General features: G+C 41.8%; 1 gene segment (V, D, J or C); it reads left to right on the plus strand.

Moving 5' to 3' along the window:
• Nucleotides 1-1,576: 1,576 nt before the first annotated feature.
• LOC138828668 (T-cell receptor alpha chain constant-like) lies at nucleotides 1,577-60,712 on the plus strand. The segment is given in 5 exon segments: nucleotides 1,577-1,628; nucleotides 55,559-55,825; nucleotides 57,934-57,978; nucleotides 58,786-58,893; nucleotides 60,196-60,712. Coding segments are annotated over 4 exon segments (432 nt in total).
• The last annotated feature ends 8,379 nt before the right edge of the window (nucleotides 60,713-69,091 follow it).

A 69,091-nucleotide genomic window follows, 5' to 3' on the forward strand; every position in this document is an offset into this window, starting at 1 on the left:
TTCACTTCCTGGTCTCTCAGTGCAGCATACTTGTCAGCCAAGTCAACTTCATAGGGATAGTTGAGAAATTATGTACTCTTTCTAAAACTTAGAGGCCTGCAAAGGAGGTCCAGTGTCACAGACCGGGTTCTGTCGGGACAACGGATACCTAGGGGAGGAACCTGGAATAGGATGGGGAGATGGCAAACAGACAACTCACACACATTAGGAATGGATGCTGAGTGCTGAGTGCTGAGTGCGATTTAATGCAGAGGATAACAAACTTTTATAGCAAAAATCTCCATAAGAAAGGGCAAAAGGTTACATAATCTTGCTGCAGGGCTTCATTCTTGGGCGGTCACCAGCTGGTCGCCTGAAAGGGCAAAAGGTCAGCATCCACTCCTAATGTGTGTGAGTTGTCTGTTTGCCATCTCCCCATCCTAGTCCAGGTTCCTCCCCTAGGTATCCTCCGTCGTCCCGACAGAACCCGGTCCGCGGCAGTCCAGCAGCCAAAGAACAAAATATAGAGGGAGGGAAGGGAGGAGATAGTCTCTGTAATGAGTGCAATGAGGAGGGATCCATCTATGGAAAGAGATACACCCTGAAGGAGAAACAACACTGACTAAATACAAGTGGCAACTTCATGGGCTGCCATATTTCCTGTGTGTCTTGTTTTCCCCCCTAATTACCAGTTGTTAAGCCTCCAATTCTCAATGTAGCTGTGGTGAGGAAGGGCAGAGTATATGCTAACACTTACTGGATGTTTTAGACTCAGATTTGCCTTCAGGTTATGTCAAAGTTGAAAAGGGCAACAGAAAAAAAAAATCATGTGTGAAGAATGGGGAAGGCTATGTTCTTAGTCACTAGGGAGTGATCTCAGTTTGGTCCTTAAGTTGTGCTACTTTCTGGGAAAGGGTCAATGAGACTGGAGAAGCCTCTCCCAGGACAAGCATAGGAAGTGGTCTTATTCCTGGTAACTACCTAAACAGGGAATGAAAAGACCTATCGAGCTGGAATCAATGGGATATTACCTGTGTCTGTCACTAGTTCTGGGAAACTAAAAAAATTGGACATCTTCTTAGATATCCAGGAGCTGGACCTTGTTCTGAAGTGTCTGGCTTCAGCACTGGAAAAGTATGGGTCAGTACCCTGAACCTCTTATCAAATGGGCAGCCCTAGCTTCCTTCAGTCCTTCCCTCTGTGGTCACAGCCTCCATGATTGCTTTCCCTCTGTACTGTGGACATAAATTGTTTCTATCTTATCCAAATGAGGTAGATGATTTTCAGGACTCTGGGGAATTATTATTGTAAACACTAAAGGATGTGCAAGGATATTTTTGGCTGTCAGTATTCTGGGCCTGTACAAGAAAATTCCTTCTTTAGAATATTTACAAAGAATAGCCTTCATTTATCCAATGTGGAAACAGGTCCTGAAATCTAAGCTGGTGCTAGGACTCAGTGCCAGCTTATTACTATGACAATTACTTAATATTCTCTGTGCTCGTGGTATCGCTCCTTCCAGAAGATCTTTAGGGAAAACTTCGTTCAGTTTCTAGGAGGTTTTTGCTGAGCTGAAGATCACTGTGTGAATAATAATGCAGGCAACGTACTCACATTTGCTGGGGGAACAAGGTTAATGGTCAAACCCTGTAAGTATCTCTGCTGAATCCATAATGAATACTCTCCTAGCAAAAGGAAGCCACAGAATGAAGCTCAGTTTTCTGTTTTTACCTACTCCGTTTTATTTTTCAGATTAATTTGAGTAATTATTTGGTATATATACATGAAAAAAATGGGTATATCTGACACAGGAACAAATTCACTGGAGAAAATAAGTTCCGGGGCCTTTTTTAACCATTTGGAGCAGCATGTCTGATGCTGTTCAACCCAGTGATGGGTGAGCACTGGAATTAGAGAGCCCTCCATCAGCTTTCTCAATACTGGACCTTGCCTTACTGGTCTAGCCGGAAGAAGACTTGGGTAGAGGAGGAGGGTTGACATTTAATCTCTGGCAAGCCTTCCCACTCCCAATATAGCATGAATTAACCACAATAATACAGTCTTCCCCATTGCCTCTTTGGCCAGAGTTGCTGCTGGGGGAGCACGAAAGCGGGATTTGGGGATTGAAAGGGATTTCCTGGTACATATTGGCTGCTCTGTTTCTGTAAAGCTTCCTACAACTGTGTAATGTTGGCAACAATGGCAAAGTGACTTGGGGACTAGGAACAAGCCTGGCAGTAAATCCAAGTAAGTCTTCCTGTTAACTCTTTCAAACTTGTCTGTTAAGTTTGAAACATCTCAAAAACCACCTCCTTTTATTTTTGACTTCCTTTCTTTCTCCATGATCTTTTACCCTAATGTTTGAAATGTCCAATTATAGTGTTTTTGTTCTGTCCACTAAAGCCAAATTCATATCTACTCCTCAATTAAAATAAATAGAAGTATCCAGAAGAGCATTAGAGATATTTGGAAAATTAGACTATTTTCTTTCTTTTCTTTTCTTTTTTTCTTGTGTTAGTCCTGGGGCTTGAACTCAGGGCCTGGGCACTGTCCCTGAGCTTCTTTTTCTCAAAGCTAGCACTCTACCACTTGAGCCACAGCACCACTTCTGGCTTTTTCTGTGTAAGTGGTACTGAGGAATCAAACCCAGGACTTCATGCGCTTCTACCACTTAGCCACATTCCCAGCATTAGACTACTTTCTTAGAGAGCAACTAGGTTGGTCCATCCTCAAAAAGGCCGTCAGAGAGCACTGGAAGTTGGAGAAAGCAAGAATATTCATCATGGTCAGGTGCTGACCTGACCATGGGTCATTGGTAAATACTGTTTCTCCCAACCAAAGACAAGTCAAATGCTCTAGGACATCTCAGGATTTAGAGTCATCTCACAGCCTTAGAAACATCTCCCCACTGTGGAGTAACCAGAATGACTCACAGTGGCCATATAGCCACTCCTGCTTCTCTCTATTTGTTTTGGCTTACAGCCTATTGCAACTGGCTGGAAAAACAGGAAAGTGGATGATTTGATCTTAATTTTGCCTCTCTTGAGAAGTTATTCTCTCCAGGAATCCTCAGGAGTCCCTTAGAGATTGCTTAACCTGCTAAAATTGTGCTTCCCATAATTAAATTGTGTTTGCAGAGGTGTTTGCTATAGCTTTGGCTGGGGCTAGGTCCTGGATCAGTTCTAGGGCTCCAAGCTTGGCAAAGGCAGGGATGGAGGAAGACTGAAAAGAGGAGCCAAGGGGCTTCACAAAAATCATCTTTGATATAGACATTAGTAGATATCTAAGTGAGATTTTAAATAGTTTCCCATGTGCTAACCTGATAACATTCTCTAGGGAGGTCACCCTTGCATTTGTAGCTCTGAATGTAAGATGTGGAATAAAAAGGGGTAAGAGTCAAACATAGTACCAAATAGAGAGAGCAGAGATAAATATTGTTAATGTTTAGTTTATAAAATGTCATTCCAAAGCCAGACACCAGTGGCTCACGTCTGTAGTCCTAGCTACTCAGGGGGCTGAGATCTGAGGATCACTGTTCAAAGCCAGCCCGAGGAAGGAAAGTCCATGAGACTCTTTTTTTTTTTTTTGGGGGGGGGTCCAATCGTGGAGCCTGAACTCTGGGCCTGGGTGCTGTCCCTCAGCTCTTCAGCTCAAGGCTAACATTCTACCACTTGAGCCACAGTGCCACTTCTGGCTTTTTTCTTTATGTGGTGCTGAGGAATCAAACCCAGGGCCTCAGACATGTAAGGCAAGCACTCTGCCACTGAGCCACCTTCCCAGCCCCATCCATGAGACTCTTATCTTCAATAAACCACTAGAAAACTGGAAGTGGTGCTGTGGCTCAAGCAGTAGAGTGTTTGCCTTGAGCTGAAGAGCTCAGGGACAGCGCCCAAGCCCAGAGTTCAAGCCCCACGACTGACAAAAAAATAATAAAAAAATAAAATGTCTTTCCAATGTATCTCAAGGTATATTTATCAGAGTTGATGAGCTATTTTGTCTGTAATACTGGTATACATTTTTCAAAGGAAAACCCAACATAGCAAAGACTAGTTAAGAATTTGGATGCAAACTGCTTGGAGAAATCCTATCATTTGCCAGATGTGTGACCTTGAACAGGTTATCCAATCTCTTTATGTTTCATTTCCCTCATCTGTAAATTGAGGCTAATCCTAGTACTTGGATTATTGGGATGTTCTCACATTTAAATAGTTAATACTTATAAAGAGCTTTAAAGGCCAGGGACAGTGGTACAAACCTGTGATCCCCACACTCAAGAGTCAGAAGCAGGAAGAGTAAAATTTCAATGCTACATGCTATGTAGAAAGGCTCTATCTAAAAAAAATTTTTTTAATTTAAAAAAAGGCCTCATGGGGTTGGAAACGTAGCTCATTGGTAGAGTGCTTGCCTCGCATGTGTGAGGCCCTGGGTTCGATTCCTCAGCATCACATAAACAGAGAAAGCTGGAAGTGGCGTTGTGGCTCAGTGATAGAGTGCTAGCCTTGAACTGAAGAGCTGAGGTACAGGCCCAGGCCCAGAGTTCAGGCCCCACGACCTCATATAGTGGCAGGCACATAGTAAGTCTTCAGTTATTATGTTTTCTTGTTACTAGATCAGGTTCTTAGAAGGAAGAAAAAGAAATAATTTCTAGTGAAAGTTTTTGTAAAATGTAGCATTAGTGTGACTGGCAAACAGGAATGCTCACCTTTGGTCAAGGGACAACTGTATACATAGAGCCAGGTAGGTCTAAATGTCCACAGATAAGTCTCATCTCTGGGCCTTTTTTTTTTTTTTTTTTTTTTTTTTGTCAGTTGTGTGGCTTGAACTCTGGGCCTGGGCACTGTCCTTCAGCTCTTCAGCTCAAGGAGAGGGCCCTACAGTTTGAGGCACATCGCCACTTGCGGTGTTCTGGTAGTTAATTGGAGATGAGTTTCATGGATGTTCCTGCCCGGGCTGGCTTTGAACCTCGATCCTCAGATCTCAGCCTCTTAAGTAACTAGTATTACAGGCATGAACCACTGTCGCCTGGCTTCTCTGGGCCTTTTTAACACGTAACCAAAGACTCTTACTCTTAGGCTTGTTTTCCTTTTAGAAATGCAAATAGAAGGTATATGAAGTAGTTAATATAGTCTTTTCTAGACTACTTGGTTTCAGCTAGTGGCAACAGGGAGAGAGGACTTGAAATTAATTTGGTCAAATTTCTAGACTATGGCTGAGAGAAGATAAGCTTGGCTGACTTGAGAGAAATAAAAACATGGAAAGTAGATGATCTACCAAGAATGAAAGGTGATTTTAAATAATAGTATTGTAAAGTAAAAGCCAGAATTCTTCAAGGAGAAAAATAAATGGCTTGAGAACAATAAGGTTTTGTTTAAGGGATAAAGAAGAAAGAGGAGGAGGAGGAAGAGGAGGAGAAGAGGGAGAGAAATGGAACTATTGGTTATTTGGCATTTTTTTTAAAAAAACTGATTTTTATAGGATGCATTTTAAAGGTAGAGGTCAAAATGTGGATAGCATAGTCTTGATGAGTTTTATAGAGAAAGAAATTTTAGTAGAGTTCGAAAGTGTTTTTGTGCTAAACAGAAACTGTACCAATTTCTGGGACAAACAACCTCATCTTTGGGACTGGAACAAGACTCACCATTGTTCCCAGCAAGTACTTAAGAAAAAGCCTTTAATCTCTAATGACCAGTTCCCACATTTCAGACACCTAATGAATTTCTAAATGAACTTCCATGTGCTAACCTGATAAGACTCTCCAGGGAGAAGGTCACTCTTACCTTTGTGGCTCTAAATGTAAGACATGTATTGTTAGAAAAATTGGGAAATGTCAACTGCAGAACCAAAATTAAACGAGTGGGCATAAATATGTGACTCATTTTCCTGTGAAGTTTGTAAAATGTAAGCTTTTCCTAAGAACTAACTCAGGGTACATTTATTGGTTTGGGTCTATACAACACAAGTGTCCAGTTAATTTGATTAATGTCAGGAGCTGATCTAGATATTTAGGTACTTCCTTGAGTCAATTTCTTTGGCTCAAAATTGCTTGAATTGACTGTCACATTACCTAAATAATTGCCAGATCTGTTTTACTTTGTGCTGTGTAGAGACTCCTCCTAATAAAAACAAATGCTGTTGTATTCTTTCCCCAGTCTGTCTCTCTCTCCACGTCAAGTTTTCCTTCTACTAAAGAGCATCTCTCCACACAAAGAAAAGAGACCCAGCAAGCCATTTGACTTACTGCCTCTGCTATTTTGCATTTATATGACTCCTTTCCATGGAAGCGATTAAGACACTTTATACGACTTATTAGCTAAACAGATTGACAGCCTAATTAGGAAGAAAGAAACAGATTCTGAGTGTCTTTTTGTGATTGCAGTTCCTACTCTCTGGGGTAGAACACTTGGTCAGATGGCTCTGTGACACAGGAGCAAGAGCCAAACAGGGAAGTGGCCTCCACTGGTGGTGTGGGACTTTGCAGCATGTGACAGCTTGTCACAGGAGGAAGAATGATTCTAAATAGGTCAGGCCAACTGACAGCCAGAGGAATGGCTTGCCCTCCAAAACTCATGTGTACATACACAAACAGGGCAAAGCAAACTTTAACATGAGCTGATAATTTGCGTCTACTCTTCTACTTTGATTTCCAGATCCTCCCACTCCAAGTCCTATTCCTTCCATCTCTAAGTCTTCTATCAATGTCCTTTCTCTCTCCTTTGAATCCCTGGCTGACATTCCCACTCCAGAACCAGCTCTCCCTCCACACACAGATTCCCATCTCTTTGGTGAGTTGATTATATTCCTGTGGAGCCTTAAGTGGTTCGGGGACCTGGGAAATCTTGCCTGGGACCTGACAGACCTCAGCAGAGCCCCTGCAAACGTGAAGGCAGCACCTCGGGCTACTGGATGCCTATCAGATGACTAGAGCTGAGCCCCAGGTGAGGAAGAGCTTTGGGAAGAAATAAGGAATATCACCTCTTTTGTGATACTTATGTCTGAATCTTCTTTCATGCCTAAGAAACTTGCACTTCCTACTTGGTTTCCAAGATGTATGGCTATAAAGACATGGCAGGGTTTCTGTGGCAGTCATTGTGGATGGCTTTGGGGAGGGTCCTGCATTTTGCATCTAACACTCAAGTACTTACTCAAGACCACATAATCCTAGTTTCCTCATTTTTATGGATTAGTATGATTGTAAGTCAGACAGAGGTGTGTTTGTTTGTTTGTTTCCTATCCCCTCCACATTTCCCAGCTAGTCTCTGATCAGATATACTTTCTACCAGTCTGAACATGAAGATTGTTCAAATAACATGGGCTGATTCCTTTTAATTCTATCAACAGCAAAGAGAATTTGCATGTCGAGGGCTCCCATCTTTGCTCGGTCACTGCTGTAGAACAGGTGTGTGTCCCCTCCCTTTGTGAGATTTCAGGATTCTGCTGACCTTTTCCATGCCTGTCTCTTCTGGCAGATGAGGTGATTGTGTGTACCAGCTTTCTTGTGAGGGTAGGGGAATGGGCATACAAGACAGTTATATTCTTCATTAGTTTTAACCAAGAAAGTTTCTGTGTTCGTAATTTTGACCCTAACTTTCAGCTAATGTATTCCCTGTATTGAGGCAAATAATACCATGACTTGAACAATCATTCAAAATGCATTTCAATTCTGTAACCCACCAAATGCCAACAGCAGTCATTCTTATCTTCACAACGTTCCCTAATGAGGTAACAGAATCACACACCATCAAACATACTTTATAGGCAAAAAATAAAAAAAGGTGAAACGCAGACAAGTTAAATATTTTAAGTCAAATCAAAGGGAGGGAAAAAATCAGAAATAATAGTAGAGCTTGAGATTCCCTATTTTCATATAAAGAATTATTTTGAGCCACTATTTTGTGAATTGGAAACATAATGAGCCTAAAGCCATAGGTATTTTCAAGGAGATGAAACTTAACAAAAACATAAGCTGACTTTGATTGCATTGGAGTTTTAAGTATATTCCCATTCTCCTTTGCAATTGGTAGTTATTTGCCATGATAACTGGGGAAAAGCAGAGGGAGTCAGGAGGTTTTTGTAGACCTTCGTATCATTGTGTCTGTCCTCTGATACCAACAAGTTTGTCTTTGGTGTAGGGACCAAATTACAAGTCTTGCCAAGTAAGTATTAAGAATCAGGGAGGAGGTTGTTTAGTTATTTTGTTTTGCTCATGGGTTTTGTTTCTTTGTTTTTATTGTTATTGTTGTTGGTGTGTGTGTGTGTGTGTGTGTGTGTGTGTGTGTGTGTGTGTGTGTGTGTGTGTGTGTGTGTGTGTGTGTGTGTGTGTGTGTGTGTGTGTGTGAACTCAGGGCCTGGGCACTGTCTCCTAGCTTTTCCACCAAAGGCTAGTGTCCTACCACTTCAGCCACAGCTCCACTTATGGCTTTTTGCTGGTTAATTGGAGATAAGAATCACAAAGATTTTCCTGCCCAGACTTACTTTTTTTAACTATGATTCTCAGATTTCAGCCCCCTGAGTAGCTAGGATTATAATACAGCTGAGGAGCAGTTTCAAAAAGTTTCTACAAGCAACCAACCTGTCTTGGGACATTCTCATAATTCAACAGGCCACCCTTTCTAACAGTGTGAGTCACTCTTGCTGCTATATCTGGGGTCCCTCCGGATGCTATTTGTCACTGAAAATCCTCTATAAACCAAATCAGTTTATATGAACATCATACTTTGATTAAAATCTTAACAGCAATGAAAATAAGACACTAGGGAGTCAGATGCAAACAAATGGTCTCCTCTCTTATACATTTTTTATTTAAAATAGAGAAGGTGAAGTTAGTTCAACTCCTCTAATTTGAAAACTGTTTATAAATTATGCTTTCCCCTATGCAGAAAGGCCTAGATTCACTTTGGATGGTTAGTCATTTGATCCCTTGTCTGTGTATGGAATCTGTAATGGACAAGGGAATCAAATGTAATTAAATGAACAAATAATCTTCAATAGTCAATATTCCTACATTGTTTTATATGCTTCGCTCTTGAGTTTTTATCTGGGCTTTATCTCTAATAGGATCCCCCGGAAGGACAGTGAAGGTTTTTGTTAAGATCTTTGTGTCTGTGTGGATAGCAACTATCAGTTTATCTGGGGCTCTGGGACCAAGCTAATTATAAAGCCAGGTAAGTCTCAGATATGTCTCAGAGAAGACACTAGTTGAATAATGCACAGGAAGTATAGCTGTAAATTCTATTTTTTAAAATAGCCCAGCCTGCAAAAGACAATACATTCAATCCAATTGGGGATCTGTCTTCACTCCTAGAAGTGAGCCACCAGCTCTCTTGTTTGATCTAGCTGCTTTCAGAAAGGACAATTACTTACTGCTCCCTAAGAGAGCAAAGCACATTGTTGGGGACTGTCTAATTCTCTCTGATATCGTTAATATTCTTTCCCAAAGATAAAGTTATCCCATTCCATTGGGAGAATAAATTCAAAAATAAAGGAAAGGACCCAGCCACAGAGAAGCAGGAGAGAGATCTGGATAAACTAGCATTCCTGATCCTGAATCATTCTTAATATCCCCACTTTGGGCTGCTGCTTGTATAGACAGCAGAAACAGATTTTTTTTGTCATTCACTGATGAATCTTCCAGAATTTTAGGCTATGCCTTGAGAATGTGAAGGCTAAAGATACTTGGCAAGTTAACTTTTTACACAAGTGGGTCTGATCTGTTCTCAGCCTGGGAAGACCCACCCTATGCCTTCCCTAACGGTTATTGTAAAGCTCTGAAAGGTTGTGTCAACTATGGAACTGGTAACAACAAACTCATCTTTGGGACTGGAACTCTGCTTTCTGTCAAGCCAAGTACGTGAGTAGTGGATGTCCTGGGTATTCTATGGCCATGGCAAGTGGGAGGGAAGACGTGCTTTGGTGAGGAGGGCTGAAGATTTACTCCATCCTCAGCCACAATCCTGTATCTGCCATGAGATGTTGGGCCCTCAAATTTTCCCAATTCTTTGGATAATATACCAATTAAAGGAAAGACAATAGTACTAATGTTAACATCAACCCCAGGAATAAAAAGGACTCGGGAGAAAATTGTTTTCATCTGGATGCTGCAGGCTTTCTACTTCTGTGAATCCTATTCTCTAACCATTATCACTCTGATCATAGATTTACCTGTGTAGATACAACCTCTGCTAATCTGTTCATACAAATCTGTGTCAGCTGGTCCATCTACCTTCTTCCTTAGGCATTTTTCTTCCAAAAGAAACTTCTAGCCATTCCAGGTGAAGTTCATAAAGGGAGTGAGAATAAGGGAGGGAAAGAGAGGCCCAAGGTAGGTTAGTTAGCTCAGTATTGGAACTGTGATCCATCTAACCCTTTCCTGCTACTTCCTGCATTCACTGTCCTTCCACTTTCCCTATAATAAGTTATTTCTATTTGCTCTAGACACCTGAGGCTCTCAGGCTAAGAGGAGAAAAAATAAAATCAGTTTTGAACTTTTCTTCAAATTTGAAGAATCAACATCACAGTTACCTGGGGATGAGATAGTCTTCTTCTCTTTCCAAACTTAAAATTCTATCAGTAAAACAACTTTTAACCAAGAATACAAATTCTGGGATACTCCTCTATGCTGAGATACTCCTCTTGATCTGAGGCTTGAGATTCAAAGCCAGTCAGGGAAGTAAGGTCTGAGAGACTTTTATCTCCAATTAACTAAAGGCAGAAGTAGAGCTGTGGCTCCACATGGGAGGAAAGAGATGCAGGTTCTAGGGCTTCAACTTAGGGCCTTGCATTCTTGCTTGGCTTTTTCCCTCAAGGCTGGCCACTTCCACTTGAGCCACGACTCTATTTCTGACTTTTTGCTAGCTAATTGTGGAGAAGTCTCTGGACTTTTCTGCCTGTGATGGCTCTGAATCATGATTCTCAGATCTCAGACTCCTGAGTAGCTAGGATTATAGGCATGAGCCAACAGCACCTGGCACTCCTCCATGTTTAATAAAAATTCTTAGTGTATATTAACACTCAGCCAATGTTTAGATTTGAGATAAAAGAGTATTTGTATGTCCTTATCCTGGCCTGTGATGTACAATCTTTTTTATAATGGAAAATGAGGATTTCTTCCATTCATTTCAGGCCTGGACCTTCCTAAGGTTGTAAGAACTAATGTGTCATTACCCCCAACCATTTCTGGCTAAAACAACATAGGAGTTTATGGTGGAACTTCTTTGGGAAGTATTTTCTAGACTATTATACAGGCATTATTACACACTGAGAAGGCTTCAGAAGAGGTTGAACAGTGAGTAGGGTCAGAACCATGAAGCCTAGGGAGAGTCTAGAAGTGACTTCAGATGGTTGTGTGGCTACAAATCATCCCTGATGGCTCATGCCTGTAATCCTAGTTATTCAGGAGGTTGAGATCTGAGGATCAAGATTCAAAGCCAACCAGAGCAAGAAAGTCTGAGAGACTCTTATCTGCAGTTAACTAGAAAAAAAGCCAGAAGTGGAGGGATGGCTGAAGTGGCAGAATGCCAATCTTGAATGAAAAGGCAAAGAGACAGTGCCCAGACCCTGCATTCAAGTCCCAGTACTAGATAGATAGATAGATAGATAGATAGATAGATAGATAGATAGATAGATAGATAGATAGATAGATAGAGATGGGTGGGTAGATAGATAGATAGATAGATAGATAGATAGATAGATAGATAGATAGATAGATAGATAATAGGAATAGTTATTAACAAATTAACTGATTCAGCTTTGGCAGATTAAACCTAGCAAAGCAAAAGGGTTTTTAAAAGTATGTACATGTGGTCTTTTTAAAGGGAAAATGATTTGTTTTATGTAGCAAAACCATCTTTTTTATCTTTCTATGATAAAAGGCCAATTTCCAGCAGAAAGGAAAAAGTAGATAGTCCAGCTGCCCCCTCACAGTGGTGCCATGTGCTTGGTTGGTTTTTGCTGGGGTTTTGGTAAAGGCAGGAAATACTGTGGAATTATAATAACAGAATATTCTTTGGTGATGGAACCCAGCTGGTGGTGAAGCCCAGTAAGTATCCATGTTCTATTTATATTTGGCCAAACAAATCCTACAAACTTAGTAGATATTTAATTTAATATGAAAACAAATATACCTTTTGAAAATGATTCTTGCAAAGTCATGAAACATTCATATTGAGAACAGAGCAATAATAATAAATAGAGGCAAAATGAGACCAAATCATCTTTAATATAGTAACTCAGCTCTCTTTCTTCCAGGGAGATATTGAGGCCATGAGTTATTTACTGCCACAATATCTCCCAAACTGTGTTCTGCAATGATTTGTGTGTTTATTGTGATTTCACGCACAGAAGTTGTCTTCTATTAAAAATGAGAATCTATCTCATTTTAAATGCTACTAATATTTTAAGATACCTTCTTCATCTCATATGCCTACAAATGTATTTATTCTAAAAGACCTGATAGGAAAGCCATGCACTGCCCTATTTTGTCCACATCTAGTCTGATACATGTCAAATTTCATTAAGAGCACAGATTTATTCTTCAAATGCCATGTGGGTGGATGTATAAGGGAGTTAACAAATCAGAGATGAACTGGCAATCCCAGATGGCTTTATAAACACCTGAAAGGAATGGAAAGATTTTTGTTTAATTATCACTGCCTCTATGGGGAGAAAACCTATTGAAACAGACCGCATTAGGGCAACAGAGAAAAAGCACTCAGGAGCCTGTCATTCCTGGGGTGCTCCTGACTATCAGTGTCTCCACATTGTCATTTTGGAGAGAAGACCTATCCAAATGTCAGACAAAAGTTCATTTCATGTCAAAGGTCATCACCTTGACAGTTATTAAGCATCATAACAGGGTAAAATTGAGACTTTGGACCCAAGGAGCTTTAAAATAGGAAAGGCTGTTAGTGAATAGTTTAATTCAGGGAAATGCCAGGAGAGGAAGAAACGAGCTAGTTGAATCTTTAAGTTTGCTTTAGTTCTATTGAGTTCAATCATGCAATGATAATCTCTTTTCTGGGGAGGGGAGGAGTGAAAGAGGGATCAGGAATGGTCCTGGACCTTGAACTTGGGGTTCTTGCTTAGCTTTTTTGCTCGACTAGAACTCTTCCACTTTAGCCACCCCTTCAGCTCCAGCTTTTTGTTGGTTAATTGGAGATAAGAGTCCCATAGATTTGTCTGCCTGGGATGGCTTTTAACTGGGAATCTCAGATCTCAGCCTTTTGAATAGCTAGGATTACAGATATGAGCCACCAGTACCCAACTCTGTATTAATCTTTTTTAATGACTGGGGTCAGGTGGAGGATGAGGCTAGTTCTTTAAGTGTCAAACATGGATATGTCAGAGCTGATTCCCATCTCTTGGTGGTCAGAGAACATAACATATCCATGGGCTGTAAAAAAAAAAAAAAAACCATTTCCCAAAGACTGGGAACTCTGAGCTGAAATGAACAATCTCCTCTATATCCAGTTAGGAAAGGGCTATAATAAATGGCACAAGCATTTGTTTGACCTGAGGCAAAGCATCTCAGAGTCTGGCAATATGGCTAATTCAAGATCTTACTGCTCAGAACCAAAGGTGAGGTGAGGCATCTAGAAAAGCACATCCATCACAGGTAGAAATCCAGCTGTGTGACTGAAGCTGCCATTCCTGCCCCATTCTTGTTTGGACACTAAAAAGTGGATATCTATTTTATGGCTGTCTGCTATATATATATATATATATATATATATATATTTGCCTGCAGTAACACAATTGTGTTTGATATCCGAAAGAAGTTTGTTGAATTGTTGCTTATATAATTCTCCCTCAGTGTCAAACGAGGTCATTCAATTTCCTTTCTGCACATTTGCAATAAGCAGCATAAAATTCAAGCAAAACAACCAGGAGACAGAGAGAAAGATGACTGAACAGATAATGAGGCCTGTTTATTATAGGAGAAGCGACAATGTGAGGATCTATTAAGTCCTATGAAGGTGAAATAACCATCAGAGAATGTGTAGCTTTTCAAAAAAGAGTTACTGGGAAGTTTTTGCTGTGGTGCCAATCACAGTGTGAATCAACTGCTTCTAAAATCATCTTTGGAAAAGGGACGCAACTTCATGTTCTGCCCAGTAAGTGCTGTTCATGCAATTTTCTGATATAACTCCCATTGAGTTGAAATTATTTCATGGGAAAGTTTCTTCCTCTGAGACATGTGGTGGCCTCCAGATTCTAAGCCTTTCTATAGCCTAACCAAATACTAATTCACACCCTCTGGTGTTGGGAGAATTACTTCCAGTCGTCTGCTACCTAATAGCAATTATCCTCTTTACTGTTTAGTTAAAGAGTAAACACATTCATTAAACTGTGTCCAGACTTCATTTTTAAGTCTTTCCCCCAGGCTTGTCCCCAGTGGACTTTGTTTGGACACATTGTTAAATTCAGTGTGATTTTTGGCTCCAATCAGAATAATCACACTGGTTTTTGAAATGACCTCAGCAATCCCCTTTCCTTCCATGAGACCGAAAGGCCTTTGCTGGGCGTCCTGGCTCTGATTCCCCATGTTTTCTCATTTTCCTTTTCCAGGGATGGGCAAATGGTAACTTAAGAGCTACTTTAATGTCAGAGACAACAAAGACAAAACCCTGATCAAGGGCAACATGGTTGCCTTGAATAGGTTCCTCTGTGCCATTTTCCAAATCATTTTTTTTTCTTTTAGAAAACCTGGCCACTCCTTTTTGTGTCCCTATTCCAATATTCCAATATTATGAGGCCAGAAACAGGGGTTTCTTTTCAACAGCCTAACAATAAGATGGACATTTGCAGGCAGTTCTGAAATTCATTCTTGGGCCACAACTCCATCTGTGAAGCTTTTATGGGCAGGGACCCACTTAGGACTAGAGAGAAGGGGCCAAAGATAAACTAGAGGGAAATTAGGGAAATTAGAGAGAGAGAGAGAGAGAGAGAGAGAGAGAGAGAGAGAGAGAGAGAGAGAGAGAGAGAGAATTAAATGGGAAGGTTTCTGGAAAGAGGATTAACAAGAGGAAAGGTACAGGTAAACTCTGGGGCCAGTTGGTGAGAGTTTTTGTTATGGAGACAATCACTGTGGGAATCAGGAAACAGGCAGCTTTTCTTTGGAAAGGGAACAAGACTTTCTGTGATTGCAAGTAAGTACCTCCGCCGTCCTTACTTTTGATCAGCCCTGGCTTCTTCCCTCAAATGATTTTCCAGGATACCTAAGAATGTCTGTTTGGATTGGGTGAAGCTTAGTGGTAATGCACATGTTTAGCATACATGAGGCCCTGGGTTCAATCCTCAGCACCACCACCACACACACACACACACAAAAGGAAGAAAGGAAAGAGAAAAGAAGAAAAGCAATAGAAAAGCTTATCTGAGATCCAAAAGCCATTTTTAATACATTGTGGGTTTCAATTTCATGTTATTTTTCATTCTAATTTTCCTAAATAACCCATAAAAATTTCTCATTGTAAACAATTTCAGTTATAGATAAAAACAACATTCTCCATGACTCCTTCCTTCAATGTCCATTTCCTCCCCAAAAGCAACTGCTGAGTCTGGGTTGGTGTATTGTAAGTTTCCCTATGGAGTGAATTATGTGAAATTCCCTGTCTTTAAATGGAGAAGCTTGGGAAGTGAAGGGCACAGACTGTAATCTGCAGGACCGCAAATACAGGTAGAATGTTTTTTACCTGAGGTGCATGGGATCCAAATTTTTTTTTTATTTAAGAAGTTTTTAGATTTGGATCCAAATTTTTTTTTTATTTAAGAAGTTTTTAGATTTGGGTATTTTTGCATATACAACAGATATGTGGAGGTTGAAATCCAAGTCTAAACACAAAATTTATATTTGTTTCATATGCACCTAATGCATACCCTAATGGTCACTTTATACAATACTTTTACTACATTTGCATTTAAATAAGATCCATCACATGACCTAACTTCATGTGGTGGATTTTAGTCAAAATACATGAGTACTCTGAACAGTCAGATTATGGTATATTTTCTAATTTCAACTTTTAGATTTAGGGATGCTTAACCTGTAGATATAGGAAATAGTTCTCAAATACAGGGATTATTTACAATGGAATGCCTTAAAAACCAGGACCTTGGGGCTGGGAAGGTGGCTCAGTGGTAGAGTGTTTGCTTGCATGCATGAGACCCTGGGTTCAATTCCTCAGCACCACATAAGCAGAAAAAACCAGAAGTGGCGCTGTGGCTCAAGTGGTAGAGCACTAGCCTTGAGCTCAAGAGCTGAGGGACAACGCCCAGGCCCAGAGTTCAGGCCCCACGACCGACCAAAAAAAAAAAAAAGGACCTTTTAAAAACTAAACAGGTCTTTGGTCAGGAAACACATTGGCTAAACAGAGGAGGCCATGCAAGGTGACCTTTAGAAGTCTTGTCCTCTCCCTGTGGGACTTTAAGGAATGATGATCCCTTCCATGGGACGCCTCTGGAACTGTTCACTTTTACATAGTCTGGTTGTTGTTATTTCTGAACCTTTGTCCATGTTGACCTCTGCTGTGAGTGGTTTGAATTCTCTCAGCATGGAGTTTTTGCAAAGAAAGGAAATTGTGCATATTCTGGGAGTTTCGAACTTACTTTCGAAAAGCCCCAAACTCTCAGTCATACCAAGTAAGTTTCTCTTTCTGGCTAATTATGTTTCCCAAGCAGTCCCTTTTCCATCATATGTAAGCTGTCAAAACACAGGTGGTATTTTCTTTGCTTGGTTTGTGTTGGGTGGTTCGTGATACCAGTTGGGAAACAAGGTTATTAATGCACTTGTTCCCTGAGGCACTGTACTTGGGCTTTTAATATCCATGTAGGCTCTCCCTGAGAAAATATGTTAACCTCTATGAGAAGAAAAGCAAAGGAGTAAGGCAGAAACTGGATGAAAATAGACAAAAAGGCTTATAGGAATACCAAGACAGGGTCCCTGGAGACAGCTCAGTTGCCATTATGAATTTCCCAGGATGAGTTCTTGCAAGCCCTGTTCTTTCAAGGAAAGTTGAGGCTAATAGAATTGGACTGGGGTGTTGCTATTTATTTGTATTCCCTCCATGTTCTAACCTAATTACAAGGAGACTGTTTTGGCCATAGGCAGTCATTTTAGGTTTTGTTTTCCTGCCTGACTCCCCCACCTCCACCTGTCTTCCTAGAGGCCCCAGTCAAGGTTATTGCAATAGCACTGCACACTGTGTAACGCCAATGCAGGCAAATTAACCTTTGGGGACGGGACCATGCTCACTGTGAAGCCAAGTAAGTTGGATTCTTTGCTGCCTGGGCCTTTAGGGGCAATCAATCAAATCATTAGTTTGAAAAAATACTTTAATCCTGTGCATCTGCTTGGGCTCTTTATTAATGTTCTTTCCCTGGGCCAAGGAGAGCTGCCTCTCTTTCTTGCTTTCAAACAATGTAGGTGTATCTGTGTGTTTTCACGTACACATATGTAGCACATAGTGAGGGGCTCTCAGAAGCATATACATTGTTTTGAAGAAAAAAGGGTATAAACAAAAATCAAATCGATTAAGATGTCAGGAAAGACCTCCAGGGACCCAGGGACCACCTCTGATCAGGCTCACTAGCCTTGTGGCTTGCATGCAGATTCTGCCTAGGAGCCAAGAGCAGGGAACTCTTCTTTCTAATTACTTCCAAAACTGAGCATCTCTGTGAGATACTTTCTGACATCTAATTTGGAACCTCTTGGTGTAAATGAAATATCTATTTGAAGAGAACCACTATCCATCTGAATTATTAATAAAATACTTACCATGGATATGAGGTCCAGCTTCAAATCTACTCTCTGAGGTGTCATGCATCCCCTATGGATATTTTAGTCTCAGTAAGTATGGGTTAGGCAATATAGCATGAATGTTGGAGACAGAAAATCCTGAGTCCAAGTCTTTTCTTTACTACTTAACCAGCTGTGTAATTTGGGACAATTCATTTCACCTCTCTGTGTATCAGTTTCTCCATCTATAAAATAGGACAAAAATATATCAGTCTTGATGAATTATTATAAAGATCAAATTGAATAATGCAGCTAAAGTATTTAGCATAGTGCCCAGAACAGAGGATGAGTTCATTAAGCGCCAGCTATTAATAATAATGACAAATATCAGCTCCAATGCCTAGTAGAACTTTTGCTTCACCCCTTGGGCTCTTCTGTCAAGGCTCTGTCATCCATCAGAAGCAGAGCTGGGATAGAGGTGGGTGGGAAGATGGCAGCCAGTTCTATGAATTCTTCACCTGGGATTTAAAAGCTGAAATAGGAAAAAAAAAAAAAAAAAGTTCTGACTAATTTCAATCCAATATCATCTAAGTGTCAAAGACAGGGGAGATGTTTCTGCAGAGCTCCCTGATAGAATTTGGGCTCTGCACACAAACCCTTGGAGCTGGAACTGTGGTTCACAGGACTCAAGGTGTGTTGAACCCCTTCCCAAGAGAAGATTCCCAAGTGGAAAGACAGTGACAGAAACAAGATGGAAACTTTAACTTCCAATTAAGGATACTCACAAGAAATATGGTTCTTAGCTGGGTTCTGGTGGCTTACTCCTATAATCCTAGTTATTCAGGAGGCTGAGACTTAAGGATCATAGTTCAAAGTCAGCCTAAGCAGAAAGGTCAGTGAGATTCTTATGTCCAATTGACCAACAAAAAGTCTGATGTGGAGGTATGGCTCAAGTGGAAGAGTGGGAGCCTTGAGCAAAAAGAAAAATCAAATGAGAGCTTGAGTCCTGAGTTCAAAAGAAAGAAAGTAAAGAAATATAGGTCCTGAAAAATAATATCTACATGTGAAACTCTCAGGTCTGGAGATGGAGGACCAGTAAAGTCTCTAGAAGCAAACTGGGTTGGAAAGAGGGTGAGGGTCAGGTGACAATTGAATCACATTTCTAAATCTGGGAAAGAAAGCATTAGACAGAAGACAAGAGAGCCTCTATTTTCCAGCTGTACCAGAATTCAGACCACAGGACATGACTGATACTGCAGAAGGGAGTGAAGTTCCTGGTAAAACCTTCCTAATAGGTTTTTGAACAGTGAAAATGAGCTGTCAGGAGTTGTTGCCAGAACACTTTCTCCAGAGAGTTTCTGAAAGGAGATAGACACCCTCCGATCAGGGGTGAGTGAAGTGCAGCCCTGCCTCAAGGCAGAAGGAGAAATGAGAGCAGCTCTTTAAGCCTCTTCCAGCCCCCCAGAGCTTCTCTGTGGAAAGACAGACTCATTAATGCTGAGCTGCAGCCTTGGGGACACAGGAGGTTGCCGGGTTAGGCTATGGAGCCATTGCTTGCTTTTTTCCCAAACTTCCTTTGTTCTCAGGATTCAACAGGACAAATGAGCTGGCTTTTTCACCGGAAAGCCAAACACAGAGGTTCTGGGTCCTGGGTCATGTGTGCAGTGTTGATCTGCCTTAGCATGTGGGAAGGAAGTTCTAGCTGGTTTTTGCTGAGCCCAGAAGCACTGTGAGAATAACGCTGCCGCAGGATTGATCTTCGGTACTGGAACCAGATTGTCTGTTCTGCCCTGTAAGTGCAGTTAAGTGGGGAGAAGAAATGAGTCCAGCTTTCTAGGTGGGGTAAGCTGGAATAGCCGGAGGCCAGAGGTCCACTGGGACCAACCTCAGGAGCAGTGATGGAGGACATGAGAAGGGAGTGAGGCACAGAGCCTTGAGGATGGTAGGAGTGAGAGGGTTTGCTTATTCAGGAATGAGTGACACTGGAGGAAATACATTAGAGGTTCCCTTGTCTGGAGAGCTTTGTGTGGGAAAGCTGAGCTGGCAGGTTTTTGATGCTGAGGTAATCATTATGCAGAAGGACAAGGCTTCTCCTTTATCTTTGGAAAGAGGACAAGGCTGCTTGTCAAGCCAAGTAAGTGGCATATAATTTGAATTGTGGGCTGTATGTGATTGTCTCCAAAATGAAGCCCTCTCTTTCTCAGGGAGCCTTCTTGGATCAGAAGGACATTTAAGACAGACAAAGGCCCAACACTCTTGTCACTTTAATTCTTGAAGGAGCTCTGGAAGGTATGGAGGTGGGAAGAACCTCACCAAGACCTCACCAGTGACCCAGTCTCAGTGTGTTCACTCTGCCAGATTTCCAATAAGCAAAACCATCTGGCCCAGGCACTGATGACTCACACCTATAATCCTAGCTGCTCAGGAGGTTGAGATCTGATGATCTCGGTTCAAAACCAACACTGGACAGAAAAGTCTGGAAGACCCTTATCTCCAATTAACTAGCAAAAAGCCAGAAGTGGAGATGTGGCTCAAATGGTAGAGCATTAGCCTTGAGAAAAAAAGAAAAAACAAACAGTTAAGCAAGAACTAGAGGCCCTGGGTTTGGGCCCCAAGTTTAAGCCCTAGTTGGGAGTAGTAGGGAGGAGAATCTAATGGCAAGGTCTTATTCAGCAAGAGACACCAACATAGTTATCCCACTTGATAAATTTAAAAGCTGAGTCAAGAGAAGCAGAGCTGTGGTTCAAGTGGTAGAGTGCTATTCTTGAGCAAAAAAAGCCAGGTGAGACGTCAGGACCTTGAGTTCAAGCGTCAGTACCAAAACACACACACATAACACACACACACACACACAACACAAACTGAGGCAAGAGGAGATTATACAACATTTTGTGTTGTCTTGGAACACAAGGGAAATAGGATTCCACTAGACTCCTGAATTCAAACCACCAGGTGATTTAAATGAGGTGGTAAGAGTCTTCAGCAGCTTTGAGGTGAGCTGAGGCCTAAACTCAGAATCAGGTAAACTTGAGATGAGTTGATTTTCATCGTGGTGGAATCTCAATTTAGTGCTAGGCCTCATTAACCCTGGCTGCACCACTCACTGACTCCTCTGCCCAGGAAGTGTGGCTCTTGTCACCCATCATCCTCAGAGCCTTGAAAGAAGAAAAATTAAAAGAGAAGAGGGGAAAAGCTTGTATCTCATATCATGCAGTTGCCTCATTTTGTAGCAAGATTGTTTCCCCCTGAGCAGTTTGTCTTCATTTAGCAGCTGTCTCCTCTGGGGAAGCCATTTTGTAGAGGTGTTTGTCACAGTGCGACAACTGGCAATTGGGGGAAATTGCATTTTGGATCAGGAACCCAGGTTATGGTCAACCCTGGTAAGCCCAAATTCCCCAGAGCCGTGCCTGTTCTTCATTTTGACCCATATTTGTCAAGTATTTCTAGCTAAGCTTATGAGAAACATCTTTGAAAGAAAGTCATTAAGCAAAAAATGAGAGATCAGTTTGGTCTTAGATGGAAACATTTCTGGATAAATAGGAATTCCTCATGTTTTTATTTTCTCTGTTAGGCCTCTGTGTATGAATACTCTTATTCCCTTTATAAGAAGGAAAGTTACAATAAGAAACATAGCCACCATTCCTACTGTGATGTGGAAGCAACGGGCCGTGGATTTGGGGGTGGAGGATTAGAAATGTGTTCAGGCAGATTGGATGTGTTTTTGACAGGATATGTAACACAGTGTGCATTATAACCAGGGAGAAAAGCTTATCTTCGGACAGGGAACCAAGTTATCTGTGAAGCCCAGTAAGTATAAAATTGTATCCCTGGATTAAGCAATGTCTGTGGATTAAGAGCTGATTTGGACCCAATTATGTACTATATAAAGAATGCTTGCAAAGGGAAGAGAGTGAAAACAGGAAACAAAGTTTCCTGGCAAGGGTGTGACATTTCAGTGCAAAATGAACCATTGAGAGATGTCTGGGAATTTCTCCCAGAATATATGTCTTGAGACTAAAGATGTATGACTGATTCCTTGGGGTATTGGCTAGGATTGTAGTCTTGGATTTGTGTAGTAATCAGTAACAAGATTTCTAATTCCTTAATCAGCCCTCTAAGGCACTCTTCTCTTTCCCTGAGATTATGTCAATGTATTGAATGAACCTTTTAAATAATTATCATTGACTAAAATAAGTGTGCTTAGTCTTTGTCAAAGTCTGAAAAATCACTTGTAAAAAAATATTCCTAAGTACTGAGGGATAATTCCTGCTTCAGAGACATTAGTCCAAAGATTCATATGACATAGGCTCACTATGCTGAAAATCTTTGGTTGGCGGGTTGGATGGTTGGTTAGTTAGAAGGTTGGTTGGATTTTGTGAATTTTTTTAATTCACAAAAAGACCTTGTTTGAAACAAGGTCTTACTAAATTGCCCAAGCTAACCTGGAACTCATAGCCCTCCTGCCTCAGCCTCCTGAGGCTGGAATCACAGACATGCACCACCACTCCAGGCAAAGAGAATCCTTAAAAATCATCCTTTATGATTGTCTTCATTTATAACAAAACTGAGACCCTAGGAAGAGATTAATCATCATGCCACAGCCAGTCTATGGCTGAGCTGGGACTTGACCTTAAATCTGTTTTTGTTTTTTTAACTGTCTCTGTCTTGAAGATTGAGGAATCCACAGGATTTATCTGACAAATGTTTTGTGTACCTACTTTATGCCACTCAGTGCCAAGAACAAGAATCCCAATGTGACAAGCCCTCAAGGAACTTAGGAACCAGAGATAGATTCCTTTTTTTCTCTCTCTCAAATATGACAAGGCACATTCCAATCCTTCCTGGATAACATCCTCAGTACCTTAGAAAAAGTTATTTCACTGCAATCTTAAAGCGCTTTAGTAAGTAAATCAACATATATCACTTTTGTAATAAGAAAGGAAATGGGCCAAAAGAGAAGTAGAAAACTATTAATGTCTTTAACAATTCAATCAATATAAAATTACTCAGCACAAAGCTAAAGGTCAAATTAACTGAACTATGCCAGCTTTGTTCTTATATCACTTAGGGTCTGCAGGCTCCTGCTTGGAAGATACAAGAATCTGGCTATTTTCCTGGTAGCATGAATGACTTAGTGATGCACCCAATGGAAATGGTCTGTTCTGGACTTTGTAGGTTTCCTTAGATAAGACATCTGTATACTGGTTTGACATTTAAATTGAAGTTTTCTCTACATCGACTTGATGCCTAGAATACTATGGTGGAAAATGGAAAGCCAAGATGCTGTAAAAGAGAGAGATTATAAAGACAAAGAAGAATTCATTTAGAATTTGTAGGTAGCATTTTAGGCTACCCTACGACAAACAGATGAACAATGATACAAGCCTTCTTCCTAAGTAACTACTAACTCTACTCTGTGCTCTTCTAATCTGGCCTCGTGATGAGGTTTTTGTTGTTGGGCATATCAGAGTGTATCTTCTGGTTCAGGCTGGAACATGATCTTTGGATCCGGGACTCAGCTGACTGTTATACCTGGTAGGCCACCAACATTAAACACTATTATTTGTACTAACTTGCTAATACATAAATGTATGCCTATATTTAACTTAATGGTCTTCAAGTTGAGGAGAGATAGAGCCATCAGCATTGCTAAGGAGAAAAGTGAGGAGAAAAGTATTATCAAAAATATAAAAAGAGAGAGAAAAATGAAGCTTGAATAGGAGTTCATGAAAGTGAATAGAGAAGAAGATACTCATTAGGCTATATTGGGAGCAGATTCTATTAGGGTACCTTTGTTTATCATCATACTTTCCCTAGAAGCAGACCTGATACAGTGAAATGATTTTACCAAAAAACTGTCTTAAACCAAGTCTAGTTAGCCAGCTGCATTCCTAGCTTATTCTAGCTTATTTCTACAGGAGTGTTTAAACACAATGGTGCCTAGTTAAAATATTTAAATGAAACTGTTTCTATTGCTCTCTGGTACCCTTCCAGGATCACATTCTTAAACACATTGCTTATCATTTCTGCAAGTAAGAACAAGTCAGCCCCACCTTGCCCTCCAAAACTGCAGAAGTATTAGAAGTACGTGGCTTACCCTGAAAGTCACCTCTATTTTATTTCTCATAACTGTGTTCATTTGTTGAAATCTGTTTAAATTCAAACTGTGTGGGTGTGTAGCTGTTGGCACTGAGGTTTCCTTTCTCTTGAAATTGTCAGCAAAATATTTTGCCCATAAATAATATTTCATCTAGACTTGCAAATGACAGCCAACACTGAAGCCTCTCTTTTTCCGCCCCCCCTTTTTTTTTTCCTGAAGGGCAATATGCAGGCAGAAAGGAAAAATAAGCACAGAGTTTTGCTGTTAGGGGATTGAAGGGACTGTTACTGTCGATGCTGAAGTACATTTGGCTGTATATTGTAGTTCTCTGACAGGTAGGATATAGTGATCTTCTTGGATCATGTCTGCAGAATCTCCCCGGTTAGCTGTCACTTAGGATATCCCTAAGAGAAACTCAGGTCTGGTAATCAAGTACTACCCAGATCCAGGGTTCAGAAGAGAAACTTTTAGCATGCCCAGAACTAAGGCAGGATGAGGATTTTCCTCATAGTCAAGTCCATCTGAAGAGAATTTTCATTTATAATTAGGAAGAAAAAAGGTAAAACACATTTGCTTTCAGTGACCTTGTTTCAAATATCATGTGCATGGAGCACAGAGGACACAAGAAAGGACTCAAGCAGAAAACAAAAGAAATCAATAAAACCACTGGAGAAAATCAGTTGCCCTTATCTTGCCTGTCGCTGATAATGAATGTGTCTTCTCAGCTCATTCCTCACTTTGGGTCTCGAATTTTCTAGGGAGCAGCAAATAACTATTGGGTTTGGATTACTTTTCACATAACTTAGTTACTTCTTGATAATGCATTTTCCTCTTAAGGAGGACTTTTTGTAAAGATGTTAAACATGGTGCAAAACTATAATGTACTTTACTTTGGATCTGGGACCAAACTCACCATAAAACCAAGTAAGTTACAGTTGTTGACAAGGAAAGTTACCAAGCCTTTCTACTAAATTCCTCTCATTAGTCTATATTTGTTTTGAGCTCCTTTGTGTTTTGAGTCATCACTCAAACTATTTCATCTCTCTTTATCCCTAGGTCTCTTAAACAATAAATCATAGAAAACAAATACTACAACTCTATAAACTTTCTGAAACTTCCAACTATGCTCTTGGTATGTTATTCTACATAAAGAATATTCCCAAATTTTAACTATTAGTACTCCTACTAGTTCACAAAAGAATGTTTGAGGGGCTGGGGGTTTAGCCTAGCAGAAGGGCGCCCACCCGGCGCATGCAAGTCCCTGGGTTCGGTCCTCAGCCCTGGAATGTTTGAATATAATTTAAAGTACCTATGAATACCCAAGATTTTAGAAAGGAAATATGGCATGGTAAAATTATAGGTATTATTAAAACATGATAACTGGATAGCCTTCATAATCATCTCCCAACTAAGATCTCTGAACAGTTGTTATGTGCAAAATCCTTCGTAACTATCTCTTTAATTAATTTAATTCTTCTAAGTACCCTCTGGGGTAGATATTATTATTATCACTTTCAAAGATGAGGAAATGTATGGAAGTTAATAATAAATAAATTGGGAGGGAAGGATGTTAGGGGAAAAACAAAGGAGGGGGTAACAATGCCTTATAGGAAATGTACTCATTACCTTACTCATGTAACTGTAATCCCTCTATATAGTATCTTTACAATAAAAATATACATTAAAAATAATAATAAATAAGTTGAAGTATTTACCCGAGGGTTCACATTATAGTGTGGACAGCTAGACAGAGCTAGACCAAGAGCTAGCCCAGTCTCTCAACTTGGGGACTGGATGAGGATTGTGTAAGAGGAAATAGTACTGTGGCTATGATAACTACAAGCTCAGTTTTGGAACAGGAACCACAGTCATTGTAAGAGCAAGTAAGTAAGAAGGAAAAACCCAGAAATACTTTTAAACATACTTATGTGGATACATTTATGAGTGGTTTCATTAATGGCTAGTGACTAAATTCTAAATGTTTGTCAGTTTCGGTTAGAATCATAGCTTTTCTACCTTCTTTGTCTCCCTCTCCTTTACTTCCTTCCCCAAAAGGCTCTCCTCCTCACAAATGCCTTCCCTACTAATAGAGTTGTTGGTGGCACAGTCAGATAAAATTGAGAAACTTGCTTTTGCAGGCAGATAAAAACTGAGAAAATCACCTGAAATTATCTCAGGTCTCTAAAAACAGTGAGAAAGGAAGTCCCTGGACTATATTAAGAAGAAAGAGAACTCTTTTTAAGTATTTGAAGAATTGTTATATAGATGAGGGAAGAGTTAGCTCAGAAGGCAAAATCAAAATCAGCAGATGAAAGATAGTCCCAGCTTCCCATAAAACCTTTCAGAACAAGTAGAACTGGTGTGCAGAAGAAAGGTTGTTTGTGCAGTATGGAACTCTTCCTTGGAGATGGTTAGTCCTTAAAGCTAGCCACCTACATATTACAGAAGGAATTTCTGTGCCATTTTAGACGTTGGACTAGATCACCTCTGGGCTCCCTTTCAGTTCTTAAGTGCTAAGATTCTGTGCCTAGAGAATGAAAAGTTGAGCGTAGACCTGTTTCTTCTATTTTTTACTATTTTGATAGCCAAAGAAATAGGTAATCAAATTATTCATGAGTGAAAGCCTATAGAAATTTTTGTACCTAGAAGATAATGAAGTAGGATTTCCCAGTGCCGTAAATGAGAAAATACAAGGAGATATCAAGAATAGAAAAGAGAGGGATTGAGAGAATACCTGGAGGGAGGACCAGAGGTTGAATGAGGGAAATGAGGTGATTTTACAGAGGACAGATTTGGCCTATCAAATTTTTTACAAGTTTAGCTTTGGAAAGGGATCCAAACATAATGGCAATCCAAGTAAGTGAGCAGCCTTTCATGCTGAGAAATAGGACCGGGGAACTGAAGTTCCTTCCAATTTAAACACTCTCAAAGGGATTTGTAATTGCTTTCTGATGGGACAGGACTCTGAAGGCAGAAGGACTATTGTTATCACAGATCATTTGTCCTTGGAGACACAGCCCCTAAGGACTGAGTGTCCAGTTTAGACTGCTGGCTGCACAAGAAAAAGATTTAAAGCCACTTAAAGAAAATGAAGGTGTATTTTCATCCCTATACTCCAAAGTAAGGGAGAGAGACTAAGGAGCCTTAGGATCAGATTCATGTAAAGGATGATAGCACTGTGTAGACAGAGGCTCAGCCTTGGGGAAGCTGTACTTTGGAAGAGGAACTCAGCTGACTGTCAAGCCAGGTGAGTGGGTCCTTTTCTACTACAGAGAAATATTACTGTGAAAAAAAAGAAAAAACTAAAAAGTAGATAAGCCAAGTGACTGTGCATTGCCTCTCCTGAAGAGCAGCCTCTACCCTCGGGTAGCATGAGATAGGGAAATAAAGGGAAGGCCCTTTTAGAAGCCTGAATCTGAGATGAGAATATGGTAGCCCCCACCAAAGCGGAGGAGAAGGATGGTCCTGCTACAGAATCTGAAACATCCCGAATACATGCTTGTAGTCCATGAGCACCACTTGAGGGAGGATATGGCCCTTAGATCAGAATAGGCAACCCAAAGTAGAGAATCAATTTACAAGATCGACTTTTCTTGGGTCTTGTGATTCTTTTTTATTTTAATTTTTTATTGTTATTATAAAGGTGATGTATAGCATGGTTACAGTTACGTAAGTCAGGTAATGAGTGCATTTCTTTGGACAATGTCACCTGGGTCTTGTGATTCTCGGCCATCAACCTATGAGAGGTTCCATGGACCAGAGCACTTCTCTCTTATGACTTCCACACAGCATCTGTAAACATTTCCCCCCAAGAAGTCTGCTCACTCCCTTTCCTTAGTGCCAGCCTCATCAATAAATGGTTTCTAGAATAGCTACTGGGTGTTTGAAACTTTGACCAAAGAAAAGTAAAACAAGCTGGGCAACTAGTGGCTCATGCCAGAAATCCTACTTGTTCAGTAGGCTAAGATAGGAGGATCATAGTTTGAATCCAGACAGAAAAGTCTGTGACACTCCTGTCTCCAATTAACTAGCAAAAAGTTGGAAGTGGGGAAGGAAAAATGGGGAGAGAGCAAGAGAAAGAGTGATAGTGTCCAAAAAGAAATGTGCTTTTTACCTGATTTATATAACTGTAACCCCTCTGTACATCACCTTTATAATATCACTTTAAAATGTTTTTAAGTTGGAAGTAGAGCTCAAATGGTAGAGTACTAGCCCTGAAATAAAAAGCCAATGAGAACTCAAGGCCCTGCGTTTCAAGCCCTAGTATTGGCACCAAAAAAAAATTTTTAAGTAAAACCAATCTGAAGTACAAGAGATACAGGGAAGACCCAGGATTAAAGTATCTCCTCTCTTTTTGGTGACTTCCTAGGTACTAAATGAAGTAGGCATACTTTGTTAGCAAATGTATGTGTGTATATGAGTGTGTTCTTCAACATTCCCATTTCTGGAAATGTGGATAGCCTGACCCTAAAAGTTCTTCCCATGCTCATGTTCCTTTGTGGGTAAACATAGTCAAATGGGCCTCTGAATAGGTTAAGGTTAGAGCTATTGTCCTTACAGAGCAAGGACCAAATGGCCAAAGCGAAGAAGTGAACAAACATGAATATGGTAGCCCCAAGTACGTGCTCACTTGCAGTGATTCCAGCTCTATAAAGTGGATACTGTGCTAGGAGACAGAGCATTACAAACCCTCCACATTCAGAAGACCATGGAGAATACCCTTTGTCAAGTGTCTGCCAAGCATGGTTGATTTCTTGGTTCCTATGTTTTTGCTGGGCCTCAGATCACTGTGACCACCAGTTCAGCTAACAAGCTAACTTTTGGAGGAGGAACAAGGATACTGGTTAAGCCAAGTGAGTACTGGAGCCTTAAACACAATTATATTATTCCCAACTTTAAAATGGGAGCCTTGTCACCAATTTTAAGTTAAGCACAGTGATTTGGCCCAAATTAAATCTGTTTTAAATCTGCCTTTAAAATGTTATAATGTTGCTCTTCTGTATAAACGTGTGTGTGTGTGTGTGTGTGTGTGTGTGTGTGTGTGTGTGTGTGTGTGTGAGTGTGTGTGTGTACGAATTCAGTAGAGGAAAACAATATTACTATCTGGGACTTATTTTCTTAAAAGAAGAAAAAAATAAAGATACTTTTCTTCACTTTGATTATCTGATTATCTGAAGAGGAAAGTAGAAAAGGGCGATTTTTTTTTCCTATTCAGAGAAGTTAAGTGATTAAACAATGCTCACAATAGCAAGGCAAGGGCTCACATTCTCTAAGATTCAATATATTGCTGTCTCTACTAGGCTGCAGCGTCTATAACCATCATTCTGATTTATCTCCCCTAGCCTTCATTTTTCCCAATTAATGTAACTGAAATATTGGTAACCCTTATCTCCTGGCTCACAGAAAGTGTGTGAGGATTAAAAAGACACTGCTCTGAAAAGGAATTGAACTAGAGGGGCTTTGGGGGGAGGAGTGGGGAAGAGGGGTATTTTTTTTATAGTTGTATTGTCTCTTTGGGGAAGGGAATAAAAATGGAAAGACATTTAAAAGGCAAGGTGAAGGGATCAATAAATGTATATTTGCAAAATAAATGAAGGCATTCAACTAGGAGCCAAAAGAAAGTAGATCCCAGCTCAGCTAACCCAGCTGCTGTGAGACCTCTTGAGCCCTAAGCCTCTGGTCACCTTCAATATTGAGATTAAGATTTCAGCCTTACCTACCTCAAAGGATTCTGTGAGACTCAAATGAGATAGTATGTGTGAAATTTCCTAATAAATTATAGGTGGTCAGATGACTCATGATGTTTAAGAGTTAGATTGTACCCAGAGGTGAGCAAGTTTAATGGACTTTGGGTATGGCAGAAAAAAGATTGAATTTGGAAAAAAATAAAACTTCCCCAGTTATAAGAAAGAATGAACATGAGAAATGGTGAGCATGACCTTCCCTGGAGATCTTCCAAATTTTGAGATCATTCAGGAGAGAAATATGTGGGATTGGGAAAGTGTAGTAAATGAGTTGTGATGTTTCCTTCTATCTCAAGGTTTTGAAATGTTGTTCTTTAGTTTAACGAAATATATGTATAATGTTGCATTAGATATCTTAGGAAAAGAATCCTAGAGAGCTCTTGTGCTTGAAAACGAAGCATCCTTTAGTTTTTGTGGTGAAATCTATCACTGGAACATCTTCAGGTATCGGGTAACTGATTTTTGGAAGCAGAATCATGTTAAAGGTGGATCTTAGTAAGTATTGTTATGAATTCTGAACTTGATTAGTTACTTAGACAAGTAGCAAAGCTTTTTTGGAAATCTAGGTGTAATTCCAAGAGCTCTCTGTTTATCCAGATTTCACAGGAATAGAGTAAGCTCCCTGACATCCTAACTAGGAAAGCTCATTCTGCCAGGTAACAGTTTCATTGTCTGCAGGCTCAATAGGGAAGCAGAATGGAAGATTTGTCCTTTGCCCAGGAGCCAGAGCCACAGAGAAATCTGTTCTGTGATACCACTTTCTCTTCTACTTGGCATCCTCTTATAACTTCATTGTCCTCACTTGGACAAAGCCGTATCTTTTAATTGTCCAGATAACATCCCAAATCACTTTGGAAGAATCTCCATCTCCTTATCTTTTCTAAGTAGAAATTTACTTGGTTTTACTCACATCGATTACATCAGCAAGGATAGACATGGTCTAAATATCCATCATTTATAGTGTGATTTGGAAGCAGGGTTTGATCTCTTGGCCTTCAATTTGCTTATGTGTAAATGAAGGTAATTAACTCCAATGAATCTGGATTTCACTTCAGACATCACTTCCTCAGAGAGAGCTTTCCTGACATGCCATCAAACACAGCTACTGCCTGGTTGCCCTCTCTCTTGTTAATTTACACACTTTCATCACTACATCTCCTGTAGCTATGTATTCCTTTATTGTTTCCCTCCTGGTAGATGTGAGCACCATGAAGCCAGAGTCAGTGAGTAGCTTTCACTGTGTCCTCGGTGTCCAGTGTTCAGTGAATAGTTACTGATTGTTGGGACCATCTACTAATGGCCTTTCCTTCTCACAAATTTACAGAGCTTTGTTATTGCATATTCAAAAACTGAAAACTCATTAGACCCTAGCCAAGGGCTTGGACAGAGTATAAATTTCTGTGGTTTATAGTTGTATATATAAGGTAGGTTTGAGTGAACATAAGGTATTTGCAGGGCCTCATTTCACTGTGCCAACCAGGCTGGAAGTACATGGATCTTTGGTCAGGGAACCATCATATCAGTAAGTTCCAGTAAGTACCTGGTAATTATGGATTATAATACCTATATTTATCCTACAGTTTTCTATTACACAGTGTCTAAATTTCTCCTTATCCTTTAAGTCAAGAAGAATTAGAATTTAATTAGGAAAGCCATTAAAAATAAAAATAAATGGAGCCTGGTGCCAGTAGCTCATGCCTTTAGTCTTAAATGTTCATGAGGCTGAAATCTGATGATCACAGTTTAAAGACAGATTGGGTGCAACACCTATGAGATTTTTATCTCCAATTACAATTAGTCACCAAAAAGCCAGAATCAGAATTATAAGTGATAAAGTGCCAGCCTTAAGCCAAAAAGCTAATGGACAGTGCCCAGGCCCTGAGTTCAAACTCCTATACCAGCAAAATAGATAGATAGATAGATAGATAGATAGATAGATAGATAGATAGATAGATAGATAGATAGATAGATAGATAGATAGATAGATAGATAGATAGATAGATAGATAGATAGATAGATGCAATCCATCCCTAATTCTCCAGCCACTTCCAATGCACTTCAGAGTGCTCATTTTAAAAAATAAATAAATAAATGTGATAACAGAAAGATTCCTGGGCTGGCATGTAGCTCAGTGGCAAAGCTCTTGTCTAGCAAGTGCAACATCGTAGTTTCAATCCCCAGTACCAAAAAAGAAAAAACCCAAAACAAGTAATAAAAAAAGATTACCTATAGCAATATGAGCATTTTTAATTAATAAATGTGATAAAAGAATGATTAGGGATATGAGCAGTTTGCTAACCCCTGGTTGAGGGCAGGGCAAAAATAAGGATAAGAACTGATACTCCTTAGCTAGTAAAATACAATTACTTGGTGAAATTTCACAAATCTTTTTGAAAGGAATAAGTTTCAGAGTTGGCTAGAGAGTATCACTTGGACTCTTCCTCAGCTTTCTGTTGTATCTATTGTACCACTGTTATTGTGCCCTGAAAAGAGGCTTTCATGGAGTTAATTCCTTGGCTTAGCCTTTATTCCAGTAATCAAAAAGAGGGAATCCCAGCCAGGGCTCCCATGAGGGAGAACTAATGCATGCTAATCACACTAATCTGTTATCAAGGTAGCTGGGGTGATTTTTTTTCCAGCAGCACAGTGCTATGACTTACAACATATTCTTCTTTGGGAATGGAACTAGACTGTCAGTAAAACTTAGAAAGTATGCAATATGTCAATAAAGTAAGAAGCTTAATGTGGTCCAGTGCACTTGACACAGTATTTTTAAGGCCCAAGTGTCAAGGAATTAATGATTTGTGCAGACTTAAGTGTGTTCCTATAGAAAGAAATCTTAAAGTAATGGCATGTAAAGTATCAAGAGCTACAAGTTATGTAGATGAACCAAAAATAATAGACTGAAACAGCAAATTGATTGGAAAGAAAAAGGCAGAAAGTTTGTATGAACGAACATTTATAGTTTTTCTAAGCCTGGATGGATTGGTGCATGTATCTAACCCATGGCTTCTTTATCTGCAAAATGAAAATATTTAATAATACTTCATAAGTTATTTTAGAGGTAAGTTCATGCATTTGAGAATATTTCACAAATTCTCAAGAAATAGAAAAAGGGGAGTTAGGTAAATCCCTCTCTCTCTCTCTCTCTCTCTCTCTCTTTCTCTCTCTCTCTCTCTCTCTCTCTCTCACACACACACACACACACACACAGAGAGAGAGAGAGAGAGAGAGAGAGAGAGAGAGAGAGAGAGAGAGAGAGAGAGAGAGAGAGAGAGTTCTGGTCCTGGGCTTGAAGTCAGGGCCTAGATGCTGTCCTTGAGCTTCTGTACTCAAGGCTAGCTAGCACTCTACCACTCAATCCATAACACCACTACCAGTTCCAGCTTTTTGATGATTAGTTAGAGATCAAAGCCTCATGAACTTTCCTGCCCAGACTGACTTTGAACCATGATCCTCAGATTTCAGCCTCCTGAGTAGCTATGATTACAGATGTGAGCCACTGGTACCAGGCTAGGTAAATTTTCTTAACATGAATAATTTATATAGCCCCTTAGTAAGATGGTTCTTCTTATGTGGTTCTATAGCTATGAAATCTCTCTTCCATGGAAGTACCTTGACTGCTAGTAGTGGGTACCAGCAAACAGATACCATTTTATAAAGGCTTGTATTATAGTGTGAATCCTGGAAATTACCAAAAAGTCACCTTTGGGACTGGTACAAAGCTTCAAGTCATCCCAAGTAAGTCCAGTTTACAAAGCATTTCTTTTTTCTTGTGTTGTCTTCTCTTGGATGGTAATAGTTGGAGAACACGATGGGTTGTAACAGTCCTTCCCTTTCCTGGTCATTTTCAGAAGATGTAAATAAAAGGATTGCATAAGGGCTCCTCATCTTCTCTCTTACCATCTTAGTAGTATGTTCCACCCAAGTTTTTTCTTAATAGGATAGAAAGCTTAGACTGCCTGTGAGGCCAATGGAAAACAGATTTGCAAAGCATAAGATCTAAAGAGAAGAGAACCAGTGGGGTTTGTTATTGTTTTGTTTAATAAAATTTGAAGTGGGTACCACGTACTCAGAGGGTCACTTGACTGTTAGGGGGTAAGTGGTATTCCAGTAGTAATAAGAATAGCACTGGCAAATGGTATCCTTTCAAAAAAAATCTTCTTGCAAAACAAGTTGACTGTGGAAAAGGAATGGGAGCAGGAAGATGCCACTCTTATTGATCTGGATGCTGTATCAAGAAGTTTCAGATTGATTGAAGTTAAAATCAAGGGAGACACTATGGCAGGAATCTAAAAATTGATGTGTCATGGAAATGAAAGAAGAGCTAGATGCAACTGCTAGATAAATAGACTTGAAAATCATGAATTTGATGGTGATAGACACAGATGTGGATAGGTAGAGACTTCATTTTAAGAGTTGCACAATAAATGACCAAGTTTGAGTCAAATGTTCTGTGTAGTATGTGGAAATTCAAAGAAAGTTAAGATATAGTTCCTTTGGAGGTAAAGGGGTCACATTTCTTTGTTGTTGTTGTTGTTGTTGTTGTTGTTGTTGTTGTTGCCTGTCCTAGGGCTTGAACTCAGGACCTGAGCACTGTCCCTGAGCTTCTTTTGCTCAAGGCTCGCACTCTACCACTTAAGGCACAGTACTCTTCCAGATATTTCTGTGTATGTGGTCCTGGGGAATAGAACCCAGGGCTTCATGAATGCTAGACAAACACTATCACTAAGCCACACTCTCAGCCCAAGGGATCACATTTCTAAGCCTTGGATATGACAAAGAAGGATGCCATGACTTGTAGGTGTTTAGGTGTTTGGGGCTGGCAAAATCACTGTGGGAAGGTGGAGGCTATACATGGATCTTCAGGACTGGGACTAGACTGCTAGTCTGGCCTGGTCAGTAGGTATCAGAGGAATAATGAGAAAATCAGGGGTAAAATATGTTTATGTCTCAAGAAATGATCAAGAGTTGGCAATTTTGAGGGTCACTGATATCTGGTCCTAGTAAAAAGAACCCAATGCAATCTCAATTTTTTCTTCTAAAAATTCTCTATTTAGCTGTTCTCTGCTAAAATGTCTTGTGGATTAAGGTTATTTGTGTCCTCATTAGCAGTACTGGTCCTGCTTGCTTAGCCTCAGGTCACCTGTTCTTCATTTATTAAATAGGGTATTTTTTAAAAAGGATATTAATGTCTAAGCTTATGGCCCAGTTATGGCCCAAATGAGGTAATGAAATGTATATTAGACTTAACCCTCTTGGTGCATCATAGGTTCTCCATAAATGATGGCTTTTCTTTGCCCTTTCATAAATAGAAAGTGAAAACCTAACCCTGGAGGCCATTTTTGTAGGAGGGTTTGCTATAGTGTGAATATGGGATCCAAACCCCTTTTTGGAAAGGGAACTATGCTTCAAGTCTCTCCAGGTAAATGTTGACCCATCCCACCCTTGTTTTATCTAGTTTAAGGCTTCCACATGTAGTTCCTGAGTTTTACCCTTCTGTGATGATTCTATGCATTTAAGGTTGAGCCTCCTTGGGCTCTTCATTTAAACATGAAAAGAACAGAGGAGCTGAAAATAACAGTAAAACTAATTCACTAGATTGGAATGGAGAAGAGACTTAATACTCTAGGCAATTAGGACAATTTGTTCAGAAATAGCCTAGTTTCCTGTTTAAAGCCCAGACTGAGATCTTTCCCCCAAGGCAACCTTCACATTCCTCTAACCCTCTGTATTCTAAATTTAGCTGCTCTTTCTTAGACAATATATGACCCTTAATGCTACAGAAATCTTTTATTACTAAGAATATCCACCTATTAAAAGAAAAAGATCCTTGAGAACAAAAGCTCCCTTCTATCCCAGGTAGTATCTGAGATGGTCCTTTTACAGAGTGCTTGATAAGTGCTTGTTTAATTAAAATTAACCCTCCCCCAAAGAAATCAGAGCTTCCAGGCCAAAAGGGAGAAGAAAATGAAGTAAATGTCTCAAGATATTCAAGCAAGTAGTGAAAAGGGCAAAATAATAATTCTGTTTTAGCAATGTAACTTAAAGCAGATTTTGTGCCTTTGAAAGAAACTGAGTAAGTGAGATTCTCAGGTAACTAGAAGTCATTTTTTTTATCTGTTAAGAAGTGTGCTCCAATGACCCTCTAGTCCCTTAGCACCAACTATCTATGGAATTATCCAACTGAAGTTGTAAAGAAGGAACTCTTCCTCATATGAATGAGTCAGATAACAATGTTAACTCTTGAGGTGGTTTGTTTCAGAGTTTGTTCATTTTTTTGAGTGTGTGTGTGTGTGTGTGTGTGTGTGTGTGTGTGTGTGTGTGTGTGTGTGTGTGACATGACACTTGAACTCAGGGCTTTGCTCTTGCTTGGCTTTTATGCTTAATGTTAGCACTCTACCACATGAGTTACACCTCCACTTCCAAATCTCAAGTGTTTTCTAACTCATTAAGGAAGATGGGGAGGAATGAAGTGGCAGAAGGGAGTTTGTTATCAGGCATCAGACACTGTGGGACTCAGGAGTAAACAGGCTCACCTTTGGGACAGGCACCATGGTAAAAGTAGAGCTGAGTAAGTATGAGATTCTTAGGTAACTACAGAAAGAGATGTTGTTTTTTATCATTGTATCTTCTTTCTAATTAATGTTCATATAATGTTAAAACATTAAGTTTTGTGACCCCAAGAAAAATTAGTGAACGTATGTATAACTCATGTAATGTTAAAACATTAAGTTTTGTGACCCCCAAGATAAATTAGTGAACGTATGTATAGCTCATGTGAGCACATTTTCTTTAGGACAGAAGTTAACAAACCATTAAGATTTTGCCCAAGATTCAAAGCTGACAGAAACTCTGTCCAAAAAGTCAGTGTGTGTGTGTGTGTGTGTGTGTGTGTGTGTGTGTGTGTGTGTGTGTGTGTGTGTGTGTGTGTGTGTGTGTGTGTGTGTGTGTGTGTGTGTGTGTGTGTGTGTGTGTGTGTGTGTGTGTGTGTGTGTGTGTGTGTGTGTGTAGATACTGAGGCTTAAACTCAAGTTCTGTGATCTGTCCCTTAATTTTTCACTCAAGGCTGGTACATTTTCTTTGGGACAGAAGTTAACGAACCACTAAGACTTTGCCCAACATTCAAAGCTGACAGAAACTCTGTCCAAAAAAAGTCAGTGTGTGTGTGTGTGTGTGTGTGTGTGTGTGTAGATACTGAGGCTTGAGCTCAAGTTCTGTGATCTGTCCATTAATTTTTCACTCAAGGCTGGTACTTTACCACTTAAGCCATACCACCACTTCTAACTGGTTAATTGGAGATAAGAATCTCATAGACTTGCCCCTGCTGGCTTCACAATCCTAATATCTCAGAATCCTGAGTAGCTAGGATTACAGATGTGCACCACTAGCAGCCAGCCAATATTAAAATTGTTAACACTAAACAGAACAAATGAAGCTGAATAAGGGAGAGTTGAGAAAGCAGGAAATTTCAAAACCATGATCTAATAGATCCTTTTCACCTTGACTGTGACTAGTTCGGCAGAGCATTTGGTATGGATATTCTAAGTGCTTTTAGCCCTGCCCCCAAACAACCACACAAATCCACTCCACAGGCTATGTCTTCTGACACCAGACATTGTTCAGGAAGAGTCATCCAAGAGCACAGAATTCACCCCATGGCTTCTGGTTTCAGGCCAGAGATTTAGCTTTGATTTGGTTCCACTAGCAGTGCAATAGTGAACAAATCATGAGCCCCTTGTAGGCCTCAGACTCCTTAAGAGATGAGGAAGTTGAAGCACTCACAATCTGTGATTCCCTCCACACACCAGTGACTCAAGCCTGTATGTAATCCTACCTACTCAGAAAGCTGCAATCTGAAGATTCCAGTTCACAGCCAGCCTAGGCAGGAATGTCCCTGAGACTCCTTATATCTTATTAACTAGCACAAAGCTAGAAGTAGAGCTGTGGCTCAAACTGGTAGAGCACTAGCCTTAAACAAAACAACAGCAAAAACAAAAAATCCTAAGGTACAGATCAAGCCTCAGTACCAATACACACACACACACACACACACACACACACACACACACACACACACACACACATACAATCTATGATCCTGGGAACTTATTCTTTTACCACCCTAAAATTTGTGTGATTCAAGGACATGGGCTTATGAACATTCCAGATACAAATTCTATTAGCTTAAGTATATAACTTCATTAATAATCTAACAGCATAGAAATAATAACAACTATCTCATTGCCTATGATATGTGAGTACAATGCTAGTTGCTCAATTTATAGAAGTATCCATCCTCAGTTCTGAACATAAGAGGCAGAATACCTATTTTACAGAAGAAACTGAGGCTCAGAGAAGTTATTAGCCAAGATTCTACAGCTAGTGAGTAGAAAAGCCTAAATTCAAACTTGGGTCCACCTGCCTGATCTCAGAGCCCTGCCCTTCCTATTATTTGATATAACAGACTCTGTGCCACAGTTTACTTTATGAGAGATGCCATCAGTCACAGGAAATATATGGAATTGAACTTTTCTATTCTTAGAGATTGTCACAAGTGAAAGACTCCAGAAATCCTGTCTAAAGAGTTCTCTTCCTTTTGCAGTGACAAAGCAAAGTATAGGGTTGTTGAGAACATTTACCCCATGGGGAGAGAAAGAGAGGGACTAGCTGTAGTCACTCCCTTATTCTAACTGTCCCTTCCTTTCAGTTTTTTGCCTTTTCCCCTCGGCATACTGGTCACTGATCTGTAAGTGCCTGACTGATTCAGAGTTACATACAAATGCAGTATGAGAGTATTTTAGAAGTTGTTAAGTCATAGAACTTTAGTACTGAGAGAGAACCTAGAAATTTCTAGTTTGGCATCTTTTATTTTTCCAGAAAGGGATTTGTTGAAATGTCCAATAACATAAAATCAAAGTCTGGGACTAAAGCCTGGGGTTCCTGTTCCTGTTCCCATTTTCTATGACTACTGTTTGGTAAACTAACCTCCTGTATGTAGATTTAAGATTCTTTCATAAACTGGAAAAATAGAAATCATTTTTACTAGAGAAGTATAAAAGGTTTCTTATTATTGGCACCTTATTATAGGTGGGGCTACCCCTGTGTTATAAAAAAAAATGGGCCATTTTCTCATGGGACAAATCACTGTGGGAAATACTGGAGGCTACCAATTTATCTTTGGGACAGGAACAAGACTGTTGGTTGTTGCAAGTAAGTTCCATGAAATAATTTGATTTTTTTATTGCAATTGAAGAACACCTGTTCCTTTTCTTTTTTTCTCCTTTATTTGTTTCTCTTGACTTTGCTGTTTAAATAAGAAGATAGGTTGGTAATAATGCTGTACATGTAGTAGCCATGAGCATCATTCCTATAAGAAGCATATAACAAACACTTAGTAAATGTAGATAGATAAAATGCCCTAGGGCCAATCTAAAGCTGAAAATTCTATAATTGTTATGAATGGCTTTTTCAACCTGCATACAAGTAACCATTTTTATATCATTACTGTACAAAAAGCAGATTTTCTATGGTACTGCCTCATTTTCTGGCATCTTCCAATACTCTTAGGAAATGAAAGTTAAATAGTTAAACTGAAGCCAGGCTCCAGTGATTCACATTTATAATCCTACTACTCAGAAGCCTGAGATCTGAGGATCATGGTTCAAAGCCAGCTTAAACAGAAAAATCTAGGAGACACTCATGTCCAAATAACAAGCAAAAAGCCAGAAGTAGAGCTTTGACTCAAGTGGTAGAGCAACAGCTTTGAACAAAAAGCTAAAGGTGCCCCAAGCCTGAGTTCAAGCCTCAGTCCCAGCACAAAAAAAATTAATACATTAATTTAATATAATTCAATAGTATGCCTCCTTCCACTTTGAAATATGCACATAGGCTTAGTCACAAACTTAACTATGGCCTAGGAGTCCCAGATCATAGCCCAGCTGTAGAGTGGCATTTTGTATAGAGCTGTGCAGCAGTGTGAATACAGGCTATCAGCAACTCATATTTGGAACTGGCACACAAGTTTTGGTCAACCAAAGTAAGTCAGAACTCCAAAAATAGGAAGTTTGCCTTAATGTATTTGTATTTATATTAGCCATTACTTTGATTTGTAGTAGTTTATTATTACTCTTTTGTTTTTAATTGTAGCAGTACCCCTAATTTAGAGTATATATTTTCTGCTGTATTCTTTTCTCTACTCTCTAAAGGGAATTGCTGTCAAGATATTGGGAGGAAAATGTCTGTTTCCTTTGAATCAAGTTTCTAATTTGCTCAGTAGGTTCCTACCTCTGAGCCAAGGGCCCACAGGAACCTCGTGTTTTGGCTTTTATACTGCCTACTTATTACCTTTTAGAAATGCTTCCTTGATTTTTCCTTGCCTAAGTGCTTAAATTTTGAAACTCACATTTACTCAAAGTACACTTAGCTTTTGACCTTTCCCAAAACTGGCCTCCTTGTCTCAAGGATTATACACAGTAAAAGTCAGCTCGACTGAGCAAATGATTACTGAGTACCACCAACAAAGAAACCAAGCACTAGAGTCTCATGCCTATAACCCTTGCTACTCAGGAGGCTGAGATCTGAGAATTGCATTCCAAAGCCAGCCCAGGAAACTACATGAGACTCTTCAATTAATCACAAAAAAAGCCAGAATTAGAGCGGTGGCTCAAGGGGTAGAGTTGTAAGCAAGAAAGCTCAGGGTTGTAAGCAAGAAAGCTCAGGGACAGTGCCCAGGCCCCTGAATTCAAGGCCCAAGACCAGCACAAAAGAAGAAGAAGAAAGAAGAAGAAGAGGAGGAAGATTCCACCCTCATGCTTCTGGGAAAGGATTCTAATCTGTTCTGTACTAAGATGTCTGACTTTCTTGAGGACAAAAAGCCCCATTGACAGCTGGCATCTTGGAGTGAGAGGAGGACAGAACAGCAATGAGTCAGACATGAATCACCCAGGACTCTTGCTCAGCCCCAGAGAAAGCTTGGTGGCTTTGAGTCATGCAGAGGCATGTTTTTAGCATGTGCCAGGTACCGTGGGCTAGAAATGTTCTTATTCCTCCTCTTCCTGGCCAAGTAAAAAATATATTTTTGCCTATGTCCTCAAGAAAAATGAGGCCTTCTTCTGAAGCATGGCAGCTGAAAGTGGGAAAGGCTCACCCACTGCTCCTTAGAATCTTTAGAAATACTTGCACCCACAGCCTCTTGTAGGAGGCTGTGTGTTTCACAAAGTTTTGCATGAAGAACAAGAAGGAGGAGGAGGACGAGGAGGAGGAGGAGGAGGAGGAGGAGGAGGAGGAGGAGGAGGAGGAGGAGGAGGAGGAGGAGGAAGAGGAGGGAAGGAAGGTAGGAAGGAAGGAAGGAAGGAAGGAAGGAGTTTTCCCAGAGGAGAAATAGCCAGAGTAGATGTTTGTTAATGGCAATGATGAGAAAAATGAAGGCTACAGGTAACATTGGGGTCTGGCCCTGTTTATACTCATCAAGGGGGCTCCTTCAGGCCCTCATACCATCCATTGTGGGGAACACTTTAGTATTAACCTTCCTTCAGTTTTAGCTTTTAGAGGTACCAGGAAGGGCAGGTGATCTAAATGAAATGGTGGTCAAACTAGGTTTTGGTAATGCACTTACCCAGAGTGGGACTATGGGAGCAACAGACTCACATTTGGAAAGGGAACCCAAGTGACAGTGCTACCAAGTAAGTAACCCAAGATCTTCCTGCACAAATGGCTGTGCTTCCTACTCAACTTGTCTCTATCGGGAGCTAGACAACCTCGTGTAGTTCTAGGGAAGGCAGAGGTGCTCTATCATGTACTAGTAATATATTATTTGCACCCAAGGTTCTTAAACAGGTCCTATCTCAAATCTTTAGCTGACCCTGCTCCTACCTCTGGGTTCTTCCATCCTCCCTGCCTCATGGCATCTCTGCTCACCACATTCCCATTCTCCTTGCAAATCTATTGCTACACTTTTTTTTTTCTTTTTGTCGGTCCTGGGGCTTGAACTCTGGGCCTGGGCACTGTCCCTGCCCTCTTCAGCTCAAGGTGAGCACTCTACCACTTGAGCCACAGTGCCACTTCCGGTTTTCTGGTGGTTTATTGGAGATAAGAGTCTCACGGACTTTCCTGCCTGGGCTGGCTTTGAACTGTGATCCTCAGATCTCAGCCTCCTGAGTAGCTAGGATTATAGGCGTGAGTCACCGGCGCCCAGCTTGTTGCTGCTCTTTTTGAGGCTGGTTTCAAACAAAAGATCATAGAAATAAGGGCTGGCAGGGCCGTTGGGGACATCTTGATCATATGGCAGAAGCATCCTGAGGTTGAGTTGAAGCATCTGTCCAACATCATCATGATGGCTAAGGCAGAGCAGTTTGAGCTCCAGACCTTCAATCCTACCGCAAACTCAGTGAAGCCACATACCTCCTTGTTAATGAGATCCTCAAAATCCAGTGAGCTGAGGCTCAGCTCACAAGGGTCAAGGACTAAAGCTGAATCCCCACCTCCATTCAGGATTGGCCCAGTCCATGACTCCCATGAGCTCTGCTTTTCCATCTCTGAAGTAGGCAGCATGTGCTCTATTCCATCCTTTTTGAAAGTTTCATGGGAGTTATGGTTGGGATTTTTTCTCTAATGTACTGAGATTTCTTAGACCCAGGGCTCTGTCTGAATCAAGGTAACTAAGAATAAAGGAATCAAAAGGCTTTGGGTACCTTGGCCTACTTCCAGGTGGTAAAAAGGAAAAGATAAAAGCCCAAATCACAGAAAGAGCCTGAATCCTGCTTGGACATTTGCTCAGACAGGGTTATATGGTAATCAAATCCCTGGGGCTCACAGAGGAAAAGGGCTGGAAACAGAAAACATCAAAGAGCCTTGCAGAGAGTAAGAAGAGAACAAGGAATGCTTCAGGGACAAGAGGTCAGAAAAGCTTCAGCAAATGTCATGCAAAATCCCCTTGGATACACTTTAAGAGGTGTGCATCTGGCAAGAGAAATGGAATTGGCCAGGGAACAATGGCTCATGCCTGTAATCCTGGCTACTCAAGAGGCTGAGAACTGAGGATCAAAGTTCAAAGCCAGCCCAGCCCAGACTGGCTTTGAGAGGTCTAGGAGAGTCTATGAGAATCTTAACTCCAAAAAGCCAGAAGTGGAGATGTAGTTTAAATGGTGGTAAAGAGTCAACCATCAGCAGAAAAAGCTAAGCAAGAATGTGAGGCTCAGGAGGGCACTGATATCTCACACCTGTAATCCTAGCTACTCAAGAGGCTGAGATCTGCGGATCACAGTTCAAAGCCAGCCTGGGCCGGAAAGGCTATGAGACTTTTATGTCCAATTAACCACCAGAAAACTGGAAGTGGCGCTGTGGCTCAAGTAGAAGAGCTGAGAGAGCTGAGCTGAAGAGCTAAGGGGAACAGTGCCCAGGCCCAGAGTTCAAGCCCCACAACTGACCAACAAAAGAAAAAAGAAAAAAAGAATGTGAGGCCCTGAATTCAACACACACACACAGACACACACACACACACACACACACACACACACACACACACACACACACACACACACAGAGTAGAGAGTAGAATAAGACCCTTGGTGCCTGCCCCAATGGACAGAGGGGCAATGATGGTATTGAGGTCTTGAGCGGGGATGTGGGAAGTGCTTCTAATAGGAAGGTGCTGGTTTCTTGGAGTAACTGCAGCTCACCACTGGCCCCCATCCCTGCACTAGGCACCAGGACTCGGGGCTCTGAAGATAGGGGCACAGGTTATCGAGGGATCCCAAACAACCCTGCAGCATGGCCAGTGTTTTCCTAGATTGTTGCCCCAATACAGCATGGCAATGGTAAAGGGAGATCCCAGAAACAGGTTTTATCAAAGGCTCTCCCGGCTGTGTGCATCAGGAGGAAACTTCAAGCTTACTTTTGGAAGCCAGACCAGCCTCATTGTTCATCCATGTGAGTAAAATAAAGCTGATCAAGAGCAAGTTTGTAGCCAGATTATATTAGAGAAGGATAGCATAACAGTGAGAGAGTGGTGTGGTCTACCTCCTGGTGAAAGGAGTCCTTTGTTGAACAGAAATAATCATCAAGGAGTACATCTAATGACATGATTGAGGCTGTGCCAGATAAGAGTTTTGCTTGCAGAGGACAAATATCCACATTTTGAGAAAAGATACTTCCATCTTGTTAGGTTTCTGAAGTCAAACTTGTCTTCTTAGCAGTCAAAGTCTACCCTGCTGTTCTTCCCTATGGCTGAGATTCTGCCACTGCCTCCCCTTGACTCCTGGGGTATCTCTTCCTGGTAGAGAGCACTCCAGGTGGGATACTGAGGAACTCTCAATGCTGGAGCAGGTGGGGGCAGGGATGGGGCTCCTCAGACTACAAGGAACGACTGTAGATCATCTTTTGTTTGTTTGGGGGGAAGTTTTTGTTCCTTTGTTGTTTGTTGGTCAATGGTAGAGCTTGAACTCAGGCCCTAGGTGTTGTCTCGGAACATTTTTCCTTCAAGGTTAGTGCTTTACCACTTTGAGCCACAGGACCACTTCCAAGGGAAGTGTATATTTAGTATATACCTGACATGTCCATGATCATACTCTGCCCTTAGAAGTTCTCATCTAATGCTCACATCCATCTTAAGGATAGATAATTTATATCATACTCATTTTCTAAATAAGGAACAGAAGCTTAGGGTAAGTAAGGTGCCTAAGATTACACAGGTCAATATGATAGAGCTAAAACTTAAGTCAAATATGTAAGCCAAGATTTCAAGGTCTTCTTGTTAATTATACGATACACAGCTGTCACTATCCCTCCTTCTCTCTGAAGGAAGGCCCTTATATCTTAAAAACTACCTGGGGGGGTAGGGAGGATGGTCTTCCTTCCCTGAATGCTGAAAATTTGGTCCAGGTTTGACCATCTTGAGCTTTCTTGCCATAAAGACCATGGAAGAGTGACTCAAGTTTCTACCATCAGTAATCATGGATTGGGTTGGTACGATGTAGACATAGAAGAGAAGGAAGTAGAAACTTAGGGAGACTTTATTATATATCAACCTATAAGGATAGAGAAGTTGATCATCAAAACCATAGAATAGACTGTTTAAAAGCTCTGTCCCCTAAGACAAAAGGCCATAACATATGAGGTGTGATGGACAGCTGTCCCCACTAGCAGAAAGCAGGAATTTGCACTGCATTGTACCAGGGTATAGGAAGAAGCAATAGACCTCTCACTTTGGGGAGTGGAACAAGACTCCAAGTACATCCAGGTAAGTACCTGGCTTCAGGCTTCAGCCAATGGTGTGGGAAGGCCTTGCTATGCTTTCACTGGTGAGGAATCTGTACTTTCTGAACTAATTTTTCATGTTTCTTCATGAAGTTTGATCATTTTGAAATCTGAATTCCCAGACACTAGCTTCATAGTTTGTTTTCAAATGAGAATTGCCAGTAGGTGTTGGTCTTTTTATCATTACAGAGATAGATTCCTTTGTGGTTTCAAGATTTTTATCAGAAAAGAAACAGCAATTGGTTATGCCAAAAGATTTATTTTTGTTTTTTGTTTCATAAAAGACAATGAATTAAACTTCCCAGAGATGCTAGACATTAGATATATTCTCACAAAACTAAATTGAGAGACACAGGAAGAACGTACCGTCTAAATGTTATAATGCCCAAAAAATATATAGTTGGAAAATGGGACCATATAAAAGTTAAAAGACAAATATAGTCCTAGTAAAAGATAGAGAGCTGGATTACTCTAATTCTAATATGTATATTTAGAAAGTTTACCCATTCAACAGATAATTCTCAAGCAACTATTATATCTCCTAGCTCTATGCTAGAAATGAGGATGGAAGGGGAAGGGGAAAGAAGAGGAAGGGAAAAAAATGTAATCTATCTCCCAGATCTCAGTGTGAAAAATTGCAGCCAGCATTACTCGGAATATATATATATATATATATATATATATGTATGTATATGTATATATATGTATATGTATATGTGTATATATGTATGTATATGTATATATGTATATATATGTGTGTGTGTGTGTATATATATATATATATATATATATATATATATATATATATATATATATATATATATATATACAAGCTGAGTGCCTAACCTCCTATCTGAATTGCTTAGGAGTTCACTCTAGTCTGTTCTGTATCCTAAGTTCTGTGAGAACAGAAACCTCTCCCCTGCGTTCTCACATCTCTACAACTTAACACATGTCTGGAATTGTTTAGTGCCAGACAGTCACTTGGTAACACCTATATGTCATCTAGTTAGGACAGAAAGGGTAATTATGGTTTAAAATGTATTAGTTTGTCATGAGCAAGTATTCTCCAAAAGAAAGCGTTGTTAGAGCTTAAAACTGGAGGATTACAAAGACAGAGTCAGTAGTTCATGCTACTCAGGAGAAGATCTGAGGATCAAGGTTCAATGCTAGCCTAGGCAGACAAATCTGTGAGACTCTTATCTCTAATTAACTACCAAAAAGTTGAAATGGAGCTGGGCACTGGTAGCTCCCACAAGTAATCCTAACTACTCAGGAGGCTGAGATCTGAGGATCGCGGTTCAAAGCCAGCCCAGGAAGGAAAGTCCATGAGACTCTTATCTCCCTTAAACCACCAGAAAACCAGAATTGGCGCTGTGGCTCAAGTGGTAGAGCTGAAGAGCTGAGGGACAGCTCCCAGGCCCAGAGTTCAAGCTCCATGACCAACAAAAAAAAGCTGAAATGGAGCTGTGGCTCAGTTATAGAGCACCAGCCTTGAGCAGAGAGAGCTAAGGACAGTGCCCAGCCCTGAGTTCAATATCCAGTACCAACACACACACACACACACACACACACACACACACACACACACACACACACACACACACACACACAGAGCCTCTTCTCTACCATGGGTCAATCTAGGCTGGATTTAGAAAACCTGAAACTCCTATTTCTCTCCAGAACCAAATTTCAAAGGCCTAAGAATTACAATATGTACAACAAGGAAGCAGTACAAATGGGTTTTAGCCACAAAAGGGAAAGAGGTCTGATGATAAAGTATAGTGTCTATGTCTTCAATAGAGAGACTACCAATGAACTAGTTAGGTATGCTGAGGAAAGAAATTCTTACCCATTAGAACTAGAATCATTGAAATATGCAATTCCAAGGATATGTATGGAAGGAAGACCAAAAATTCATGTTTGGGAAAGGCTTTCAAGTTGACATTTGTTCCTAGTAGATAAACGTAGCAAAGTATAGGGAAGATGTGAAGAGAGAGAGAGAGAGAGAGAGAGAGAGAGAGAGAGAGAGAGAGAGAGAGAGAGAGAGAGAGAATGTATATGTGTGTGAGAGAGAAAGTATGTGTGTGCCACATAGCCCTGGAGCTTGTGCTGAAAGGGGCAGAAGCTTTGCTACACAGCTGCTTAGGTTTTCAGCAATTACCCAGATCAAACTGTTGCATGACAATTAGAAAGAAATAATCAGCATCAATGAGGCCCCTAATTGTGGCCGCAGGAGTACACAGAACAGACTCAGAGCGCAGGAAACTCAATGGAAAACTATAGTAGTACTTAGAATGGCATTCCAACATTCTGGAGCTAGAAAAGGTATACACCATGGAAGAAGTTTGGCACTAACTTCCCAGAGACTTTAATACATATTGACAGCCTTCGAAACTTAAATACAGCATACGGCATTTTCCCAAACTTTTTTGAGCTTTCGGCTTCTTTCTTGCAGAGAAGGTTCTGTGAAATTCTCACAGAGGTAACTTGTCTAACCCACACTGCAACCTGAGGGATTTCGTTTCTCTTATAGATCTGCAGGGCGTCTCTGGCTCTATGTATAAGTCACTCCTAATTCTACAACCTTCCTCATTAGGTCTTTGTTCTGGTGCATTGTATGAGAATGTTACTATGGCAACTTTTGTCTCTCTGTGCCATCAAGGACTAATATTAGCCATTTTCTGAAAGGAAGGGCCATCCCAGGCCATCCCAAGCCCATCATTAATCTACAACCAATTCTATGAAGTCTTCCTGCAAAATTCATTTTGTGCTGAGTGCTGATGGCTCATGCCTGTAATCCTAGCTACTCAGGAAGCTGAGATAGGATAGGGCAGGGCAGGGCAGGACAGGACAGGATAGGCCAGCCCTGGCAGAAAAGACTCCTATCTCCAATTTACCAGCAAAAAGCTGGAAGTAGGGCTATGGCTCAAGTTTTGCACAAAAAAAAGCCAAGCAAGGCTGTGTGTGAGGCCATGAGTTCAATGCCTAGTACCAGCAACAAAAAAAATATTTTGTGCCAAGGATGATGCGTACCCATAATCCCAACACTTGGGAGTCTGAGGAACTCGAGTTCATAGCCAGCCTGGGCCACATAGCAAGGTTTATTTCTCAGCTAATCTCTCTCACTTTTCAATTCCTCTCTGGCCCGGAAACCCAGTATGGGCACTCACCCTCTAAGATCAGCCATAAGTTGGCTGCGGGCATAGCCTTGTGTGGGACTATAATGCAGAAAGCTAAGGAATTTGACCTTGGGTAAAGACTTTTGTCTCTTCAGAGAAAGATTGACTTGAAGAACACTGGAACAGGGACAGGGGCAAAGCCTCAGCCAGGCTGGCCCTGCCAGGGTTAGAGTTTTTGCAATGCATCCTCCCACTGTGTGTTGTCTGGCAGCAACAGTAAGCTCACCTTTGGAGCAGGAACCAGACTGGCCATCTGCCCATGTGAGTATGACCACACCAATGTCTAGGACAAAAAGACCTGGTTCTTTGTCTATGATATATAGCAATGATTTAGAGCAATCTCAGGCATGGATGAAGACCTCCTTTTTCCCATTTCTAGAAACTCTTTTAGTGACTTAAAATGTTCCCATTTTTCATATTCAAGTCAGGAGTGCCAAGAGCCAATGGAGTCAAGACATTTCCACACAATAGTTTTCAGAAAATATAAAAAGAATTTCTAGCTATTCAGTGTTTTCAAGCGAAGCTGATATTATCAGCACCAGAAAATCTGAACATGCTGGAAACTAGCTAAGTGCCCTTAGGGAAAAGGAGATGAGTTAATGACAAACAAATTCTCTTTTATTGCAGCAGGTAGTTTACCTCTCAGGGTTGGCTGCTAAGCATGGTAGGGGAATATTTGCTCACTAAGACTTTCTCTTAGTCTAGTCACAAAGCTCCACTCAATGGTAAAAGTGACCCAAACCCCTATCTGAATGAGAGGTATGCCACATAAAAATAACAAAGTATAAAGCCATGCATCAGTGGCTTACACCTGTAATCCTAGCTACTCAGGGGGCTGAGATATGAGGATCACAATTCAAAGCCAGCTGGGCAGAAAAGTCCTTGAGATTCTTTTTTTTATTGTAAAGGTGATGTCCAGAGGGGTTATAGATATATAAGTCAGGTAATGAGTATATTTCTTTTTTTTTTATTGTGAGAATACCGTACAGAGGAGTTACAATTATATGGGCAAGATAACCAGTACATTTCTTATCAAGCATTGTTGCCTCCTCTTTGTTTCCCCTTCCCATCCCTTCCCATACTCCCCCTCCCCTCCCTACCCGATCCCCCCCCACCAAAGTTGTAAAGTTCATTTTTCCACATAACAACTTGTATATCTCATTGTTGCAATGGGTCCACCTGTATCCCTAAACAATTTGTTTTTTCCCTTCCCCTCCACAAATTATACCAACATCAAATACTTTTTGAACAGTGTCACCCACTTCCATGAGATTCTTATCTTCAGAGTCTGTGAGACTCTTAGAGCTGTGGGTCAAGTGGTAGAGCACCAGACTTGAGTGAGAAAGCTATAGGAGACCACCCAACCCTGAGTTCAAGCTCCAGTACCAGCAAGCACACACACACACACACACACACACACACACACACACACACACACACACCAAAATAACCAAGTATGGAGTCAGAAATGGAAAGAGAGGATGATAGACTTGAGATGGAATTTTGCCTACAACTTAACCAGCGGTATTTAATACAGCCTCCACTGTCAATAGCAAAATGACAGTAACTGAATCATAATGAGAGATAATACCCTGCACAAACAAGCAATCCATAATTGATAGCTTTTCTAATATATTGTTGCTATTATTAACATGGTGTTACCCCCTAAGGCTGGTATTATTATTAAGGAAAAAGGATGCTTGGTCCAAGGACAGTGGTGTTTACAACTAATTGATCACTACCAGTTACAAACGTCTGTGCCTTCTCCACCCCTGCTGCTTTACCTGACCAGCCTTTTGCTAGATTGGAAAATAAGGAAGTATTTTTATAAATAAATAAATAAAGTAACATCTTTACTTGGATTAGGAGGATTAAAAAACCAAGACCCTGTAAGCATTTTTGGATAGTGTTCTGAGACACCCCCTCCCCCCAAGAGGGCCCTGGGAGATTGTCATCAGGAAGGTTATCACAAAGATTTGATCCACAGTGAGGGGAGAGCAGTGGTGCCAGATTCAGATTTGGAAATGGGACCAGACTGAGTGTCCAGCCAAGTAAGTTGAATGGGACAAGGATAGAATGGACAACTATTTCTTCTTTGTCCAAGATACTTAACAGAGCCTAGGTATTTGTTTCTGTAGAATCCTAAATGGTTTCTTCTACCCATCCCCAGAAAACTCAGCTCTGTCCTGTTGTCCAGACATTGTCCTTACTGAGACCTTAGGAGTCACAAGGCAGGGAATGAGCTAGGAGTCTCAGGCCTTGTATTAAAGGATGCAAGATACTGCTGCTCTCAAAAGAGAATTTTGCTCTACTTAATTCTATTGAGTGTATGGAAATCACATGAATTCAAAACCTCATCTCAGGACACTACAGCAGAATTGGGCAAGAGGAAAATAGATTATCCTATCCAGTGGGAGATCCTTGCTTCTACTGTTAAAGTAGAGAGTAGGCCCCACGAGTTTCTATAATGGTGTCACCCACAGTGGGAACACTGGAGGAATGACTAGTAAACTCACATTTGGGAAATGGACCCAAGTGACAGTAATATCTGGTGAGTTGTCTCAGGTGGCATCATTTGCACTTGGAATGGAGCAGTGTCTTTAATCCTTTCCCTGGGGATATCCATTATTATTACTACAGTGAGGCTAACTGTGAGTGTCATCACTAATTGCTGTGCAGAGGTCTGGGAAGAAAAAAGGCATCACTATCAGTTGTAAATATTTGTGTTGCTCTAGGTCAAACACATTACAGTTTGACTTTAATCATTCAGTAGATATTTTTAAATGCCTTCTAAGTGGCTATCATTCTACAAAATGGTAAAGTACATATAAAGGATCCTAAGATATAAATGTCTGACCTGTCCCCAAAACTATTTTAGTGTTCACAGTGATGTAAACAGACAAATTCAGATGGACTAGAAGCTGGGCTGGAAAGGTGCTCTGGACAGAGATGTTTTATGTGGTAGGAAGGATTCATTGAGCCTTAAAGAATAGATGAGATATGTATGGAAGAGATACAGAAAAGAAGTGGAATCCTACACATAAGGAACAATAATAAAAGAAGGTATAGCCAGGCAGTTGTGGTTTACATCTATAATCTAGCTACTTGAGAGGCTGAGATTATGGAGGACTGTAATTTGAAGCCAGCTAGGGAAGCAAGATTCATATGACTCCATATCTAAAAGAATTATCAAAAGCAGGACTGGAGCCAGGCACTGGTGGCTCACACCTGTAATCGTAGCTATTCAGGAGGCTGAGATCTAAGGATTGCGGTTCAAAGCCAGTCTGGGCAGAAAAGCCCCCATGAGACTCTTATTTCTAATTAACCACCAGAAAACCAGAAGTAGAGCTGTGGCTCAAAGTGGTAGTGTGCTAGCCTTAAGCAAAAAGAGCTCGGCGACAGTGCCTGGGCCCTCAGTTCAAGACCACAACCAACAAAAAGCAGGATTAGAAGCATAGCTCAGCTGGTACAGCACCAACTGAACAAGCAATCCACACAAGTGCAAGGTCCTGAGTTCAAGCCCCTACACCAAAAGAAGTTATGATGTTGTGAATGAGCAAGGCCTAAGTAAGCATATCTGATCATGAAGTTGGATTGAGAGAGAACAAGGCAAAAAGGTGTCTTCTTAGACAAGTAGGATAAGAAATATGAGAGCTGGGCTGGGAAGGTGGCTCAGTGGTAGAGTGCTTGCCTTGCATGCATGAGGCCCTGGGTTCCATTCCTCAGCACCACATAAGCAAAAAGGAAAAAGCCGGAAGTGGCGCTGTGGCCCAAGTGGTAGAGCACTAGCCTTGAGCTGAAGAGCTGAGGGGCAGCGCCCAGGCCCAGAGTTCAGGCCCCACGACTGGACCCCAAAAAAAAAATGTGTGTGTGTGTGTGTATATGTGTGTGTGTATATATATGTATGTGTATATATATATATATATATATGATGAGAGCCAAGCCTTTAAAAGAAGATAGACATTAGCGAGCCAAGGCCAGCCACTTGGAACCTGAGTATGGATTTGGAAATGTTGACCAGATGGGAAGTGAGAGGGATCAGCTCTTTCCCTGGTGGCTCCTCCCTCAATGGGCTCTGGGAGTGGTTACTCATCCTCAAGAGAGTTGAAACCTAAAGGTTTCTGTAAGGATGCTTGGGGAATAGTATGGAATTGTTACCTCTCAGATTCAGTTTGGCAAAGGCACGAGAGTTCCATTTATTCCCAGGAAGACTGCCCACGTTGTTTCCTGATGCTCTTCAGAGGTTCCATGGGACACGAATCAGTGTCACTAATTCATTTCTGGATTCCTAGTGCTTAAGTGCAGAGCACATATTTAGTGGTAAAGCAGCTTTCAATCACTGCTGTGCCCCTGGGTCTAAAACACTAGAGTATTCAGACATGCGTTTCTGCAGTTATGTTAGAATTATGATGACAGGTTAGGATCTAGAATAGCTCAACTTCCAGTTGAAGATTGATCCAGTCTTGCTCAGGCTGTCTTTTGCACTCATCAGTAATAAACTATGTTTTTCTTTACCAAGTAATATGGGACGGCTCTTCCTCACAAGGCTTAGGCCGATGGACACTAAAGATCTCCAAATTAAAAGTGGTTCATTTCTTACTTTTAAGAGGGAGTGGGGATGGAGGGAACAAAATAGGCAATGCACTAGAAGAAGTACACAGAAATAAAAGAGGGGGGAAAACTCAGCTACCAGATGAACTCCAGTGGCTCATGCCTGTAATCCTAGCAGGAGACTAAGATCTGAGGATCCTGGTTCACAGCCAACCTGAATAGTAAAAGTCCTTGTGACTCTTAACTCCAATTAACCACTAAAAAGTCAGAAATGGAACTGTAGTTTGAGTGGTAGAGTGCTTAGCTTTGATTAGAAAAGCTCAAGGACAACACCCAGGCCCTGAGTTCAAGCCCCAAAAACAAAAACAAAAGAAAGTCAAATACCTTTGGTGCAAAAATCTTGTTTTTGTCTGCAAAGGGGACATCCAAAGCTATAGATGTCAGACCATACAGCCCTCCCCTATTCAGCTGCTTTGGAGGCAGCCTGTGCTGCAGGCAAGTTTGACCCAACTTCTCAGGGCCTATGCCAAAGCTGACTGCTCAGTTTTGGATCCAGCTCGATGTCTGCATTGCCAAGGCCACCCTGGCTGGTTTGGTAACAGGGTGCACCAGTGTGTGATGAGAAACTGAGGGAGAACCACAGAGGCAGGAAGTTCTGATCCCAGCCCTGCAGGAAACGCTGTGGGTGGCCCCAGTCTGTTAATCCTCCTGGCAAATCTCCCAGGTTCCTCCTGTAAAGGTGGAGGTCAGGAAGAATAAACAATGAGATGCATTCAAAACACAAAATCCACAGGAAAATAGTATAGAATGAGTCTCTGCACTAAGGAAAAGCTTCCAGCACCTCCTGCATCCTAGAATGAAGAGTAGACAGTGTGAGTCCTCTAACTCAGTACCATGTGGTAACCCACATTGGAAACACCCTGGCACAGCCATAGCTCCAACTGCCTCCATTTGTTCCATACTGTACTGACTATTAAACATACTGTGTCCATGATAATGACAATTTGCCTTGTGAAAGTTAAAATGTGTTTGTGACTCTAACTAAGTATCACTATTTCACAATACTGTGAAATTTATGTAATCACCTAATCTCAATTAAAGAAAAAAGTGAGAGAAGGGATGGGTTAAGAGAGATGGGTGACAATGTTGTCAGACACTTTGTACTCATATACTGTTTTGTAGAATAGGAACTTCTTTGTACAACTACTTAAAGATAATAAAAAGAATTGTAGTGGAAAAAACTAAATAAATAAACATACTGTCTGTGTCTGTGAAAGAGAGACAGAGACAGAGACCGAGACAAAAACAGAGAGAGAGAGAGAGAGAGAGAGAGAGAGAGAGAGAGAGAGCCATACTACGATTTGAATTTCGGGACCTTGAGCTTTTGGTTTGCTTTTTCACTCAAGGATGGCACTCTACTACTTGAGCCATACCTCTACTTTCAGCTCTTTTGTTGGTTTAATGGAAATAAGAGGACTGCAGACTTTTCTACCTGGGCTGACTTCAAACCATGATCCTCAGATCCTCAGCCTTCCCAGTGGCTAGGACTATAGGCATAACCTATTAGCACCCAGCTTATTAAGCATAATTTTACCTGGAAGAACATGATTTGGGGCTGGGAAGGTGGCTCAGTGGTAGAGCACTTGCCTTGCATGCATGAGGCCCTGGGTTCGATTCCTCAGCACCACATAAACAAAAAAGAAAAAAGCCGGAAGTGGCGCTGTGGCTCAAATGGTAGAGCGCTAGCCTTGAGCTGAAGAGCTGAGGGACAGCGCCCAGGCCCAGAGTTCAGGCCCCATGACCGGACAAAAAAAAAAAAAGATGATTTGTTTCTCAGATTAGCTTGCTCAGAAAAGTGGATGACATAATATCTCCATTTACCAGACAAAATTTCTAAGACTTTAAAGAGCTGGTATGACTAACTCAAAACCTTTTCTCTAGTAAATACAAGAGTTGTGACTTTGATTCGGATGTTGTTGTAGTCCAAATATTTTAGCCATGAGAGAAAAAACTCCTAGTGATATGATAAGATTTTCCAATTTAATGTCAGCAAATCATACACATCCATTTCCTGACAATGCCCAGCCTAAGCAAGAGGAGCACTCTAAATCTCTAGATGAAGGCTTACTTTACTGGGATTTTTTTCTCTACATTTATTTTGTCTCTCAGGAGCAATATTGTTGTCTAGGGTTGTTGGGGTTTTAAAGAAGTTCCACTTAAGAAGTATTTAAGATATATCATTAACACCAAGCACCAGTGGCTCACACCTGTAATCCTAAGTACTCAGGAGGCTGAGATCTGAGGATCAAATTTGAAGCCAACTTGGGCAGAAAAGTCCTTAAGATTTTTTTTTTCCAGTCCTTGGGCTTGAACTCAGGGCCTGGACACTGTCCCTGAGCTTCTTTTGCTCAAGGCTAGCACTCTACCACTTGAGCACTACTTCCAGCTTTTTCTGTTTATGTGGTACTGAGGAATTGAACACAGGGCTTCATGCATACTAGCCAAGCACTCTATCATTAAGCCACATTCCCAGCCTCTTATGACTCTTATGTCCAATTAACCCGCACAAAGCTGGAACTGGTGTATGGTTCAAGTGGTAGAGCACTAGCCTTGAGTGAAAAAGCTAAGGGACAGCACTCAGGCCCCAGTATGGCACAAAAACAATAATAACAAGTCTATATGTATATGTGTATATGTATACATATACATATATACATACACAAGTAGACATATATGTATGTGTGTGTGTGTATACATATATGTATATATATACATATATACATACACAAGTAGACATATACGTATATTCATATATATAAATAAGTAGCCCTACATTTCTGGTTTTCTAGAATGGTAGGAGCAGTTGTTTTCTAAAATATTACCCAAAAATATGAGAAGAGTGGCTAGCCCCAAAGAGATCTGTTGCTATCCATCATTGGCACCTGGACTCAAGCCTAGATTGAGGTAAAACAGGGAAGCAAGAGTTTCTCCTAACCATGGTCCTCTTGATCCACAGATATCAGAAACCCTGAGCCCTCGGTATACCAGATGAAAGATCCGAAATTCCGAAACACCTCCATCTGCCTGTTCACTGATTTTGATTCTCAGATCAATGTGACGCAGGGTTCTGAAGCCATGGACTCTGAAGTATTTTACTCTGGAAAAACTGTGCTGGACATGAGATCCATAGACTTCAAGAGCAATGGTGCAGTGGCCTGGAGCAAAAAAACTGATTTTGAGTGCACTGGTGTCTTCCAGGAGAAAGTCTCCCTCCCTAGCTCAGGTGAGTGTCTCCCAGTAGCTCTGCAAGCTGTTTCCTTGCTTTCAGGAGAGCCATAGTTCTATCCAGAGCACAGGTCAGTGATGTCTAAAAGATGTTCAGGTTGATATTGACAGGCTTATCAGTTGTCAGCAAAACCTTCACCCTCTTTTTACCATAGAGCAGTGAACCACATCCTGCTATGCTGCAGAATGTTTTGGGCCAAAAGCAATGAAGAGAAGATGGTGGTGCTGGGTATTCTTGGCTCATGCCTGTAATCCTAACTACTCAGGAGGCTAAAATCTGAGGATGGCAGTTGGAAAACAGCCTGAGTAAACAAATCTGTGAAAATCTTATCTCCAATTAATCAGCAAAAAGCCAGTCATGGAGCTGTGGCTCAAGTGGTAGAGCACCAGCCTTAAGCATAAAAGCTAAGGGACAGTGCCCAGGCCTTGAATTCAAGCCCCAATACTAGCAGAAAAACAGAAAGAAGAAAAGGAAAATAAAAAAGGAAGGGAGAAGAAAAGAATAAAGAAAAGATGGCAGTGGTGGACACTGACTCAAACTTGGTTTTACCTTAACATATTACAAGTCCCCCCACCCTTCCTGCTGTTGTTTAGGGTAGCCACTCATTCATCCCACAACCACCAACTGTGCAGTTACACATACCAGGCATTAGAAAAATCAAGTCAGATTAGGGTTCTCCTCCTAGGAAGCTCCATCTTCATCAAAAAAGGAAAAATTCCTGGGAAGGGCAGGTCACAGGTATCACAGCCATATGAAGGAAGATACTATTCTAAATATACTGGGAGGGCTGGGAAGGTGGCTCAGTGGTAGAGCGCTTGCCTTGCATGCCAGAGGCCCTGGGTTCGATTCCTCAGCACCACATAAGCAAAAAGAAAAAAGCCAGAAGTAGTGCTGTGGTTCAAGTGGTCGAGCGCTAGCCTTGAGCTGAAGAGCTGAGGGACAGTGCCCAGGCCCAGAGTTCAGACCCCACAACCAGACCCAAAAAATAAATAAATACACTGGGAAGCTACTGATTGGCTGTAAGCTGTAAAGTAACTCCCAATTTACATGTTTTAAAAGATCAAGCTGGCTGGGTATCATTGGCTCATACCTGTAATTACCCTAGTTCAAAGCCAACCCAGGCAAAAAAGTCTATGCAACTCTTATATCCACTTAACCAGCAAAAAGCCAGAAGTGAAGCTGTGGCTTAAGTGGTAGAGAGCCAACAGTGAGCAAAAAAGCTAAAAGACAGTGTTCAGCCCTATGAGCTCAAGCCCTAATGTACACACACACACACACACACACACACACACACACACACACACACACACACACACACACACACACATCAAGCCGTGGGAAGAGTAAATAATATGCCAAGAGTAGTAGCAGAAGAAGAATGGAGGGGCTTGGACTAGTTGAATGCAGGGAGTTGAATGAGCAATGCCACTTGAGTTTCAAAGATACACCGAGGCAGACATGAGAAGGACAACAAAGCATTCAGGATGGTAGTTGGACATGATATCTTGACATGAAGAGAACAAACCAACATAGCTGGGGATCAAAACTTTCTGGAACATATAAGAAGCCCTATGGGCCTTGTCACTATGTATCTTCTCAGTGCCCCTATATGACTATGGACTGGAGCCTTCCCAAGGACAGTGTCTGTGTTGATGGCTCTTTGTGCTCACATCATGATGCTTGTGTCTTGAACAGCCAGTATTTGTTGAATGACTTGGAAGCCAAGGTGCCAGTCTTGTCAAGGCCATGGCTGCCCTCGTAGGTACCCTAAGCAACAAGCTCCCTCACCAGGCTGGAATATAGCTTAATGGTAGAGTGCTTCCCTAGCATGCATGAAGCCCTGGGTTCGACTCCCTAGTACCACATAAACAGAAGAAGCCGGAAGTGGTGCTGTGCTCAAGTGATAAAGTTGCAACCCTTAAGCAAAAGAAGCTCAAAGACAGAGCCCAGGCCCTGAGTTCAAGCCCTAAGACTGGCAAAAAAAAAAAAAAAATCTCACCATGGAAAGGTTGCTAGACATTCACTGACATAACCATTGGGAAGGTCTGGGTAGAAGGGTCAGCCTGCTCTAGAATCTAAGAAAATTTCTTTGTTTTTCATTGTAGATCATTCTTGCAATGCCAAGTTGGTAGAGAAAAGCTTTGAAACAGGTAAGAGAGGGGTCTAACCCGGCTTTACACAATGCTGGGGAGGTAATGGGCCCAAGAACCCTCACTGGAGAAGGAAAAGGGTCTGGGGAATGGATCTGAAGATGAAGCAGCTGGAGATTTCTCAGCTACTCAAAGCTGACCAGGATCTTTCTTGAATCCCTCTCAGTATATCTAAAAAAATTTTTTCCACTCTAAGTTCTTGGAGGGTGGATCCCCAGTTTTCCTAGGCCAATGACTCAGTCTTAGGTTTAGGCCTCTGTATTTATTTCAGCAGTTCCTGTGTCAGGAGAGCCAAAGAAAACAGCTGGGTGTCCAGCTGTGAAATTTCTGATTCCCTTCAACAGAGCCCTGAACTAGCCAGACACTTCCCTCCATAGCTGTGGAAGGGCAAAATGAGAAGGGTTGCTTTCTTTCAAGGGAAAGAGCCAAATTCACACGGGTTTAGACAGATCCTTTCTCTCAAGAACCACGGCCACTACCTCATTCCCATATGAGTTATCACTAGTTGTCAGCCACTAGTCTCACCCGGGGGCCCAAGGCCTGAAGGACTATGACTGTCCTGAGCACCTACCATCCCAGTAGGACTCAGAAATAAAATAAGGACCACGTCCAATTAGTATTTTCGTTTTGAAACACAATACTGTTGACCCTAGAGGAAAACTCACAGAAGCCCAAAGAGAGATAGGTCCAGGAATGGAGGCTCACCCCCATCTGTCCCTCCCAGCTTTGGGGAAGCTATTGGTAGGTACATCATGGGGAGCTGTGTGGAGGTGCACACACATAACATAACGGCTTTTGGTTTTACAGATATGAACCTAAACTTTCAAAACCTGATAGTGATCGGGCTCCGCATCCTCCTCCTCAAAGTGGCAGGATACAACGTGTTCATGACCCTGCGGCTGTGGTCCAGCTGAGGTGAGAGACCAGCAAAGGAGGGAAGAAGAAGGGTGGGCATTTGGGTCTCAGGGTGAGGCTCCAACTTCCCTATAGGAATTTGCTTTTAAATCCTAACACTTGGGCTGGGAAGGTGGCTCAGTGGTAGAGCACTTGTCTTGCATGCCTGAGGCCCTGGGTTCAATTCCTCAGCACCACATAAGCAAAAAGGAAAAAGCCGGAAGTGGCACTGTGGCTCAAGTGGTAGAGCTCTAGCCTTGAGCTGAAGAGCTGAGGGAAAGTGCCCAGGCCCAGAGTTCAGGCCCCATGACAGGACCCAAAAAAAAAATCCTAACACTTGCCCACAGAACTCTTCTCTTCCTTCCCTCCTCCTTTTTTTGGTGCCAATATTGGGGTTTGAACCCAGGACCTTATACTTGCACTTGACTTTTTCACCCAAGGCAGGAGCTCTACCATTTGAGCCATACTGCCACTTCTAGCTTTTTGCTTGTTAGTTGGAGATAAGAGTCTTATGGACTTTTCTGCCCTGGTTGGCTTTAAACTATGATCCTCACGTCTCATTCTCCTGAGTAGCTAGGATTACAGGCATGAGTCACCGGTACCTAGCTCTGTTCTTCCTTATTAAAAATTCCTTTTGTTAACAATGGCAGAAACATTTGGAGGTTTTTGTGTTTTTTAATTGTAATACATTCATTTTGGCCTCCTTGATTGAGCCATGCCTCCCCTATGAAGTACAAAGAACAGTTATTGGCTTCATTTTATTTTATTTTGTACAAGCACTGGGACTTGAACTCAGGGTACAGATGCTGTGTCTTAGCTTTTTCCCCTCAATGCTAGTGCTCTACCACTTGAATCACAGCTCCACTCCCAGCTTTTGGCTAGTAAATTGGGACAGAAGTCTCATAGGTTTTCCTTCCAGGGCTGGCTTCAAATCATGATCCTCAGATCTCAGCCTCCTATCAATTTAGAAATAAAATGAAGTCAAGTAACCTTAAGGACTACACAGCTAATGTGTGAAAGATAAGAGAAACTTAGCCACCAACTCATGTATGCCACATACCTCCTGCTGTACCTCTTTCCCTGTGAGGCTAAAGGGGTCCCCAGTCCCTTTCCTTGTGTCTTCTCTCCCAAGCATAGCTCTCTCCGCTCAATATAAGAAGACATTATGCTCATTAACGTGAATCTTGTCTTGAGCCTTCATGCCCATCCCCCACCTAGTACAGATCAAGTTCTACAGCTTCAAGAGAGAACTATCTCCATCATGTCCCTAAAGTGCTGGCCCTCCTCCCTCTCCAGCCTGACTTCTGTTCTTCCTCACCCCAGGTTGGCACGATGATAAGAAGAGCCTGAGCTCCCTCCTTCATCCCTCCTCTTCTACCCCATGGAGAAGAAGGCTTCCCTCATATCTCTGGCCTCCACGGAATCCCACCTGAATTTGCAATGAAGCTTGCTGGATTGCTGCTAATGACTACTGCTTTCCTTCTGTTCCCTCATGGCGGCTGACATAGTCAAGTTCATGTTCACAGCAAACAGGGAGGCTGCGGCAGCGTCTCCTGGCTGTGGAGGACCTCCCTGCCCTCTCCAAAGACTTCCTCTGTGCTTCCATTGAATAATGGGACTTCCATAGCATCTCCAGGAACTAGCATTCCTAGAAAATGTTATGAGAGTTGATGGATTTTATTCAATAGTGTTCATAAAAATATCTTTATTACTGTTTCTCAAGATGTGGGGAAAGATGATCTCATTGTCTAGGCCCTCCCTGCTCCGCTATGTATCCAAGCTATACTTTGGATCATTCTGCTGCCCTTGACTTCATTAAAAGTTACTTAGAGACCAGAAACTGTGCCTCTGTTTCACTGGTTTGGTTGGGGGCATTTTCTGCATGCAGTTGATCACTAGAGAGAAACCAAGGCACCTGTTCATTATGCTTTCCAGAATGCCTAACTTAAGCTGTTTTAAGACAATCCCTTCTTGGAATACTTGCTTAAAAATTTCCACTTAGTAAGCTAATGGCCAGGAAAACCTTCATCACAAGTTTGGAGCCATGCCCTTCCATTTTCATGACCCACCCCTGGGCCACCATCTCGTAGAAATCATTATACATGGTGCTAGTGATCTGTAGTTGGAATCTGGCAGGCAGAGACCACGTAGCAAGTGTTCCCAAAATGGCACCTACTGCCCATCCAGAAACATCTTCACCTCTCCTCTTGGGATTGACTTTCCACAGAAACAGTACATTTTTCTGCCCCAGGCGTAGGCCCTTGAGGATACCAGTCTAAGAACAGAGCTGGAGGGAGGTGAGTCCCCATCAGGATTTTACATTTCCACCATCTTGGACAAGAAAATGAAGAAAAGGAGATACACTCTCCTCTCAAGCAAAGACATCCTCACCTCAGAGACAAGAGGTGGAGTCCCTGGGACCCCACAAGCTCTCTCCTAAGCCTCTAACTATTGTGCCCTTACCTCTGGGACAGAGGTTCTGATGCGAACACATCTCAGAGATGACTCAGTCACCCACCCAATAATACCTGACCAAGGCCAAAACCAAGGCCCAAAACTTCCTAAGGCCTGGAGGGGCTTCTTCCCCCAAATGTCTCCATGTCTAGCACACCATACCAGCCAGACATGTACAAAGCCAGCCAGCTTCAATTCAGGTGTGCTTCCTCTCACAGGGATGGAGCTATCAGCTTTAATATGTGACCTGGCGCCTGTCCCCCACCTCTGTGAGCTTCAGAAATAAAATATCTGAAAAGTCAGGTAGGGCAGGTTCCAGTGGCTCATGCCTGTAATCCTAGCTACTCAGGAGACTGAGATCTGAAGACCACCATTCAAAGCCAGCCAGGATAGGAAAGTCTATGAGACTCTTATCTCCAATTAACCACCAAGAAGCCAGAAGTGGAGGTATGGCTCAAGCGACAGAGCACTAGCTGAAAGCAAAAAAGCTAAAGGACAACACTAGGCCCTGAGATCAAGCCTTAGGACTGCAACAAAAATATAAATAATCACAAAGGACAGGAGGCTCCCCGCAGCTCCCTGGGTCTCCTATAGAAGTAAGAGCCAGCACCTTGCGGACCGTCCAATTCTATCTAGACTACCTGACCCTCAGCCTCAATAACATTCCTCTGAGATTACTAAATGGAACAGTGGCCCTCTAGAGTGGCAATCGAAGTGGGGTCACTCACAGGAGAAGACAGGGATTGTCTTTCAAAGGTGGTATTTGCCACCAGGACTTCCAAGGCCTCTTTCCTAAAACCACCTCCTCTGACACAGTGCCAGAGTTCCTACCACTGGGAATTTCTTTTAATTAAAGCATTCTCTTCTCTGTATTAAATGAAAATGCCCCTGGGAGGGTTAGTAGAGCAAGCCTTTATCAACCGTTAAAAACTCAGGGCAAATTAGTTTGTCTTTTTTTTCCCCCTAAAGCGGTAATTCACTTTGTTCTGTATAAAACAGATCCAGGCAAGGAAAGTGTGGGTGGCTGCGTGTGGGTGGGGGAGACCTGCTCTGGGAATCAGCTACACTGAGGCTGAGGCTAAAGGACCCCCCCACACACTCCCCACCCAGGATTGGAGGCAGGTGCAGGAGCCTGGAAGTCAGTGAATGAGCCAAACAGACTCTGCCATGAAGCTTGGAGGAGGCTCAGGCTAAAATAAGCCTAAGGAAGACTGTAGAGCCTTTCTACCCCAGTGCCCAAGAGTGGCAGGATGCAGATGTCACTGTGACCCTATGGCCATCTGAAGACCTATGCAAGGAGAAATGTTTTCCTCCTTCCCTCAGGCCTAGCTCAAGGTCAGAGCAAAGTGAAAGGCCTGGGCAGGAGAATTGAGTCAGATCTTCCCCCTTTGAAGACAAGAGTTGCCCAAACCCAGTGTTCCTCCATCCTGAAAGTACCCCCCCCTCATCACCACCCCCATGTCTCAGGCACTAAGTCTGTAGCCAGTGAGGACAGAGGTCTCAGGGAGAGAACAGGAGCAGGTGGAGTGAAGGTGAATGCTGGGGACACAGGCACCATTTGACCGTTCTGTGCTTGTGTCTGGCTCTGCATGTTAAAAGGAGTCAAAGTGACTTGAGAGGAGGTCCAGGAGAAAGTCTCCTGTGCTCATTAGATTAGCTCTTGGGCTAACCCCACCATGGCAGAGGTCCCAGCTGTAAGGAACTAGGCATTGTTTAGCCTGGGGGAAGCACGTGAGGAAACCTGGAGGCGAGGCCTCTCATAACCCCAACCTAGGACTCTAGAGGACTGTCTGAAACACCCCTCAGAGACTTGCCGTCTGAGTTGGCAGCACTGTCTAGTCCAGAAATTAGGCAGGGTAGGCCACTACTTCAGGATCATCCACTTAGGGTCATCAGCTTTGACAGAGCAGCTATTACCCTCCATAGATGCCATCTGAGTCTTAAAGTTCTCCTGGGATCACATAAGCCCTAATACCATCAGACCTCAGGTAACACTCAGAAAGGAAGTCCCTCTAACTGTGGGCCTTGGGACAGGAAGTATGCCTCATCCATCAGTGTGTCCCCCAGTAGCTCACACAGTTGTTGGCACATAATAGATGTCACCAAATGAACCACGTGGCACTAGAGAGGAAGCTGAGTTTGAAGGGTAGGGAGGTGGGAAATACAATCTCAGAGAAAGAAAAGTGGGGATTTGTGCAGGAAGAGGCCAGGAAAGACATGGTTTCAGTTATGCTAAGTGCAAAAAGTAACTTGGCAAGAAAAATCCAAACCTGAATGGTGAACCCTTGACCAGGGAAGACCGCAGGCAGTCTCTCTTCTACCCAACAAAGATGGAAGACAGTTGTTCTGGGTGTGTGAGCACTAGTCATATGCGATCATACCAATATCCGTAGCCAAAGGGTATTTTTCCTGGTCTACTTTAGTCTCTCCATGTGACCCATCCTAAACTTTGTCTCCAATATGCCTTCTTCATCAACAACCTGTGAGAAGGAGGGGTTCTGAATGTGATGGGAGAACATAGGGAAACAAGCCATGAGGAAAGCCAGTGCTGACATTCTCACTAATAGATGTGCTGATTGCTGGGGTAGTCTGAGGACCACCAGCCCTACCTCTGTCTGTGTCTAGGCCACCTGGCCAGTAGGACAGGCTTCAGGCCTTCCTTTACTCATACACACATGTGCTGAGGGTTTCCCCTGATAGTACACATCCAGCTGCATTAATAAGCAGGTCAGACATTGAAGTCAGTAGCCAGAAGTAGAACAGGAAGTGGAAAAAGTCTCCCACTTCCTTGCAGGTGTTTGAGCCCGGGGCAGTCCCCTCCCATTTCCCTGACGTCATGGTTGCTGACAGGGACAAATAGGGTACCCTTTGAAGCTCTCCCACAGAAGCCACATCCTCTGGAAAGAAGAGTTAAAAATACAGAGTTAGAGATAACATCACCCCAAGCCACGTGCCAAGAGGAGGCAGGCTGGGCCGTTACACCACCACCCAGCCACAGGTGCAAAAAAAAAGGCCACCAAAACACATAGGAGGGGCTGTTGGTCCCCCTGCTAAGAAGCCTCCCTCACCCCACCTCTGTCGCCCCAAGAATAGATTTCATTAGACAGTACCAGTCAGACTCTCAAAGCATCCACCCAGCCCAGATTCCCTTGAGAAGGAGGGATGGGAGCTGTATCTGCCCCCACCTCCTACTCACACAATTGGGACTGATATTCTCTCTCTCTCTCTCTCTCTTTCTCTCTCCCCCCTCTCTCTCTCTCTCTCTCCCTCCCTCCCTCCTCTCTCTCTCTCTCTCTCTCTCTCTCTCTCTCTCTCTCTCTCTCTCTCTCTCTCTCTCTCTCTCTCTCTCTCTCTCTCTCTCTCTCTCTCTCTCTCTCTCTCTCTCTCTCTCTCTCTCTCTCTCTCATACCAGAAGTCCCACACTTGCTTGCCACCATCATAAACTAAGACTTAACTGCTGGAGGATGTGGATGTCTAACTCTCAGTGGCCAGCCGACCAGGATTTTGCAGGAGAGGAGCCACAGGACATGAGACCTTGAAATGAATGAAAACCACCAAGCTTGGATGTCTTGCTCTATAGTAGTGTTACCAGATGCCCACAGGGGGGCAGCAGAGCTCCACCAAAAGGATCTCCCTGATTCTATTCTAGGGAAGAAAAAAATCCCTAAAGCTTAGGAAAATCTCTTTTCCAATGAAAATAAAATGGCAGGTGAACTTCATTTCACAAGGTCCTGCTCTGTGCTCGTCAGTGTACTGGGATCCTGGCCTGTGTGATCCTGTTTCCCCATGGAGAAGGATCTAGGGCCACGATAATAGGCAGCAGGGGGCACTGCTTGCCCAGAAGAACATGAGACCCATCTCTTTAAAGCCAGAGAAGGCACTGTCTTGAAGCCACCAGGGAGCTTCAGGTCAGAATCATGGAGCCTGGCCAGCCTCCTACTCTGGACAGGTTACTAACCTCCCACCGTTTCCCAGTGACACACTCTCCAGGTAGCTTAAGAACCAAGGCTTTTTCTTACATGGTATACCTGTCGTGTGCCAGGCTCTGGAGACTCTTCACAAACTATTGACTCCATACAGATGAAATTCAAGAACAGGCTAAAGGAAGCTCAGTGGTAGGTACTGGGATGCCAGTCATCTCCAGAGTAGAATCATGGGGAAGGAGCAGGAGGAAGTGTTCCTTGTATATGGAAATGATCTCAGTTTTTATTGAGGTGATAAGTACGTGGAATGTACACACAGAAAAGTGCATCAAATCGTAAACCTCAGACTCGTGCGTTTTAGTGGGCATAAATTATACCTCAATAAAACAACGTTTCTACTAAATGTCCACAGCGTTCCTGAGCTCAGGGAACAAACAGTCCAGGAAGGACCTGAGCCTTACACATGTCAGAGGCTGTAACTCCATGGCTTTTGGTAATATATTGTGGCACGATGCACAGGAAAACAAGCATTTATCTGTAAATCTTCACTGTTCCATTCTAGCCTTCTCTCTTAGGGCTTTTAATTTTTGTTTCTTTTTTCATTGCTCATAGGGAGATAAAAAAAAAATACCTGCTCACCTACTCCTCAGTGTTGTTGAAAGGAATGAAGGGTGTGAAAATGCTTGGTGAACTGAAATCCCAATGCAAATAAAAACTGGTGGCTCATCAGAATGTGCAGAAAGATGAACCAGGATTCCGAGTGCCAGTTTGGTTTGGCTTGGCTAAGCTGTGTTACTGTGCTCCACCATGCTGAGATAAAAGTAGGGCTGCTGCTTAACACAGACAAGACCCAGGTGAACTTCAGGCTCTCCTAGCTTACTAGTTTATCCAGTTCCCAGAGAATGCCCATTTTCCCATCACTGGTCCTGCAGTTTCCTGGCAAATCTGTGGCCCAATTTTTGCAGAAGACAGAGCTGGGCCCCTCCAGCTCCCCAGGCCTCCTCAGCTGCTCCTGCGCACTCTCCCTGAGCAATCTCGTTTTTCACCTCTCCCCAACTTAGAAATCCCCTGTATTTATAGTCTTCACCCTTTGGAGCAAGATCGCTGCAGCACCCTCCACAAGCAGCCTTCTGAGCAGCTGACCTTTCAGGACAGACCAACCAAAGTCCTTCCAGAGGGTTCTACCACCTCTGGAAGGAGTGCAGCTTAACTGCCCTGAGAAGGTGGGCATGTTTCCATTCCAGACACAATGTAATCCCATTTTTCAAGTTCTCCTAAAATCCCAACTGAGAAGCAATGAAACTGGCCCAGGCCCCTCTTTCCCTGAACCATCCATACACTCACAAAAAAAAAAAAAAAAAAAAAAAAAAAAAAAAGAGGAGCCAGGCACCAGTGGCTCACACCTGTGATCCTAAGGAGGCTGAGATCTGACGATCACTGTTCAAAGTCAGCCCTGACAAGAAAGTCTGTTACTTTTATCTCTGATTAACCAGCAAAAGCCAGACGTGAGTGGAGCTATGGCTCAAATGGTAGAAGCATTGAGTAAAAAGCTAAGAAACCACTCTCAGGCCACGGCCTAATACTGTCCCACACAAAAGAAGGAATATATTACAGGGAGAGCTTATAACTATAAGACAAGGCTGACAGGACTTGAGTTTAAGTCAATGAAAGATGAAAAATTGTGGTTCAGATAATGGTAACTGGCCATGTATTCCTCTTTCTAGCAGACTAGGTTTGTGGTAAGAGACTTCTTTCCAATGAATGCTGCAAAACACTATTGTCCAAACTAACAGGACTTAAGAAACAAAGAACTCCCACTCATCTGGTTGAACCACTACTAAATATCCCCATGCTGCTGATCACGTGTATGGTATATAACATATGAACACCGTTATATATTACAGACTGTGATAGACAATTTGCTCCAGGAAAGTTAGAATGAACGTGTGACTTTAAATGAGCATCATTATTCCACAATACTGTGAATTTCCGGAAATTAAGTAATCACTTAATCACAATCAAAAAAAAAAAAAAAAAAAGAACCTTGGGGAAGGGAGGGAGGGAGGGGATGGTAGGGAGAAAACAATGGAGGGGGTAACAATGTTCAAGAGGAAGTGTACTCATTACCCCACTCATGTAACTGTAACCCTCTGTATAGAATCTTTACAATAAAAAAATTAAAAAAAAAAAAACACTATTGTCCAGTGTCCTCCCTTTTCCTGGTTGGCTCAAGTTATTAAGTTACTCCAATGATTTACCAAGGAACATGAGTGGGCAGCATCCTTATCTAGAATCCTGATTAACAATAACTACATCTGAACACCCCCAAACCAAATGTTCACTCCTTTGATCTTCCCAATGAGCTTAAGCAGTAGGCAGAGAATTTACAAATCAAGAAACAGGTGAAGTGGCTTACAGAGGATCCCAGTGAAGCAGCCCCTCAGCCCCTGGCTTTCTGCTGAGTGCTGCGGATATACACCAGGAGTCTGGGGTCGTAGATGCAGCCCCGCAGAAGAGGAACAAATGCACTGTTCCAAGGCCTGTCCACATCCACTTCTGGCATTCTACCTTAATGTCCCTTGCCCCTTTGGTGACTGTGTACACATACTTGAACCTTCTTTAGGATTAGATGAGAATGCACAAACCTGGCAACAGTGACTCAGATCTGTAATCCTAGCTACTCAGGAGCCTGAGATCTGTGGATCACAGTTCAAAGCCACTTTCCATGTAGGAAAGTGTGTGAGACTTTTATTTCCAATTAGCTATCAAAAAGCTGGAAGTAGAGCTGTGGCTCAAGTGAGTGCTACTCTGATGTGGAAAATTAAAGGAGAGTACATAGGCACTGAGTTCAAGTCCCAGAATTGGCACGTATGGGTATGCACACACATACACACACACATCCTATACACTGTTCAACAGATACTTCTTGGTGTTGGTGGTGTGTTGACAAAACACTTTTCTCGTGTACAGTTCTAAGTCATATGGAAACAAGAGTTAATGTCTAGACACTCCTCATGGCTGGTTCCACAGCTATGATCGGCTGTCAGATCTTGGCATAAATGTTATCTGCCAAGACTGGTCTTTCCTGACCAATCTAGGTAGCTCCTGAGGCCTGAGGCCACTTACTACCACCACATACTATTTTACCTTCCATCCCCACTGATAATAAGATTGTTCCAGTTATGTGATGATATCCCAATTGTGTGTCAAATTACATGCTAATTTGATTCCCTCCCCTAGAGCAATTTATGTCTGCACAGATCACCTCTGAATCTCTAGTACCTAACACATAGCACTCAAGTATTTAATGAAGTAGTGATGGTAGAACAGACTCCCACCAGATGTCTTTTATTAACACTCTGCTATTAGATTGGAATAAAATGGTGATGGAAGTTGAAGCTGAGTGGCAGGCCTCTGGGAGTTCATTTTACTAGTCCCTTGATGTATGTGGATATCTATGAAAATCTCAAGAAAAAAGATTAAAAAAGAAAAAAATGTCCGCCTCTGGGGATTTAAAAAGTCTAAGAAAGCCTGAATAGCAGGTGGTAATGGAAGTTCCTGGGGCAATTACTTTCCTCTCAGAAAAAAAGCATGGCCACCATAGTATTTCAGCTAAACGCCAGTAAAAGTAGATGAGCAGCTGAAGGGGAAACAGCAAGGCAGCCAAGGTGCTCAGCATCTCTGATGACTGCTGACATTACAGGTATATTTGTAAAACAGTTACATTCACAAGCTATTTTCCCTTACACTTTGTTAGTACAGCAGCATGAAGTCTTACTATCCCCCCCCCCGCTTATTGTTTTATTTATCTCATTAAACATTAATCAAAATGCCTTGAGTCA

This window comes from Dipodomys merriami, unplaced genomic scaffold (assembly GCF_024711535.1).
Source record: "Dipodomys merriami isolate MVZ:Mamm:240054 unplaced genomic scaffold, mDipMer1.0.p SCAF_1, whole genome shotgun sequence".
Classification (NCBI taxonomy): Eukaryota; Metazoa; Chordata; class Mammalia; order Rodentia; family Heteromyidae; genus Dipodomys; species Dipodomys merriami.